The following is a 57,427-nucleotide window of genomic DNA, read 5'->3' on the forward strand; positions in this document are numbered from 1 at the left end:
GCTTCTCAGGTTCATCCTATAAGAGTCCGCTCCAGGCGCCGGACCCCGCGCTCCAGGCAGGTCCCGCGTACCCAAAGAGGCGGGAGAATATTGTCCGAGGCGCGCTCATCGCGCTCGAAAGCCCCAGGCCCCAGCTACCCGTGCCCGCCGGACAGGCGCAGCGGCGGCGAGCTGCCTCCAGCCAGTACGCCGCCCGGCGCGCCGAGGCCCGGAGCCGACTCCACGCCCCTTCCGAACCCTGGAGCGGAGCTGATGACGAACACAGGGCGCGACGGACGCACACGCCGCCCCGCGCACACACGACGGTGCGTGCAGGGAAACGCGAGGGAGTCCCGGGCCGTCACCGGCGCGACCAGCGTCCCGCCTCCTCCACTCCCGGCGCTCCCGCCACCTCGGCAACTCCGCGCCCGCCTTCCGCCTTCGTCCGAAGCCTCCGCCGCAGCGAGGCTCCTGGCCTCGCTCCTGTCTCTTTAAATGGTGGGGCCGACTGGCGGCCCCTGCAGCTGCTGCCTGGGTGGCCCCGCGCGCCGCTTTTGAGGGGCGAGCCAAGATGGCGGCGGCTTTGGCTCGATGAGGAAGACGGAAGAGGCGGTGGCAGTGGAGAAGGGAAAGCGACTTCTAGCAGCCAGGGGCGCTGCGGCGGCCGGGGGCGTTCGGAGTCTCTCGGGCAGCGTTAGCAGTTGCAGCAAGAGTAGGCGCCCATCGGCTTCGGATATTTGAAGCAGGGGGAACGGAGCGGGACCACTGGGCGCGGAGGCAAGGCCAGGTACAAGGAAGGAAAAAATGGCGGCGGCGGCGGCCTGAGGAGGCGGTGGCGGCGCGGGAAGCAGCTTGGCGGAGATCATGGCGGAGGCGGGAGCAGGGCAGTGACCGGAGCCCCGCGTTCCTACCGCGGCGAGGCGAGAGGCTCCGCACGGCCGCGTGCCCCTTTCGGGGCTACCGGGCGGCCGGGCCTGGACAATAGCGCCGCGGAGCCGGAGGCGAGAGAAGGCGGCGGCCCAGAGCTCGGGCCCCGGTGCTGGCCATGCGGGCGGCGGCGCGGGCCCGCGGCGGTCACCGGCAGCAGTGAGGCCCGAGAGTCCTCCGCTTGCGGGCGCCCGCCTCTCCCGGACCCCGTTCCTGGACGACTGCAGCCGGGCTCCCGCCCCGGCCCCCGGACGGCAAGATGACCGACACCCGGCGGCGGGTGAAGGTTTACACGCTCAACGAGGACCGGCAGTGGGACGACCGGGGCACTGGGCATGTGTCGTCCGGCTACGTGGAGCGGCTGAAGGGCATGTCCCTGCTTGTCAGGGCCGAGAGCGACGGTGAGTGCAGCTTCTCGCGGCGGGACCCTCGCCACCCCCACGGCACGGGGCCACCTCCCTGGTGCTTGGGTGCAGTGGCGCTCGGCCCGCGAGAACCTAGGGGCGGTGTGCTGAGGAGTGCAGGCCGCGGGGGCTCCCGGAGCGCGCCGGAGGTGTCCGCTCCTCCGAGTGCCTGGTGGCTTTGAGGGTTCTAGTAGGGCCAAGTACTTTTGAGCTGAGCCGCCGGGGAGCGTGGAGAGGCCGGGGACCTGGGATCGGAGGCCGAGCGTGCTCTTCTTTTGCACTAGAGTGACCTTGAGAAAGGCACCGTCCGATCTGCCTTGGTTCACCCATCTGTAAAGCAGGTGTGCAACTTTGGTTTGAGCTAAGAAAGTTCTTACCTGCTGCATATTTTTAAGAACATTTCGCTGTATGTGTGTCTTTCTTTCTTTTTCTTTTCTTTTTTTTTTTTTTAACATTTTGGCTACATCTTTCTGATCCGGTTGCTGAGTGGCAACACAGATTCGTGGGTCTGCCAACTCCACACTCAGCTGCGAAAATGGTGTTTCGCTTCGTGAGGGTACGTTTGCTTTCACCATCGTTGGTTGTCTTTCTCTTTGGAATGTAGGATTTTTTTTTTTTTAATGTGTGTATAGTTCCTGCAAACTTGGAATCATTTTATTGCGAGCTTTTTTTTTTTTTTTTTTTTGGTTAAATATGTGTTCATAATTTGGTTTGGTTAACAGGTGGAGAGAAGTAGGCAGATACTTTTGAACCTGCCCTAGTGCCTTCTTTCGGGTATTTTGTTCGGGTATTTTGAAACAACCCTCAAGGTCCAAAGACCAAGCACTTTGAAAATAACAGGTTTTCACATTTTAAAAGACTTACTCCCTGTAGAGAAGGTCACTTCTCTATAGAGAAGTGACATTCTGCGAATTTCATGTAAAAGGAAATGTTCACAATTGGGTAAAGATTTTTTTTCTTCCAAATAAGAAAGTAGTTATCTCCCACCTCCACCTATCTTGTTACATTAGTCTATGCTTTTATAGTAACTCATTATGTCAGTTTATTATGATTGTAGTTATTCTGTGTCTGAGTTGATTACAAATATTTTAGGAATTTTTTTTCTGTTGGACTTTACCCAGAACTTTTGATTCCATGAAAAACTAGATTCTTCTGTTATTGAAGATTGTAGTATCATTGGTATTTGATCATATTTGAAAAATGGTAATTTGGGGTATAATAGTTCACTGGTTATCTTTATAGTTATAAAAATAACTTAAAACTTGTGAACATTATTTCCTTTTAGGGGCATTTAACGTTTTTAATGTAAAGGATATACTTTTCAGAGACTGAGTTATTTTTTGCCTCATAAAAATACAACCTGAATGTCAGGATTAGTATGCTTTTGTATGTGACTCTCACATAATAACCTACTCTGCCTTTACATCTGTGTACATTTGGAAAACTTTTTTAATTATACTTTTTAATTGTAGATGGACACAATACCTTTTATTTACTTATTATTTTTTATGTGGTGCTGAAGATCGAACCCAGTGCCTTACAAGTGTGAGGCAGGCACTTTACCACTGAGCCACAACCCCAGCCCCATTTGGAAAACTTTTTACATAGTGAGTTGAAAATATGAGCTTTTAGGTTCAGTTAGCTCCTTTTTTGGAATAGTAGGGTATCGCAGGGATAGAGCCCAGGGCCTGGAGCTTGTGGGCAAGGGCTCTACTATTGCACTACACCTCCAATTTCTGGTTAGATACTTTTGAGATGAAAGTATGTATACTTCGGACAATTTTTTTTGCAATTTCATATTAGAATTAATACATACAACTTCCATCATCTGTCTTATTTGATTCTTGAAACAAAGGCTTTTAAAAGTATTTAGAAATATTAAGGTTTAATGTTAAACTACTTATTATAAGGAACTGTACTCTCCTAATAGGGCGATACAAAGAACTGGTAGGGTTTTATTTTGGGTTGGTTTGGTTTCCCATTTGTTTTTACCACTTAGAAAATAACTAATCTTTCTGCTTCCATTTGAAGGTTTGGGGGCTCTGCAGTAAAACAAGTTGAATGGCTGAAACAAAGTATCTTTAATTTTTATCTCATAAGAAAAAAGCTGAACTAAATTGCTGATCTACCTTTGTAAATTTTTTTTCCCTCCCATTACTGGGAATTGAACCTAGGGGCACTCTACCACTGATTTATATCCTTAGTCCTTCTTATTTTTTATTTTGAGACAGGGTCTCACTAAGTTGCTGAAGCTGACCTCAAATTGCAGCCCTCCTGCCTCAGCCTTCCAAGTTGCTGGGATTCCAGCCATGGGCCTTGGTGCCAGAACACACTCCTCCTCTGCTTCGCGCACCCCCCCCCCCCTGTTTTTGTTTTTTTCCCCTTCTGAGGCAGGGTCTCACCAAGTTGCCAGGCCTGGCCTCTGACACACAATCCTCCTGAATCACTGGGATTACACACGTGAGCCACTGTACTACCCTTCTATATTTAAGTTTTTGGGTTTAGAAAAGTTCCAGGATACTTGTGAAGTAATCTTTAGCTTGATGATTAACTTGTTTTCCTAACAGGAAAATTACAAGCAGGTATAATAATAGTGAAATTTTATCCAGTGCCTACTATATGCCTGGGATTTTTTTTTTTTTTGTAGTTGTCAGTGGACCTTTATTTTATTTATTTATATGCAGTGCTGAGAATCAAACCTAGGGCTTCACACATGCTAGGCAAGTGCTCTATCACTGAGCCACAACCCTAGCCTGAGCCTGGGATTCTTCAAGCAATTTACTTGTAGTGACTTAATTATATTATTCATAAGTAATTAAAACAGTTCTCTGATGTAGGTATTATAATTAGTCATATTTTACAGATAGAAAAACTGAGGCTCAGAGATGGTGCGTAACTTACTTAACACATCTGGATTGGGGCAAGGTCAGCATTCATTTTAGGAGCTATGGTCTCAATTTGAGTGGGAAATCTAGTCAATGGTAAAGGCAGTTTCATTAACTGCAGTAAATTTAAAACATTTGCTGTTTTTTTCTTGACCTCAAGGTTTATTTCAAAGTGAAAATAACTTTTAGTCTAAACATTCAAAGTTATAGTTTAATGTCTCCGAGCTACATGCAAAAGTTAACTGTGTTGACTGCTAGGTTGGGTCAACCATTATCATGTGCTTCCCCTGTTCTCCACTAGGGGAAATGTGAGAATTTTTTATTATGATGAGCAAAATGGGAAGTATTTCTGATTTTCCATAAATGAGTCATTTATCCAATAGAAACTTAAAATTATTGAGTTTTTCCATGGTTGGGCTGGACCTACTAATAGTATTTTAAGGTGTTTTTTTTTTTCTTTCTTTTTAATGAAACTTTTACAAAATAAAGCTCAAATGAATTAACTGTATAAATGCTAATTTATTTATATTTTTCCACAATTCTAAAGATTTTCAATCTGTTTCTTTAAATACAAAAATATTTAAGCCAGTGGTGGCATATGCCTGTAATCCCTGCAGTTTGGGAGGCTGAGGGAGGAGGTTCACAAGTTTAAAGTCAGATTGGGCAATTTAGCATGATCCTGTGTCCAAAAAAAATAAATAAATAAATAAAAGCAAACAAACAACAAAACTACAGGTTGGGGAATTGGCTCATTGGTAAAGTGCCCCTGGTTTAATCCCTAGTACCACTAAATAAATAAATACTTTATTCCTAGCAGGTTTTGGGGGAGGGTTGAGGGTTGATACTGGGGATTAAACTCAGGGCCACTTTACCACTGAGCTATATTTCCCGTCCTTTTTTTATTTTCTATTTTGAGACTGGGTCTTGCTAAGTTACTGAAGCTGGCATTGAACTTATGATCCTCCTGCCTCGGTCTCCTCAGTTATTAGAATTACAGGCATGCACCACCATGCTCACCCAAAGGATGTTTGTGTGAGTGGTGTTGGGATTGAACCCACAGCCTAGCACATGCCAAGCAGGCACTCCCAACACTGGGCTACACCCACAACTCCTTAAGGATGTCTTTTGACAAAAAATCATATCCATGCTTTTTATTCTGGATTACCTGATTTAACATCAAGAAAAATGTTGTTGTTTTTTTAATTTTTTTGTTTTTTGAGATTAAAGTATTGCTTCATTGCCCAGGCTAGTGTGGAAGCCTGGGCCCAAGTGAGTCTCCCACCTCTGTCTCCAAGTAGCTCTGACTATAGGCACATGCCACATGCCCAACTTTGAGAATGGTAGGGGTTTTTGTGTTGTTGTTGTTTTGTTTTGTTTTTCTTCTTGGTGGAGGACTGAACTCAGGACCTTGCTTGTGCTAGGCAGGTGCTCTGCCACTTAAATCCTAGACCCCCCCACCCCCATTTGGTTTTTACCTTATGTTTTGTAAACTGTTTTAATTTTGAAATAATATTTTCTGATTTTACTTGCCTCAAGAATTGAACAGATTAAATTTTTACTATTTGAGGCTGAAAAAAGTGAGACATGGGGGAAATATTCAAAGTAGAAATGCTTGCTAATGGTAACACTAGAAGCTTGTGCTGCTGTCTCTTGATAGAATATTACAGAGCTCTGTCTTGATTGTAGGTGGGTCTGCTTCTACCCCTACTATAATTAGAATAGAAGGTCAGAACACTTTTGATGGAGAAGTCTTTTTTATTTTTTCTCTGCTTTAGTGGGTAGCATCAGCATTTTTTTCATTGCTGTTCCTCCGAATAAGTATAGTATAGTATCTTGCATTCCAAATGTATACTTAGTTACTAAGAAGAGCTCCTGCCACTACTGGGGAAAGTATTTCACTTTGAAATGGTTACTTAAATATTTTTTTTCCCTCGTGTACTATTGAAAATTGTCCTAGGATAACCAAAAGCTTACTTATCTGTTGCATATGATAATGGAAGTTTGAAAGACATCATTTATAAAGTGTGGCTGATGGCGTTTGTGTTGTGGCAGCTTGATCCAAAAGACTCTGCTACTGAGCTATATCCCCAGCATTTTTTTTTTTTTTTTTGCTTCATTTTTTTGTGGGGGCCTCTCTAAGTTGCTGAGACTAGCCTCAAAATTGGGATCCTCCTGAGTCCTGGGTTATGGGCACGTACCCTCACGCCCAGCCTCTTTTCAGTTTTTAACTGCCATTATTTTAAATATGAGCCTGAAAAAAAAAAAATCTGGGCTGGTTACAGGGCTCACTTGCCTAGTGTGCACTAGGCCCTGGGTTCTATCCACAGCACTGCAACAAACAGCAACCAAATATCAGAAAAAGGGGTTTTATAACACAGAACAGAACCAAAATAGCTTTAAAGCCTACATTAGTCTCCCACCCAGGTGATATTTTTAGGCTCTGTTATTTGTTTGTTTCTTTTTGCGTTGCTGGGAATGGAACTAAAGAGTCCTGTAAATGGTAGGCAAGTACTCTACTACTGAGTATCCACCAGCCCCATTAACTCGGTCCCCCCCCCCCACACACACACACCAGCAATTGAACTCAGGAACACTCAACCACTGAGCCACATCCCAGCCTTATTTTGTGTTTTATTTAAAGACAGGGGTCTCACTGAGTTGCTTAGCACCTCGAATTTGCTGGGCTGGCTTGAACTCATGATTCACCTGCCTCAGCTTCCCCAGCACCTGGGATTACAGGTGTGCACACCACGCCTGGCCCCATTAACTCATTTTTGATGGCTGGTGCTTTCTTCCCACTGTTGAAGCATAGTACTAATCCTTGCCCTTTGCTTTGTATATTGGTGAGAGGTCAGTATTCTGGAGAAGCTGACAGGTTGAGCTGCTTGCTTAGGAGTGACAGTTGGAGTTATTCATTGAATCCTTCGGTATTTATCCAAGTTAAAACTAATGCAGGACCAAAGTTCAACCCCAGATACTCCCAGACTCCCTGAATTTGATTGACTGGTTGGTTGATATTAAAGAGGGAGCCATAAAAATTATAGGCACTCTCTATACTAACTTATTTTTCTAGTGAAAGGATATGAGATCTACACAAATGAGTTTTCTAGCTAAATAAAATTGCATACTGGAAATTTTTAAATGTCGACAGTTTTCATGGAATGTTTACTAAATATATGCTTTTTTCTAAACAGTATGTTGAACCTATGTTGGTAACCTTTCACTTGTAATGTGTTTCTGGATCACTATTATCATTTCCTCATTTTCCTGCTGTACAACAGTGATAATAGATGTGAGGGCTGATTATTACTAAATAGGCACTTCAGTATAAATTTTCAACTATTTATTTTGAGATTGAACCCAGAGTTTTACCACTGAGCTATGTTCCCAGTCTTTTATTTAATTTTATTTATTTATTTATTTTGAGACGGAGTCTAAGTAGCTTAGACTTAGGGCCTCACTAAGTTGCTGAGGCTGGCCTTGAATTTGTGATCCTCTTGTCTCAATCTCCTGAGCAGCTGGGATTATAAGCGTGCACCACCATGCCCAGCTAGATTTTTTTTTTTGTAAAGTCTTTCCAGTCTAAAATAGTTGCTGTAGCAACTATTATTTCTCTGAGACCTTTGTAAATTACACCTCACTGTGCACACACAAGTGTTTTGTTTTACTGGGGGTTGGCAACCAGTTTCAAGAAAGACCCTCACATTTCATTTTATGGGAGGAACCAAGATCTTACGAAGCAAAGAGGAAACATTTTTAATGGCCTAATTATTGATACTCATGGTTGTACTATTTTTTCTTGCTAACAGTATAATATTAACCTGCAGTTGTTTTAGTAACACTCTGAGTATATAGACTTCCGTTATCATATTTTGGGCATGTGTTTGAGTCAGGATATACAGATTGTCTCATTTAAAAGAAGCATATACTGGGTACAGTAGTACATACCTTTATTCCTAGCTACTTAGGTTACTGATTCAGGAAGATCACAAGTTCAAGACCAATGTGGGCAATTTTTTGACAGCCTGTCTCAAAACAACAACAAAAAATGTTTTAAAAACCTGGGATATAGCTCAGTGGTAGAGCATTTGCCTATCTTTTGCAAGCTCTGGGTTCAATCTTCAGTACCCCCTCAAAGGGCAGGGGGCATATTATTCCTCATATGTATTTAACTCACATATACCCTGTTGATAGTATTTCTCAAACTTTTCCCCTCAGGATGCATTTGTGCACTTTAATTTAGGTTGTAGCTATTGATACCAGTCATTTAGAAATTAAAACTGAGACTTTGCTGGAAACAACCTAAACATAGTTTTCTTTAATATTACATATTTTTTAAAATAACATTTTTTAAGAAAAGTAACTTTTCTAAAACAATTTAGTGAGTCTTTTTCTTAACAAATCTCTTTGGCATCTAGTTGAATTTAAAAAAAAAAAAATCTCATCTGCTTCTGTATTCTGTCTATTCTGTAAGCCTTGTAAAAGAATTGAGTAAAAAAGGCAAGTAACCTCTTAGTATCATTATGAAAATAGTTTGACTTTCCAGAACCTCTAGTGTCTCCAGATCATGCTTTGAGAACAGGTGGTATAAAGAATCTGGTGGTGGTTGTTGTCTTTCCTTTACAAACAGTGCTAATGAAATCTTCATTCATCTTTTTGGTGCTTATTCAAACATATAGGGTAATTGCCTAGAAGACTTCTTGGACCAAAGATAAATGGCTAAAGATTGGGCTAATTTTCAGTCTTGGAAATATTGAATGAGAATTAAGGACACCTGTTTGATCATTCTATTATTATTATTATTATTTTAGTTTTAATTATAGATGGTCACAATACCTTTATTTTATTTATTTGTTTGTTTGTTTATGTGCTGCTGAGGATCAAACCCAGTGCCCACATATGCAAGGAAAGCAGTCTACCACTGAGCCACAATCCAGCCCTCATTCTCTTGATTTTGCTTTATCTCTATTTCCTTCCTAATCTTTGAGTGGGGAGAGCCTTCCCCAGTCTTGATATTGGAGTTTGTGTGTTTGTTTTCACAGTACTGGGGATTGAATCCAGGGATGTGTTCTACCACTGAGCTACTTTCCCAGCCCCACCTCCGCTTTCCCTCCACCCACTAAATTTTGAGACAAAAAAAAGCTGGCCTTGAACGTGTAACTCTCCTGTATCAGCCTTCTGAGTCACTAAGAAGATGATGATGATGATGATGATGATGATGATGATGATTGTTGTTGTTATCCTGCCTGGCAGGATTGGAGTTTCTGTAAAGTATTCTTTCTCTGATAATTCTGACTCTCTTAGATGTGTAGGAAGAGTGGGGGTTGGGTGTGTATGTGTGTGTGCAAGTTATCTCTCGGGAGATAAGGCATCTTCTTCCTTGGAGATGATAGGTGTGTTTTTCAAATGAGTTGGGGTAGGGAGATGGGTAGGTCTTGAATGTATGCTTCATTTATTAAGTTACATTGGGCATACCCCTATCACAAGCATGTGTTTGTTACTCTTGGTGAGAATCTTACCTTTTTTCTACTAAGGCTCATACTGCTAATTTTCCCCGTTGGTGTGGCAGATACCTCTGACCTAAAGTTGAACTCTATATCCTCATTCATATCCGTACTACTAGGATAGAATTACTATTCCTAGTATTGTAGCTATCATAACTGATAGAAGGATTGTGTTAATATATAGTAACACTTTTTCAGTTGATTAGAGAGGTGCTCATAACTTGACCCAATAAGGACTAGTAGAAGGCAGAAGAAATACCCATTAGATGAACTAGGAATAAAACTAGTAATGTGTCTTGTTAGCTTACTTGGCTCCCATATCTCTAAGACAGGGTATGGTATTGGAGACCAGAATTGAACTTCCTGAAGTGATAACTTAGACCAAAGCTATGAGAGATGGCTGAAATGGGTTTCTGGAGAGGTACTTTCCTCTAACATCTTGAATTATCCAGAAAAAAATTACACCACCAGAAGCTTCTAATATGTTCTTGTGTTAGCCAGGGCTTTGGGAGGGAACACTTTTCACTTTCAACTTGTAATGTTTTCCTTTCTAATTATACTGACCCTGTAACACTACTGAGAAAGTTTTCTGAAGAAAATGCAAAAGGGACTGGTACTTAAAATAATTGCTAATAGGGATTAGGTAGCTCACAAAGTCAAAGCATTGCTAGTCATAGCATTTTTGTTTTTAGTACTAGCTGCAAAGTCAGGTGTGTGTTTCTTTCCTCTTTTTCCTATGATATTTATTACAAGTGCTTCAAATTATAACATCTTGTAATGATCAGTGGCAGGTCTTTGGGTGTTTTTTAAACGACAAGTGCCAGTCTTTTCTGGTAAATGCTGATTTTTACCCAGAAAAAATAACCAAACATAACAGTTTTAGGACATAGTAATACCATCAGTGTAATTCACCCAAATTGTTAATTATGTACATTATTTCACTGTTTTTTAATAAAACTTTTCAACCTTCTACAGACTTTCCCACAGTATTAAAAGACTCTTTAAAAACTGCCTGACAACTTTAAACTACAAATATCATGTTGGGAAAATGAGGGATTATTTTTCTGGTTTGGCCTTAAGTTTTTTAAATCTGTTATTCATATATGAGTGTGTTGAGAAATAGAGAAAAAGAAGCTTCCTATTAATGGATTCAACATGTCTGAAAATATAAATTATAAAGGGTATATTACAAATAAGAGTCTTTTCAGAAAAATGAACAGATGAGCAATTATTGCATCAGTTGCACCTATGGGAGAGGTGCACCTTTCTAATGATTAATCTTTTACTAAATATCATAAAAGTCGTGTACTTTTCTACAAGCTCTACATCCACTCTTATGTAGGTATCCAGTTTTCAGGTGTTCAACATTGACTCTTCCATCTACCATTCTTAAATCTCCTTGGAAGTCTTCCAGCACAGTTATGTTGCTATCATCTAATTCACTAAAATTTTTAAATTCTTCAAGGTACCACCATGTTTGTTAAGTGCATAGATTATTTCTGATAATCCTTTAAGTACCCCTCTTTCATCAAAGTCCATTAAGTTGGATTCCACTTTGACATTTGAATGACAAATACCAGCTGGACAGGTAACTTCCTCTGGTACATCACTGATACCCGCTGAAAATATGAACACAGGGATGCTGTGTTGGAGCTTGTCAAATAAATTCTCATACTTCCTTCACCGTAACTTCAGGTTCTGCCACTATTTTTATTTAAAGTTGCCTAGACTGGTCTCAAACTTGATCCTCCTGCCTCAGCCTTCTAAGTAGCTGAGAAATTATAGGCATGTTCTACTGCACCCAGCTGTGCCACAATTTAAATTTACCTTTGAGTAAAGGTTGCAAGCAGAACCATGGGATTTATTATGCCATTCTCCTCCCATGTTAGGGTACTTATATTCTACAATCAGAACAGGAACTTCAGTAGCATTATGTTTTTTCTTTAGTTGTAATTGTTTCAACATTCATCTGTAACCTTCTTAGAATTGTCAACAATATTATAACATAATGGACATCTTTTCCCTTTGTAGGAAAATCTACTTAGTGTCATAACAAAATATGTTATCTGAACTTTGGTAGTTCCTCCTTTGATAAGACTTGAGAAAGTTTCTTCCACTTTTGTAGTGTTCTTGGTGTAAAATGAACTTTTTGGGAATGCTGGCATCATTTTCACACATGTAGTGAGACTCTATAGTCATTTCTTAAGTTAATCTTTATCCTAGTGGTCTTGGTCCTCTTAGGGTGAGTTATATACTGGTCCAACACCACCCCTGCACTAGGTCACACATGCTAGTCCTCCACTTCCTACATACCCTTGCCAAGGTCATTCCATCCCTGGACAGGACCCTTGCATATCATCTGGCCAGACTGCAAAACTTGGAAGCATAAAGAAGCCAGTGGTGCCCTGCCCATGCATGCATTTCTTGAAAGCACAGCTTGAGGTGATAGTCCTCTGTGCCATGTGTTGTTGACCTCTTGTCTTAAACCTTAAAAGTTTTTAAAGTACAATGTATCAAAAAGGTTTTGCAAAAAGATTTGCAAATTATGTGTTTGATATGATGAACTTTCACAAAATAACCAGCACGTAACAGAACATAACTAGTATTCTAGAAGCCTGCTTTTACAGTATTTAAAGCAGTTTTTTTTTTTAAACTAGGTGTAGATGGACATAACACAATGCCTTTATTTTTATGTGGTGCTTAGGATCGAATCCGGGTCCCGCCCATGCTAAGGCGAGCACTCTACTGCTGAGCCACAATCCCAGCCCCTAAAGCAGTTTTTATGTGCTTAATAATTTAAACATTCAAAATATATGGTTCTTTTTTGTTGTTTTTGTATATCCACTAGCTTGTATGCATCACTACAATCTAATTTTAGGGCATTTTATCCCCTCCAGAAGAAATCACATTCCCATTTGCAATCACTATCCATTTCCATTTCCCTTTAGCCCTCAACAACCACTAATGTCTCTTCTAATCTGTGTGATTTTACCTATTCTGGACATTTCATATAAACGCATTCATAGAATATGTGGTCTTTTGTGACTGGTTTCTTTCAGTTAGCATGTTTTCAGGGTTCATGTAATGTGTCAGAATTTCATATACTTTGTATATACTATTTCATTGGGTGGACATACCACATTTTATTTTTCCATTCATCAGTTGATAGATATTTGGAGTGCTTCCATTATTTACTGTTATGAAAAATTCTGATATATATACACATTGTATGCTTTTGTGTAGGCATGTTCTTTGTTGTATAGCTAGGAGTGGAGTTGCTGAATAACTGATAAACGTTTTTTTTGGTAGGGTAAGGAGTGTTAGGGATTTGAACTGAGGGTTATGGTCTCATGATCTAGCATTCTGAACATATGCTCTACCACTGAGCTGTACCCCCGATCCCCCTTACTTAACTTTTTGAGTAGCTACCTAATTGCTTCATTTTATCTTTTAACAAGTATGAGGGTTGTAATTTCTCTACATTGTTGCCAACACTTGTTACTGTCCCTCTTCCATAATAGAGTACTAGTGAGGATGAAATAGTGCCTCATTTATGGTTTTGATTTGTATTTTCCTAGTGATTGTGCTATTGATCATCTTTTCCTATGCTTTTTTTATTTTCTATATGTCTTTTTTGGAGAAATGTCTATCAAGTGCATTGCCCACTTTTTAATTGTGTTGTCTTTATTATTGAGTTGGAAGAATTCGTAGATATTCTGGATGTGAGTGCTTTATCAGTATGATTTGCAAATATTTTTCCCATTCTCTTGATGACATTGTTTACAGTGTCAACTATTAAAAGTTCTAAATTTGAATGATGTACAGTTTACATCATTTTTCAAAGGAGGTCCAAATTTTTCTTTTCGATAAGTGAAATTTTGTGTAATTTTATACTTAAAAAGAGGATATTCAGTTTGAGTCTATGCCACTAGGCCTCTTATGTCTTCTAAAATAAAATTTACCAAATAACGTAGTTCTTTTATTCACTGTATTTTTACTTATGTGGTTTTCTACAGATGGGATTGTTTTTGAGGATGTGAGTTGTATTTCAGAATAGGATTTACTGGAATATGTTTTTTAAGAAAGTTGTGTTTAAAGTATAATTATGTATATTCTCTGACTATCTTTGAAAAGTTTAAGTTTGATCTGCAAGTCTCTGGTATGATTTTTGTTTGTTAGTTTGATTGTTGAGGTGCTAGGGATTGAACCCAGTCTTATTGATTGATTGATTGATTGATTGATTGATAAGGTCCTGCTGAGTTACCCAGCTGGGGTTGAACTGTCGGTCTTCCCTCAGCCTACCAGGTAGCTGAAGAGTTACACACGTGGCTATGGTTGATGATAATAGAAAACAGTAGAATAAGTTTTTGTTTTAATAGTTCAAACAGCACTTCACAAAGATAGTGGAAGGCTTTTAGTTTTGGTTTTGTTTTTTATGTGTATGGTGCTGGAGATTGAACCTAGGGCCTCTTATAGGCTAATAAGTGTATGTTTTATTTACCACTGAGTAAATAAAACCCTCAGCCTCTATACATTCTGTTAATTTACCTGCAGCTTTTTCATGTTATGAATGTATCATACAGTTCTTCATAATCACAAAGCTAAAAATCTGGTAATTGTATATAAAGAGAATTGAAAACGCAGTGGAAGTTTTGCTTTAATTAATCTGGCAAAATTTAGAAAAGGGAGCCAGGTGCCGTGGAGCAGACTTATAACCTCAGCATCTTCTGGGGGAGGCTGAGGCAGGAGGATTTCAAAGCCATCCTCAGCAAAGGCAAGGCACTAAGCAACTCAGTGAAACCATGTCTCTAAATAAAATGCAAAATAGGACTGGGGATGTGGCTCAGTAGTGAGGTACCCCTGATTTCAATCCCTGTACCCTCCCCCAAATGGAAAAGGGAAGATTAAAACAGTTTTTCCTTAAATGTGGAAATTCCTGCCTGAAATAGCCAAAAATAGTTGTGGGAAAGGGGGAGAAGAAGAAAGAATAAAGAACCTACGTAAGTGGAGCTCTGAGGGTACCAGTGTGTGTGTGTGTGGGGATTACTTAAAACATTCAGTTATTTTAAGTACAGACAGGATAATATAGATTTTGGGTTAATTGGGTCAGAGTTGGTGGGAGAAATTGTCGGAAGAGGGAAGCTCTTTCTGGGCACAGCACACTCAAATTGAATCATCACAATTTGATACATGCTAGTATTTTACTGTACTTAGTATCTAACAGCACTGTTTTGAGCAAATAGTAAATAGTAGTAAATCACTAATATTCGGCAGCATCATAAAATCAATAAATTAGTTTTAGCCGGAAGGCAAGGTAAGTTTGGAAATGTTAAGGCAACTGATTATTCTCAATTATATAGCCACTCTTTGGAATGGGTAAAGCAACTGTTAAGTGTAACATGAGAAAAAAACAAAAGCACTGTATGAGAGACAGCTGCAGAGAAAACTATTGCTGCTTAAGCATTTTGGTCCAGAACTTGTCTTTAGGTTTTATGTTCTGGAATAAATTGTTAGGTTTTTTTTTATTACCATCCAATTTGCTGTTCAGATTGTCGTATCTGTTTCGTTAAAAGTAAGCATACAAAGGCTGGGAATATAGCTCAGTTGGTAGAGTGCTTGCCTCGCATGCACAACACCCTGGGTTTAATCCCCAGCACCACCAAAAAAAAAAAAAAAGAAAGAAAGAAAAGTAAGTATATAGGAGCTGGGAGTGTAGTTCAGTGGTGGAACACCTGCCTGCCATGCACAAGGCCCTGGACTCAATCCCAGCACTGCAAAACAAAAAAAAGTAAGCATGTATAAAATACATTTCTTAAATTACAGATTATTATGTTTACATTTATATTGCTTGAATTTTTTTCCTTAACTGAAGTTGTGTGTGAGTTGCATCTGATATTCAAAAAAGAAATGTATATAAGGGAATATAATTTTGATGTTTTGCAATAACATAATGGAATGTCTTTGTTTTGTTTGTTGTTTTTTTTTTCTTTTTCATAGGTTCTCTGCTTTTAGAGTCCAAAATAAATCCTAATACTGCATACCAGAAACAACAGGTAAAAATTTGAAGATGTTGTGTTTTATCTTGTATATTATCCTCTCAGTTTGGTGATTCAATAGAAATTTACCATCTGTTTTCTTACAATAAGAAATTCAGAACAGATTACAGCACATTTGCCAATCTAATTATAAAGTTTCAGCCAATTTCTATAAATTTCAATTTATTCTATAATGTTTAAAGCAATTTATTCAATGCTGGAGATTGAACCCAGGGCCTCTCTAGGCTAAGCACATGCTCTACCACTGAGCTATACCCTCAGCCATACTTAATTTAAAAAATTTTTTTAAAAGCTTGTCTCAAGATGAGTTCATGTTCCTGATATTCTAGCAACTGAATCTTTTAAAAGTAAAGTAACCATTTCCTTGTTTTTTACATGAAGAAAAAAGTGACCCCTGATTTGACAAACCAGCTAATACTAACAACTAAATGGTGGAGATTCCTTCTTATTTTGTAGATACTAGTGCAGATGGACAGAAGTATCTCCCTATAGAGCAATGCTGTGTAGATAGCCTCAGAGAGGCCTTAGAGTGCTGATACAATTTTTGACAGTAACTTCTATTGAGTATACCTTTATGCCCTTCTAAGGTGCCAGAAATGTCTGAAAATAAATTTTCACTTAGCACTTACTACCACTGTTATCAAATGGTGTTTATTCTGCACACACACATACTTTTACAAAACCAGTGAAATCAAACTGTTCCTTTGCTGCCTTGAAGATGCTGAGAAAAATAATTACTTTAAGCTGGGGCACCAGCAGTGCATGCCTATAATCCTATCTTAGCGACTTGGTAGGCTGAGACAAAGAGGATCTCAGGCGAGAAGGCCCTTAGCAATTTAGTGAGGTTTCTGTCTCAAAATGAAAAGGACTGGGGATGTATCTCAATGGTAAAGTGCCCCTGGGTTAAATCCTCAGTAGTAATAACAATAATTACTTTAGAAGAAAGAGTATTAACAGCCTGTTCATAAGTAGAATGTTTTGCTTCACTTTAAAGTGACCATTAAAATGCTACTAGAAGGAATTTAATAAAGTTTATTGATAGAGGTGCTTTATTTCTCCAGAAAACATTGGTATAATATAAAATATCTTCTTGATAGTTTGATCTATTAACATTTTGTTGATCTTAAGAAAATTTTTAGGTTTGATTGAATAACTGAAGGCTGGAATATTGGACTTTAATGTTTCATAATTCATGGTTCGGAGGTTTTTATCAGTTTAAGAGTAAAAATACATCTTACACAAAGTAGGAAAGATATACTCTGGAGAAGAGTGTCTCACTTTAGCCTGTAGGTTATTTGATAAATAAAATGATTTGAACATTCAGCTGTTCAAGGAAACAGAAAAACTTTTAATTTTTATTTTTTGGTATTAGACCCAGAGGTGCTTAATCACTCAGCCACATCCACAGCCTTTTTTATTTTGAGACAGGGTCTCTCTAAGTTGTTTGGGCCTCAGCCTCCTGAGTTGCTGCTGGGTTTATAGGCTTGTGCCACCATGCCCAGCTCAGAACTATTTCTTAGTTGTTAAAACCTATTAAATTTGTCAAGTGTAATTATGAACATACAACATGTCTGTCCACACCTTGATTTAAGCATCAGTCTTAAATGATTCTGAATATATATATATATAACAGAGAAGTTGTATACAGTTATATTTAATATTTTTCTTTATATTGTACTCAGTTACCTCTAACTGGGACTCACATTCTTCTCTTTGGAAAAAAACTAACGTGAAAAACTAAAGTTAGCGACAGTCCCTCCAGAACTTGAAGATAGCTATTACATATCTTTTCAGGCTTCTTTATTTTGAAGTGACTCTCCTTAGCACTATTCAGTGTTTCTTAAAAAAGATGATTCATAAACCTTTCTCCATGAAATGACCTTTTTTAACAATGGTGATTGCTAATATGTTTATTTACTACCAATAAATTTGAAAGAGTATCTTAAACTCGATAATTTTTTAATACAGATCATTTTGGGCTGTGGGGATTATAAGATGGTCTCATTTGTTGTACATGCAGTGTCTTGCTGAGATTATATCTTAAATCTCTTGAAATGTTTGTTAAATTTCCTATTAAAAAAAATTCTCAGCTGGTCATAGTGGCATGTGCCTGTAGTTGTAGTGCCAACTACTTAGGATGCTGAGGCAGTAGGTTACTTGAGGAGCTTAGATGTCTATAGCAAAACCCTGTCTCAAAATAAAGTTCTCCCTGAATAGAAGTAAAAAGGTGGTAGGTGCTATGAGTATGCTGCTTCATGAACCATAGAACTTTTGTGAAATTTTAACTGTTTAACTGTTCAAATAAATGATCACATCACATATTACAAATGTAGGCAAGTAATTTCAAGGCCTTCAGGAACCTCACATGCCCCAGCTTGTAAAGAACACCTGTTGAGGGAAAAGACAAGTTGTTTTGTTTTAATCCCAGCTTTCTAACATACCTCTAGTAATTGTATGCTCAGACTTACTCTTTGGCCATTTTAATGAGAGCATAAAATGTGACTTGATGTGCAAGGACAAGATTGGTGTAGAGTTTTCTTGGTATGTTTTAGAACATTAAATTCATATATTGGTCAGGCTTTGTCCTTAGGTAAACATTTGTTTTTCATATTTGGTAAAAATTAAGCATGAAAAGACATTGATAATACAGTGTTGCAAAAAATAAAAATGAGTGATGTTCTGAATTCCTGTTGCTTTGTTCATTTGCCTTATACTTTGAAACAGTTGTAGTAATGTATGTTAATCATTCAGACTCTTTTTTTTCCCCCCTAATCCAAAGGACACTCTGATTGTGTGGTCTGAAGCAGAAAATTATGACTTGGCCCTTAGCTTTCAAGAAAAAGCTGGATGTGATGAAATTTGGGAGAAAATATGTCAGGTAATTTTAAAAATAGAAAATCAATATGCTCTCTTGAAAGGTTGTTTTTTTTGTTTGTTTGTTTTTTGTTTGTTTTTTTGGCAATGCTTTCAGCTAAAACCCTAAATTTTAAATAAATTTCAGATAGATCTTTTAAATCTCTATGAAAAGCTTGGTTTAAAGAAGGTGTAATTTATCCATACCACATTACCCTGATCAGACTTTTGCTAAACTCAAATTTTATATTTTACTGCCTTCTCGAAGAACTCCCCTTTGAGTATTCACTAGCATCTCCAACTGGACAATCCAAAATCAAAAACAATCTTCTCACCTAGATCCACTTATCCTCCTGACCCTCCTCTCAGTAAATGCCATCTAGTTTCAGAAACAGACTCATGGGGCCTGCTTATTCTTTCCTTAGCCCTAACGTCTGTTCTGTTCTTGGTAGTCAACCTTGGGTCCATTCACTTATCTTCATTTTGTGCACTCTCACATGTCCATCATTTCTTTCCTGGTTTATTTGTTTCATCTTGACTGATAGTTTCACAGCTAAAATTATCTTTTCTAAAAAATAAAACAAGTGTGATTGTGACAGGCTTTGTTCTTGTGGCTCTTGAAGTCGAGCCCACCCTTGCACTGGTCTTGAGCTCTATGACCGTTGACTATCTAGTCACCCTCACTTTGCTTCTAAGTGCAAATGTTCTTAATTGATTCATAATTTAATTCAAACCTGGGCTCATTCTGTAACTGTTGTGTCTGATTCTTTTTTAATATTGTCTGATCTTTATCTTTCCCTACTCTGGTACCTCATTCTCTTGACATAATCTCCATAATCATTGTGAATATGCTTTTGGGTTTTTTCTTTGTATTTATTGGTTCTTATTACAGGCTCATTTCGCCATTTCCTCCTAGAGAGGTTTTCTCTATTTCCATGCTTATTTCATTTGGAGAATAATCTTCAATAGATTTTTTTTTAAATTAATTGAGTCTCCAAAAATGCCGTTCTTGCCAATCGTGGTGGCTCTACCTGTAATCCCAGCAGCTCAGGGGGCTGAGGCAGGAGGATCGAGAGTTCAAAGCCAGCCTCAGCAAGGGCAAGGCACTAAGCAACTCAATGAGACCCTGTTTCTAAATAAAATACAAAATAAGGCTGGGGATGTGGCTCAGTGGTCGAGTGCTCCTGAGTTCAATCCATAGTACCTACCCCCTCCAAAAAAAAAAATGTGGTCTTCACCAGTATAGGAGTAAGACCTACTATATCAGAAGCTAGGATCCTATAATGATGTCTTAAACCCTGTAGGTCAGAATGTAAAGGGCAAGGTAGTAAATATTTTAAGCTTTACATACTCAAAGCAACTTAGAGAGACCCTATCTCAAAATAAAAATGGGCTAGGGATGTAGCTCAGTGATTTAGCACCCCTGGGTTTAATCTCTGGTGTTTAAAAAAAATAGCCATAAATTACATGCAAATGGATGGGATTTGGCTAGTTTTGTCAGTCCTGCTTTTGGTGATTCTGGTGCACCCTGAAGTTTAAGAGCCACACCTTTAATAGAAAATACAGTGTCCTCAAGGCACAGTTTTTTCTTAACTTGTACAATTTTATTTCTTCTGCATATTGAACTCAGCTGCGTTTTTGTTGTTGTTGTTGTTTTAATATAGATAAACCTGCCTGTTGATGCTGTCCTTGTCCTTCTCTAGAACGCGAAGGTGTCACATTTATATCCAAATGCCTTCTTTCTTTTATTCTTTGTCCTTTCCTTTTTTTTTTTTTTTTTTTTTTTTTTTGGTGTGTGTGGTACTGGGGATTGAACCATTTTTCTAGTGAGCTAATATTTAATTCAAATCTGGGCTCTTTCTGTAACTGTTGTGCCTGATTCTTTTTTTAATATTGTTTGATCTTTACCTTGTTCTTTTTGTTTTTGTTTTGAGATGTGGTCTCAGTTTTTTTTCATTTGGGAGCACAGATGAATACTTGGGTTCTTTCTCTGAAGTAACTTACCAAAGAACCACTGTGTATTTTATGTTCTTTTCTGGTCTTTCCCTCTAACTTTTACATATAGTTTATCTTAAAAGTGCCGTTTCTCAATTACTCGTGTTTTTTGCTTTTGATTTGGTCCTAGAGATTGAACCCAGCGACACTGCCACTGAACTATATACCCCAGCCCTTTTAAATTTTGAGAAGTCACACAGGCAGCCTTGAACTTATATCCTCCTGCCTCAGCTGGTCAAGTCACTGAGATTTCAGGTGTGTGCCTTTGTGCCCATCTCTCGGTCACTTTTTTAAAATGAATTCTGTTTGTACCGTTTTCTGGATCCTGGCTCATTCCAGGGAAGTCATTACATTTTACCTACATGTTTCTTTATTTCTTGACCCCTATTCATCACCCTTATATACCAAAATAGCTAAAAAAAAAAAAAAAAAAAAATCCTCCCTTTTTCTGTTACCCTCCTGGGTAGTAGTTACTAGGTCTTAACTCGGAAAGATGGCTTTCTCATTTTTCTTGTCCCTTTTAGTTTGGTTTATTAATCAATCCTATCAACTGGGCACATGCTACAAACCTGTATTCCCAGCAACTGGAGGCTGGGGCAGGAGGATTGCAAGTTCAAAACCAGCCTGGGCAATTTAGTGAGACTCTGTCTCAAAATAAAAAGGGCTGGAGATGTAGTTCAGCAACAAAGTGCCCCTGGGTTCAATTCCCAGGTACACAAACATTTTTCTGTGAGTAAAGCCATAGCTTTGGTATTAGAACATAAAACTATAATGAGAACTTATGTAATTAACCAAACTAGTACCAGCTTGAAACTGTGCCAGGTGTAAACCTTGAATATATCTGGCCTTCTTGCAGTAGTGTTCCCTACAGAGTTAAGATCCAGACCATATTGGACCTTAACTTGCAACGTATTTCAAGACAAATACTTCAGGCTGTCTTCCCTTCCAGTATCCATCCACAGTTATCTCTTAGCCATATATTTCATATAAGGCCTACTTTTTATATTTTTATATATTTAGAATTTTTTCAGTAACACAAAGTTGGGATTTATGACAGGTTTTAGGATTCTGGGGGGTCGAAAAGTAGGTATAGGTTTGGATATGTAGAAAGTTGAACTTTTTCAGTTTGGTTCCTTAACTTTTAGGAGATATTCTTGGGGATGGCTCTACTACTTATAGGTTGAGGTTACTTCATTTGTGGCTTTATTTTTGTGTAGGTGTATTTGTATCCTACTGAGCTTTTGTTATATCTTTGGGGTACCATCTAGCATTTGTAGGAAATTATTGACCTACTTTGGTCCAAAGCCAGTTTGTTTATGCTCTCTGACCCTTTCCTAAGATCAATGGACATTGTTTTCCTTATTGGTTATAGTTATATATATGTACTATGATCACAGCACTCTGTATGATATTTGATATTTACTTGAATTTTACTTAAATATTGAAGAGTCCTAAGAATGTTTCTGAGACCTCTCCCTAGTCTTTTGGAAAATAATCCATAAATGGGAGATTGTGAATAAGTGTTTTGGCATTCCGCCTCTATTGTGGGTCCACAAGGGAACTCTTGGACAGTCTTAGTTGTTTTAGCCTGTCCTAGAAAGTTACTCTTCCTACAGGTATTGTACTTTAAGAGAAAGTTCATTTTAAAGTATGTGTTATTTGGAGAAATGTAACTATTTCAGTTAGCGTTTTCATTCCTGTGGCCCAAACACTCAATAAGAACAACTTAGAGGAAGGTCTCAGCCCATGATTGGCAGACTCTGGGCCCAAGGTAAGGCAGCACATCATGAGGGAAGGGTGCGGTGGAAGAAAGCTGCTCCCCTCCTGGCATATGGGAATCAGAGGAAGGAGAGGGATGTATCCTTCCAGGGAACTCTCCTTCTGAACCATTGACCACTTCTGTCACAGCTCTCATAATCTAATCATTTCATCTCTGAATATTTTTGCATTGATAGGTTAGAGGGATATATCATATTCAAACCATGACAGCAACTTCGAAAAAGCAGGCAGTTGTGTCAAGTTTGAAATAAGATTCTAAAAATTGAAAATTATTGTTATGGTTTTCTTATAATATCTCTATTTGTTGAAGGATATTGTTTAGGTTTGCTGGTGTGTGTTTTGTCAGCTACATAAATTTTTCTTCATAGGTTCAAGGAAAGGACCCTTCAGTGGACATCACTCAGGACCTTGTAGATGAATCTGAAGAGGAACGATTTGATGATATGTCATCACCAGGTTTAGAATTGCCGTCTTGTGAATTAAGTCGCCTTGAGGAAATTGCAGAACTTGTGGCATCATCTTTACCTTCCCCCCTCCGCCGTGAAAAACTTGCACTAGCACTGGAAAATGAGGGTTATATTAAGAAGCTCTTAGAGCTTTTTCATGTATGTGAGGATTTGGAAAATATTGAAGGACTGCACCACTTGTATGAAATTATCAAAGGCATCTTCCTCTTGAATCGAACTGCTCTTTTTGAGGTCATGTTCTCTGAGGAATGTATAATGGACGTCATTGGATGTTTAGAATATGATCCTGCTTTATCACAACCACGTAAACACAGGGAATTTCTAACAAAAACAGCCAAATTTAAAGAAGTGATTCCCATATCAGATCCTGAGCTGAAACAAAAAATTCATCAGACATACAGAGTTCAGTATATACAGGATATGGTTCTCCCTACCCCTTCGGTCTTTGAAGAAAACATGTTATCAACACTTCACTCCTTTATCTTTTTCAATAAGGTAGAAATTGTTGGTATGTTACAGGTAAGTTAGATCATTTTCTTCCTACTTAAAAAAAGGTACCTACTTGATTAATACCACTTAAATTGCTACTTGCCTTAAGCAAAAATTAATTCATTCTTTTAAATCCTAAGTGAGTTTGATTTTGTTAAAATCTAAAGGTGACTATTTTGATGGTCTACAATAAATTTTGATAAATAATAATACTCTTCAGATCAGAGGTGCTTGTTTGGGGTAGGGAAGGTAAATGATAAAGTAGTCTAGCTTGGAGGTGGGGGTATAACTCAGTGGTATATTGCTTGCTTAGCATGCCTGAGACTGTGGGTTTATATCACCCTTAGTTTGAAGAAATTACGGGGGAGCTGACCTTAATGCCTGTCATCCCAGCTACTCTGGAGGCTGAGGCCTCCAAATCCAAATTTCTAATCCAAAAATTCAAAATCTGAAATGCTCCAAAGTCCAAAACTTTTTGATGTGTCAGCATCAAAAAGTTTTGAATTTCAAATTTGCAGATTGGGGGTGCTTAAACTGCAGATGTTTTCCTAGAACTAGAAATAATTTCATTTCATATTGACCAATTTGACATATTTTCATTTTAGACAGACATGTAAACAAATAATGTGGGCAGTACAATCTGTTAAGATTATGGTATATACTCTCCACAATCCTCTGTGGGGAGTATTGTCGTTGCTAATGTTGGAGTTAGGGTTCTGGTACCATTTTCCATTTGTTCTTTGATAAGGATCCAGCTTTTGCTAGCTAGCAGAACCACATTCTCTAATTCACTTTTGACCCCTGATTTCTGCAGATAATCTTGTTCTTTTCATCTCTTTGGCTCCATATGGTTCTATTTTTGTGTTGTAGGGATCTGTCACTTCTGTTTTCTTGGTCTTCAATGGGTAAAATACCGGTTTTAATCATTAAGTGCAAATAATTTCAAGTTGTTAAGGCTTTGCTTCCCTACAGTGTGCAATATCCTCTCCAAAATTCTGGCTGCCAATGCTACTGTTCTATTGTTCTGTTTTTCTTGATTCGAGGCCCTTATTTCCAAACTCAGGGCCAAGTGCATACTAGGCAAGCTCTGTGCCACTGAACTACACCCTTAGACAAAAGCAAGAGCTTTTTTTAATTAACACCAAGGATTGAACCCAGGAGCACTCAGTCATTGAGCCATATTCCGAGCTCCTTTTTGGAGACAGAGGCTCTCTAAGTTGCTTAGGGCCTTGCTAAGTTGCTGAGGCTGACTTTGAACTTGCAGTCCTCCTGCCTTAGCCTCCCAAGCCATAGGGATTACAGGCATGCACCACTGAGCCTGGAACAAGAGCATGTTAGAGGTACTATTTAAAGCAGGTACCTGCCGTCCTTGTGTGTACACATGCTGGCATACCTCATCTTAAAATTGACTACTACCTCTGTAGTACAGTTAATCATTCTTGTACTATTTGGGGTGTGTTTTGAAATTGGGTGCCATTTTGTAACAAACATGGTCCAAAAAAAAAAAAAACCTGTAATGAGGTATAACCTGTTTGTGGTTTTTTTAGAAAAAGTAAAATAAGGAATAACCAACTAGTGTAGTGTTAAAAGAAAATGTTTCCTGAGTACCTCCAGTAGTGAATGTGAAGCTTATAATGTAGTGGGAAGTTGTGTATGTGTGTGTCATATATAGGGCCTGGAGTATTAATTCACTACTTCCAGCTATGTAGAATTAAAATATTTTTCTAATTGATGAAAAACAGTGCAGAGGAAAATTTGATAGTCGATCAGGGAGACTCTTTGACCTATTAATCAATTGGGCTTGGGTAATATTTGTCTTAATTATAAAATAAGGACATAAGGTAACATCTGAAGTTCTTTATAAGTTCTGTACTTCTCTAACTTATTTACCTAGATAAATATCCTGTGTGGGTATCCTTTAAGTCCTTTTCTAAAGTAATTAAACATATATTAATATTTTGTGTGTGCAATGAATATCTTCAAATAATAGATGTTTGTTTAAAACTCTGAATTTCACTTTTTAAATATTGGATCACCTTCTGTATCTGTAAAACCTCAAGAAAGCTTTTATCTTCCTCCCCATTTGAAAGGTTGTGGAACCTTAACTTCTAAGGTTAGTTAGTAAGAGCCTATATAAATGAGGGATTGGCAGACTGCTTGCCTTTGCTTGCTTTGTGTTTTGTAAATAAAATTTTATTGGAACACAGGTGTACTCATTCATTTACATATCGTCTGACTGTTGCCATTGCTACGACAGAATTGAATAGATGTAGTGAATTAGGAGACTGAGTAGCATGGATAACTTAGTGAGACCTTGTCTTAAAATTTTAAAAGTTTGGCAGGGGGCGGGGGGACTGGGATGTAACTCAGTGATAAGATGCCCCTGGGTATAATCCCCAGTGGGGGAAAGGGGGAGAATGTCTGCAAAGCCTAAAATAGATATTCTCTGGCCCTTAAATAGATTTAGGAAAAAGAGCCTTGCCAAAATATAAGAATAATCTTTCTGATAAGAACCTTGCAATTTATCCAACAGTTTGGTTTTTCTTCCTTTCTTTTATAGAACAGGTTTGCGAGTACCGGTTATTAATAGAAGTATCTTATGTGTATATTACAGCATAGTTTTATTTTTATATACTTTTACCTCTAATATAATTAAATTTTTCCCATATTTCACAGGAAGATGAAAAATTTCTGACAGATTTGTTTGCACAACTAACAGATGAAGCAACAGATGAGGAAAAAAGACAGGAATTGGTAAGAAATTAGATATTAAGAAAGGCATAAAATAGAACAACAAACCATTTTTATGTTCATTTACCGTTTATCCTGATTTCAGGTTAACTTTTTAAAAGAATTTTGTGCGTTTTCTCAAACGCTACAACCTCAAAACAGAGATGCTTTTTTCAAGACTTTGTCAAACATGGGCATATTACCAGCTTTAGAAGTCATCCTTGTAAGTTTGTTTCTCTTCTCTTCGTTTTAAATGACTTATTTTTTTTAACCACAAAAGTCATATTATGTAACGTAGGTATTTTAATGTAGCTGGTATTAGGGGCTGGAGATAAAGCTCAGTGATAGAGTGCCTGCCTAGTATGCATGAGGCCCTGGGTTCTAGCCCCAATGGGGACGAGGGTTGGGGAAGCGCATACCCACACAAATATATGTGCCAGTATTTAATATTAGCTGTGTGTTTCATAAAGAAGCAATGAAATTCTAGTATTGAAATCTTACACTGTATTAAAAGAAAGCTTGATTAAAGGAATTCTCCATAGTTTTAGTAATAATTTCTTTCATTAGATGAAATATTGAAATAGGCAAACAGGAGCAAGTAGGTTAGAAGGTATAATTTTATCCTTAGAATAAGAGTTTTTACATTCAACAGAATTTTAGACCTTTTTTGTATTGCAGTGTTATAATTTGTTCAAAGTTTTAGACATTCATATAATCGTAAGTTCCATGTTTTTGTAATTTTAGTAGAAGAAGTGTTCTTTCTCTGTAGGGTATGGATGATACACAGGTGCGAAGTGCTGCTACTGATATATTCTCATACTTGGTTGAATATAATCCATCCATGGTACGAGAGTTTGTCATGCAGGAGGCACAACAGAATGATGATGTAAGTAAGAAGTTAACAGAGCAAAAAATAACCAGCAAGGTAAATATTATTTGCGCGCATAGTAAGTATTTGTACATAGGAGGCTATAGCTGTGTTTATATTTTTGTTTATATATTTGTACATAGGAGGCTATAGCTGTGTTTCATTTTTAAGAGTTAAGTTATTGCTCTTTGGGGGAAGTACAGCTGTAATGTCAGATGGCTTTATTATTTCCCTAAATTGGCTCCTATCTTAGTTTATAAATTTGTTGTCTTTCAACAGTTGTTAATGTTCAGTTTAAGTTTCTTTAAAAATTTTTGACACTAATTTTTCTTCTTAACTCTGAAGTTAACTTCTGTATTATTTTATTGAAATCATTTAATCAGTTAATTATTCTTCTGTAGAAAGAATTATAAGTAACTCCCCTAGGAAACATTGGCTTCTAGAGTAGATTCTCAGAATCATTAAGAAAGAACAAACAAGGGCTGGGATTGTGGCTCAGCAGTAGAGCGCTCACCTAGCACAGGCGGGAGCCAGGTTCGATCCTCAGCACCACATAAAAATAAATGCAATGTGTTGTGTCCATCTACACCCCCAAAAAAAATGTTTAAAAAAAAAAAGAAAGAACAGACAAAACATAGTCCCTTGAAAAGTATTTAGGGAACTGTTTATTGCCTAATCATAAATAACAAGCTGTGTCTTGTTCAGACGCACACATAAACTTAGGATTTGTGAGAAATTATAATAGACACATCAATTATAAAACAGCTAAGAGAGTATATTCTGGTAATATGAAGGACACTTACAGATTTTATGATGTATCATGTATATGGGAGCTGTAAATATGTGTGCTCCTCTTTATTTTCAGATAACCAGTGATTTCTGAGTTTTCCTCCTTACTCCATAAAATTTTATAGATAACTTTTTACTTAAGAATAGACTAAGCCGAACCAAGTATAGTGGCGTACGCCTATAATCCCAACAACTTGGGAGGCTGAGGCAGGGGGATTGCAAGTTCAAGGCCTGCCTCACAATTTAGCAAGACCCTAAGCAGCTTAATGAGACACTGTTTTAAAATTAAAAGGACTAGGGGCCTGTTGTGGCTCAGAAGTAGAGTGCTCACCTAGCATGTATGAGGCACTGGGTTCAATCCTCAGCATAAAGTAAAATAAAGATATTGTGCACACCTATAACTAAAAAATAAAAGGACTGGGGATGTAGCTCAGTGGTAAAGCACCTTGGGTTCAGTCCCCAGGACCAGAAAAAAAAAGAATAAACTAAGCTGGTCTGCCCTCTAGTTCTTCTTGAGGGAGGGAGGAAGACGACATCCCCTTAGAAAATAAATCTCTGCACAATTCTAGCCTGTTGTGTTTCTTATAATTGAAGAAGATAGCCCTTGTTACTGTTTGAAAAGATTCTACTTAATGTGATGTGGTGTCAAAATGAACTGAAATGGCTAGTAACATCTATATTTAAGGTTTATTTTTAAACTGTACCAGGGTAGTTACAGAAAAATACCAGTTTGAACTTTTGAATGTTAAGTCTCATTTTTCCTTTATGAAATAGTCCTGAGAACAAATATGTCTGTATAACTGAAAATGGGGCTGTTCTTGTTGACCATGTTACCTACCAGATGAATCACATTTTAGTACTTCACTCCCGTTTTCTTTTTTCTGTTTTCTTCTTCAGGACTCTGGATTGAAACCAGGAGTGCTTTATCACTTATTTATGCCCTCTGCTCTTTATTTGAGACAGGGTATCACTAAATTGTTCAGGCTAGCCTCAAACCTTACTGTCCTCTGCATCAGCTCCCCACATAGCTGGGATTACAGACCTGGGCCTTTTTGATTTTCACTCTTGATCACCATTTCCATATTTTGTCAACATTTTCTCTGTCCTTGTTCACTCTACAATTACATATATAGGCAGAAGTATGGAATTCTCTCACTGAATCCCTCTCAATTTTATTTACTCTATGGCCAGGAATACCAGTCATAATTGGGCCTCAGGAAAGGCAGCAGTCTATTTTCTTTGACATTTGGAATCTGAATAATACATTTGTTGTTTTGTGCACTGTAATACTATAATTGCATTTCCCTCAATTTCAGGTATTCAAGTGCCACCTATTTTCCTAAATGTATTTTAAAGGGAAACTTTTTAAAAATTTCCATAAATGGAGAAGAAATATATCATTTATCAAAAATAGAAGGACTCTGTATTAAAATAAATGTAGCGAATAAGTATTTTCATTATTAAAGTTAATGTAAAGCCCATGAGTTTGCTGCATTTTATCAGAGAGGCAAACAGATCTACTGACACCAAACTGAAACTTTGTCTTTGTTCCACACTTTGGAGCACTGCAGTATGTCCTAGTAAAGAAGTGAGGCAGTTACTGCATTTTGTTTGTATTAGCATGATAGCTTGAACTCACTGATGCTATAGTGTCTTAATATGTGCTTTTCCCATTCTCTGTTTAATGAGTGATCCTTATGTGTATTTTTCTCACCAGGATATTTTGCTCATCAACCTCATTATAGAACATATGATTTGTGATACAGATCCTGAACTTGGAGGAGCAGTCCAACTTATGGGCCTGCTTCGAACTTTAGTTGACCCAGAGAACATGCTAGCCACTGCCAATGTAAGCCATGGGCATTTTTCCTCTTTCATAGCTAGCATGTTGTTTATTGCTGCTGGGAACCAGTGCAGTTAAAGTTCATGAAAGTGTTTTTGATTCCTTAGAAAACAGAAAAGACTGAATTTCTTGGTTTCTTCTACAAGCACTGTATGCATGTTCTCACCGCTCCCTTACTAGCAAATACAACAGAAGACAAGCCTAGTAAAGGTAAGATAATGCAGGTTGGTAGTTAAGTTCTCTTTTCTTGAATTCTGAGATTCAAAGTTGGTCTTAAGTAATAGTCTTTATTTTGAGGTAGTGGGAGAGGAATAAAGGCATGGGCAGCAGGCATACCTCAAAAGAACAGTAATAGTCTTTAAAAGTTCAAACATTAGGTTAACATAGAGGTCTAATATATTTCAAGAGCTATTTAAGAAATTTGTTTTTTAAAATCCTGTTAATAAAAAGATAACAGAAGTATACCCCAAAAAAGAAGGTTTTAAAATAAATTTTTGTTCAGTGATGTTTGTATTTAGTTTGTATAAGCACAGGTGAAATATATAAGAAGGCAGTAGCTATGAACAGTTTGTTATTTGTACTCCAGGTGTCTAGACAGAGCTATGCTTCTGCTCAATATGACTTTTTAGTTTTTACATTTTATTTCTCAGGGCTTTAGCTTATGTGTGTATGTATTTTTAAAAATGCCACATTTAAAAGTAGTTTTAGGGTCTTCACTGGGAAATTCCTTATTGAAGCTCTGAAAACAACACTTTTTTCATCGAATTCAGAGTGTTATATTTATTTTAAAACACAAGAGGGCTGGGCTTGTGGCTCAGTGGTAGAGTGCTTGCTTAGCATGTGTGAGGCACTGTGTTTGATTCTCGGCACCACCTATAAAAAAAAATGAATAAAATAAAGGTCCATCAACATCTAAGAAAAAAAGCCCCCTCTTTAGGGGAAAAAAAACACACACAACTTAAGAGAAAAAGTACATGTAAATTTGAAATGGGAATTTTTTTTTTCCTATTTTATTCATATTGGGTAAAGCTTGAGACCTCTTTCCAAACACATATTCTCAATTCACCCAGCATTTATTAAAACCCTATGTTGAAGGCACTTTGCTAATATCTATGGGGACTAAGCGGGAGGAATGAAAACAGTGAGTAAAATGTTCTCAGAGGCTTCCTGCTTGGCGAGTAATAAAGATAAGCCAATAATTACCTTTCAGTGTGGACTCACTGTGTGTACTAAAGTAAACATAACGCACACTGAAATCTTGGGAGCAAGATAAAATGATTATACCAAAGATGAGATGATATCTAGCAGAACCTCCTGTGCTATGTGTACATCTTTGGGGCGTGAGATTGTTTGTATAAGTAAAATTGTATTTTGTTTATTTCAGATGATTTTCAAACTGCACAGTTGTTGGCACTTGTATTGGAATTGTTAACATTCTGTGTGGAGCACCATACCTATCACATAAAGAACTACATTATCAACAAAGACATCCTTCGCAGAGTGCTAGTGCTTATGGCCTCCAAACATGCTTTCCTGGCATTATGTAAGTGTTGCTTCTCATAGACTTACTTACTATCTTTGAATATTATCGTGTTGTTGCTATCTTTGGATCTTACTACCTAAGAAGAAAAGTTTGGTGACTATAGGTCAGGGAACCTAAGCTCTGCACTGTCTCTGTATGCTGATTATATATAGTTTTGCCATATTGTACATATATGGCAAAGGGATTAGAGTATATGTACAAATTATAGTAAAATTATACCATTTTGTTATTAAAACAGTCCCTTTGATCATTTTACCTCAACTTTTGGGCAAATCTAGCCCATGGCCTGTTTTTGTACAACCTGAAAACTGAAAAATGGTTTTGATATTTCTGAAGAGTGGTTTAAAAAAACAAAAATAAATTTGCCACAGAGGCCATATGTGGCCCACAATGCTAGAGATAATGTACCATGTGACCTGTATGAAAAAAGTTTGCATACGCTTTGAGAGCAACAACAGATAGTCTTTCCCCATCCGTGCTGGAGATTGAGCTAAGGGCCCTCACACAGAGCTCTCACACACCTATCCTAGACAACAGATAGTCTTTTAACAATATTATTCTTAGTTATATGTAACTTGACCCTAGTTTGTTGCAATAAACCATTTCTTAATTGGAAACAGGTTGATCCAGAGTGTTCTTATCATTGAGTAGCCTTATTTATTAGGTAATGAGCTTCCATATTTAAACTGTCCTTATAGAAGTGGGCACACCAGGTGCTGGGGGTGTGGCTTAGCAGTAGAGTGCTTGCCTAGCACCTGCGAGGCTAAAAAGAAGTGGGCAGACAAAGTTTAGGGGGAGCCTGGAAGCTCAGTAAGAGATATCTGCTGGTAACTAACTTTTGCCTTTTAGTTTTTAAAGGTAAGTTGGAGTGTTTTGTATATTTAAGATATCATTGAAAAATGTCTTTAAAAATTCTATCAAGGTGACAGTTATCATTTATTGACTTAAATTTTTCACATTACTCTCTACATGTACTAAAAATACATGTGGTCAGAGCATATTTTCTTTGTCCAAGTTGTGAATATTTGGTTCAATTACTTTCTGGTAAAATATCCAGGATCACATCTTTAATGTTACTTCAGTGGTCTTTTTCAGCCTAAAGCAATGAGTAGCATCTGTGGCATTAACTTAGTCTTCTTTCCTTCCTTCTTTTTTTGTACTAGGTATTGAACCCAGGGATGCTTAACCACTGAGCCACAACCCCAGCCCCTTTTGATATTTTTTGTAGAGACAGGGTCTCACTGAGTTGCTTGGGGCCTTGCTAATTTGCTGAAGCTGACTTTGAACTTGTAGTCCTCCTGCCTCATCTCACAAACCGATGGGATTACAGGCGTGTGCCACTGCTCTGGCTTAATTTAGACTTTCTAAGGACAGCAAAAATAAAGTCATTATTTCTGTTCTGCCTTACTATTGCTTGTATCTATGAGCTCAGCACATATGGAATCAGACTTATTTTCCTAATAGATTTGTGAAGAAAAAGTGAGAGCACCAGGGTTAGAGGGAGTTAATAACTCTGAATAGTTCTTTGTGTCAACGATAGAGGGTTTTATTTGGTGTGGGAAAGGGAGTTTGAACAGATAGGCAGAATGGAAAAACTGAATAAGTGTGTAAGTTTAAGTAGTGGTATTTCAACAAATATATTAAACACCTATGGCTATATTTAATTGATCCTAAGATGTACATTTTTACACAGTTGTCTCTGAAATCAAGGTGAGTCTTAAAAATTAATGGTATAGCGACTATAATTGGTAGTTCTTTTGTTTCCTTAGCTTTAGGGGGAAAAAATAGTTTTTTGCAATCAGTGGCATCTTAGATTTGATTAAATACTATATATACACCTGGCACTAAGAAAATGAAGACTAAGCTGTCAGTGTAATCAGTTCATTAGGTGAAAGTCCTGTGAAAATCAAAATACCACTTAATAAGTACTAGATTGAGGTACCTTGGGAGCACCTCTATAATAATTGAAAATAAGTGCAAACTTTTTATTTGAAATTAGTGAAATAGAGCAGAATTCCACAAAGGAGGTGACTTCGAGTTTCTCTTGGCCGAGGGTGTGTGACATTCTTGGTTGAATATACAGTTAAGATATTAAATGTGGGAAAGTGTGTTGTATTGTTGCCATAGGCAGGACATGCAAGTCCCCAGGAGAGTGGCAGCACATGCAGCTGAAGAAAAAGGCCATCTTGTTATTTTGCTTGCATTGTTGTAATCTGTTGAACTGTGGAGAGGATCATTTACAAGTAAATTAAAGTTTATATTGTTGGAAACTGAGACAAAATCTCATGTTCTGTTTCTGTTGATATTTGATAAACTGAGTCAGGTCAGATCATCCTTAAGACTAACTTTTCTCAAATGACTTCTCAATGGACCTCTCTTCCCAGGGTTGAATATATGATTATCCTCTTAAAGAAGACACCAGTCCTTAGGAACAGCCCTTTGAAAGTACTGGTTTATGTAATCTTTACCAAAGATTTCTAAGAACTGAATTATAAATTTGGGGAAATGTAAAATAATTGCTTCTGAGAAAAATGTACATTGAAATAGACATTAGATACAATATTTTTTTAATAAAGAATTTTACAAATACTTAAGTTTACACATCTAAGTACAATACATAATAAGCAGTTTAATGTTCACAGTTTAGGGACCTCAGGAATATTTTATATCTGTTGCCTCTCAATTAGTATATCATATTTAAATCAACTAAGCAAGTATATATAGAGACTAGCAGTTCTTTCTAAACTCAGGCTAGATACTGGCTCCATTGGTCTATTTCCTTGGGCTTTTCAAGACTCTTTGATTTTACATTGTAGTTCTGAGCTCATACTTTATGTTGTCTGGCCTTTTTGTTGTTTCTTTCTGTTTAAAATATGAAAACCTGTACAAGGAATGAAATTTTTAAAAGCTTATTGTTGTAGTTACGTATGAGGTAGGGAGTCTCAAACATGAAATCTCACCTTGTGTAAGATAAAGATAATTGTTTTAAAAGAGATGATCAAAATTGAGCAGATTGAGTACAATCTACAGTTATGCCGACTTGGCCTACTCCAAAAACTATCTTCTTTTAGTGACTTGACTTTATAAAACTCGCTCAAAATTCTTTCTTTTTTCATTTATTTATTTTAGAGGCCATACTAGGAATTGAACCCAGGGGTGCTCTACTACTAAGCTATATCCCCCACCCTTTTTAATTTTCATTTTGAGACACAGTCTTGCCCAAGTTGACCTTGAACTTGCGATACTCCTGCCTCAGCATCCTGAATCACTGGGATTACAGGCATGCAACACTGTCTGGTGGTTTTTTTGTTTTTGTTTTTTTTTCACTAATAAAGTTCTAAAAGAAACTTTGTTCAATAGCATAGAATAATGGTTGCATATTTTTTTTAATATAGGTTTCCTTTGGGGGGATTGGTTTGAGTGGACAGTTATTAAGTGAGGGCAAATGGGAATAAGGACCAAAACAAAAGACCATCAGACCCTCCTTATTCACATCCACAGTGTCTGGGTAGAAGTGCTTTTTGAGGAGCGTCCGCATGCCCTGGTCCTAGTGAATTCCAGGAAGGGAAAAGTTTCTTTTCACCCACTTAGGAGCTGCATGCAGACCAGCGGAGTCAGTGTGTGTGTGTGTTTTGGTAGGACACAAGTCTCCACAAAGCCTGTGAAGTTGGAGTACCAATACTTAGGATAACAGTAGCTCTTGCCTTCAATACTAAAAGCTTAAAATTTGGCCAATTAGCAGGCTCTAAGTATTGATTTTCATTTTATCAAAAGTGGAACTGCCTCACTAAGTTCCCTTTGTCAGTTAACATTTAGAAAAAGAAAAAAAATTCCTATTTTGGAAAATAAACCCTTGTTAAGTTTGACTTATCACCCAGAAAGATGCCTCTTATTGTTTAAAAATGTTTTCACCATGCTTATGTTTTAAAAAATATTTAGTAGTTTAAAAAATACAATGCAGTTATTCTATATAACTATTTGAAACTCCCTGCCCAGAGTGTTTCTTTAGAAAGATACACTCTTAAGTTGAATTGTTAAGGCAGTTTATAATCAACTGTACCTAATTGGGCATTCACTTGTGGACCTCTTTTCTGCCAACTAAAGAAAAATTGAGCTGCTTTACTCCTCTGCCTTCCCACCCAGAAACCGTGTCAGCATGGTTGCCTGGCTACCTGCTCATGAAGGACTTGATTAATAACAAATTGGCAATTTAACGAGCCACTTCCATGATCTCCAAAGAAACCAAAATACAAACACAATATTTAATCTTGCCAACCGAAGACGATGTGACTGCATGAAGTGAGTATGCTTTTTTGAACTGTTTACAATAACTGGGGCATTAACTTACTGATAATTCCACATAGGTAAAGAGGGCTTTGTTGAAGTCTAGCTGTCTGAGTATATTTGGATCTTGACGAATGGCGACTTAAGTAACTCCCCATACCTCAAGATGTAAATATACCTTTTCATCTGTAAGTTAAAGCCTAATTAATTGTAAAAAGGAAAACTAGGAAAAAAAAAGTTAAAAAGCATACTCGCAATAAGCCTAGAAGACCACATTTTAAACTACATCCTCTAAATTTATTTTTAAACTATGGAAGGCAAATTCTGGGTCATGCAGATTTTTGTGGGTTTATAGCCATTCTGCAACCACATCCACAACTAAACCAATGTAAATCCATGAACTTGATGCAAAATAATAAAAAAAAGAGTGTCCAAAGTTATTGAAGATCAAATTATCATACAGTGGATTGCCCTAATAAAACAATTGTTTTTCTGTTGTCTTAAAATTTTATATAAAAGGCTACTCTTGAGAATTTTTTTCATTTTAACTGTTACGGTAGAGTAAATCATTTGTCTTAGCTATTATTTCAGACATACATAACATTTTGGTCATTAGTAACAGGTTTATTTCCAGAATTTTTCTGGCTTTCTAAGACTTGTGTTCTATGATGACATACACTACTTTTAGAATATGTTTTCTGATAACACCTTTAAAAAATCCTTATCTTTAGGTTCACGTTTCTGGAAGTGCTAACATATCAGTGTGCACGAAGAATTACTGGTATTTGTTAAATGGGTTTTATTGTGTTGTTTTGGTAAGTCTAAAATGTGGAAGTGTGGTATGTGACTTAAACAATAATACTTCTGTGTTTCAGGTGCCCTTCGTTTTAAGAGAAAGATTATTGGATTAAAAGATGAGTTTTATAACCGCTACATAATGAAAAGTTTTTTGTTTGAACCTGTAGTCAAAGCTTTTCTCAACAATGGATCCCGCTACAATCTGATGAATTCTGCCATAATAGAAATGTTTGAATTTATTAGAGTGGTAGGTTTTGTATTTTTTTTATCAGAATTTTAGTTTTAATTGTATGAGATAATTGACTATGCATTACTAATATTTTGGTTTGAAATTATTATACTTGGAAAGAATTTTTTAAAAGAAAAACCATTATCAAAAGCCAACGAGAGATTCAGTTCAAATCAATAATATCTAACCTGATCTCTTAGCAGTCTTTATAGGATGGTTGAAAACTGATAGCAGTGTCATGAAGATCATTTAAGAAAATAAAACCACAAATACGCATTCAAATGTTTTTCTTCACTTTCACGTGTATTTAAAGGACAATATCATAACACACTCTTTCTGATTTTTTAATCTAGTGATGCTCAACATCATTGTGCAGTATTATCTGTGCCATGTTCTTAGAATTGTGGTAAAATGTTTGTAACATAAACTATGCCCTCCTATTTCTAAATGTATAATATGTTGACATTAAGAATAAGAACATTCATGTTATCATGCAACCCTCACCACCAGTCATCTAGAAATTTTTTTGGTGTGTTTTTAAAATACACATGCCGTGGTGGTGTAGCTCAGTGGTAGAGTGCTCACCTGGCATGCACCAGGTCCCCTAGTTTATATCCCCAACACAAAAAATTAGTAGTAAAGTACATATGCTCCAACTTACAGCATCAGAAGTATTGTGGGACCTGGCATCTGCTTAGAAAGAACCATGGATAGTTCTGAGGGATACCAAGAACTGGGGACTATGGAAGTAGCCAGTATATGTTATTCCCATTTTCACTGATTACCTCTAGGGTTGTGTGATAATTTATGAAATTGAACTATTTTGGAAATTTTATGAAATCACTACATTAAAGCTTCATCTTGATAAACTGATACTTTTTATGATATATTTTACTGTAATTCTTTCCTGTAGGAAGATATAAAATCATTAACTGCTCATGTAATTGAAAATTATTGGAAAGCACTGGAAGACGTAGATTATGTACAGACATTTAAAGGATTAAAACTGAGATTTGAACAACAAAGAGAAAGGCAAGACAACCCTAAACTCGACAGGTAAATCAACACATATTTGAATTTTCTCTTTATTCATGAATAAGTTGTGTCACAGTGGCTCTTGTTTATTTGATCTCATTTTACTGAAGGTGTAGGTAGTTGCTAGTGTGATTCGAAAACATATACTAATGTGGCAGGAAGGCCTCGGTTGTTCAAAATTAAACCAGAATATCTCATTTGTGTTGGGCACATTGGTGCATGCCTGTAATCCCAGCAGCTCGGGAGGCTGAGGCAGGAGGATTGTGAGTTCAAAGCCAGCCTCAGCAACAGTGAGGTACTAAGAAGCTCAGTGAGACACGCTGTCTCTAAATAAAATACTAAAAACGACTGGTGGTGTGGCTCTTAATTATTATGTTTTAAAAAATATTTTTTAGTTATACATGGATGCAGTATCTTTATTTTATTTACTTTCTTGTGATACTGAAAATTGAACCCAGTGCCTCACATGTGGGAGGCAAGCGCTTTACCGCTGAGCCATATCCACCTTATTATTAATGCCTAGATTTTAATTTATAACATATTTTGTAACATGTAAATTATTACTTATCAATTCCTAATGTTAATATGTTTAATAATTGATCTACATCAGTGCTTTTTTATTTTAAAATTTTATTTATTTAGTGCTGAGAATTGAACTTTTTTAGTGCTGAGAATTGATACTTTTTCACTGAACTACGTCTCCAGTCCTCTTTATTTTGAGACTGGGTCTTGCTAAGTTGCTGAGCCTGGCCTTGAATTTAGGATCCTCCTCCTTCCGGGGTCACTGGGATTAAAGGCGTGTGCCCAGCTTGCAACCGTGCAGATTTGGTAGTATGAAATTTGATTCCATTTGTTAAAATTGGATATGGTGGGTGGTTTTTTAATCATATGTTTGGTAATATCTGATTTGCATCAGACTCTTCTGTGTTTGCTTATCTCCATTAACCTATTATAGCTGTGTCTAATTTTGAAGTACTTGAAGACCATCTTTTAAAAAAAAATCCTGAGTGTATTTACCTTTTCTCTTTACTCACAGCATGCGCTCCATTTTGAGGAATCATAGATACCGGCGAGATGCCAGAACACTAGAGGATGAGGAGGAGATGTGGTTCAACGCAGATGAAGATGACATAGAAGATGGAGAAGCTGTGGTGTCTCCATCTGACAAAGCTAAAAATGATGATGATATCATGGATCCAATTAGTAAATTCATGGAAAGGAAGAAATGTATGTTGAACAAATGGGCAAGGAAAAATAAAGGCTTTCTCACTCTAGGTCTATTCTTTATTTCTTGACCAAATAATGAGTATTTACATTGAATATGTGGTGACAGACTGTTGCTTTAGAGGGTGTAGCTGAATTCCTAGCACTATTGTGAAGGTATAGACTAAGTTTTCTTAGTTTGAATCGGGTGAATAAGGGAGAGAGACATTATTTCAGGAGTGGTGAGAATAATGAATGTGATACTAAAAGCTTTCATTCCTTTTCCTTTGTAAAAACCCAGTGGATAATGATATTTAGTACGTTAGTGTCATTTTTAATCTGAACTTGAAAGTTGCTTCTCAGCAAAAATACGAGCTGGTTAATTATGTGTTATTGTCACCTATTGTGGGGAAATAAAAACAGAACTAGTGTGACTGACAACCCTGACCATATTCTCCTTTTTAGTAAAAGAAAGTGAGGAAAAGGAGGTGCTTCTGAAAACGAATCTTTCTGGACGGCAGAGCCCAAGTTTCAAGCTTTCCTTGTCCAGTGGAACAAAGACTAACCTCACCAGCCAGTCATCTGCCACAAATCTGCCTGGTTCTCCAGGGTCCCCCGGATCCCCAGGATCTCCAGGCTCTCCTGGATCTGTCCCTAAGAATACATCTCAGACGGCAGCTATTACCACAAAGGTACCCTTTGGACTCCTGGACTTCCATTTTGCCTTTTCCTTCCTAGATTTAAGCTTTTATCCACAATTCTTCTTGAGACTCCCTTTGGTTGCCTCTTCCAGAACCATTTATCACTTGTGACTTACCACCACCTGGGATTTTTATATGTGCACACAGTACTAGGGATCAAACCCAGGGGTGTTTCACCCCTGAGCTGTATCCCAGCTAACCCTAACCCTCCAACTGCTTTTTACCTTTTTGTGGAGGCATGGTCTCATTAAATTGCCAAAGCTGATCTTTATTGGCAATTCTCAGCCTCCTAACTGGCTGGGATTATTGATGTATGTCACCATGCCTGGCAGCTGAACTTTTTTGGGAATGGGGGGGGGGGGAGACTGGGGGTTGAACTCAGGAACTGACCCATATCCCCAGCCCTATTTTGTACTTTATTTAGAGACAGGGTCTCACTGAGTTGCTAAGCACCTCGCCATTGCTGAGGTTGGCTTTGAACTTGTGATCCTCCTATCAACCTCCCAAGCCACTGGAATTACAGACATGCACCTGGTGCCTGGCTGAATTTTTTTTTTTTTTTTTTTTTATCTATTAGAATTTTTGAACATTTTCCTAGAACTAATGCAAAAGTCTGAATGTATTCTTATTTTGGTATTTTTCTTATTAGAACTCTAGGTTCAGATTTGTTTGCCGATACATTTTCAAAATCTTCCAAATTTTAAATCATCATTTACTTGTTCAACTTTCCCAAGTTAGACCCAGGTAAAGATGGTGGGGAAAGATAATACAATAATGGTCCATTTAAAATTTTTTTCATATAAGAAAGGAGCAAAATTTTTAACACCAAAAATGTAGAAAAGCCATAATCACAGAATACAACCAATTATTTTGTTTTGGTAGGTTGGTTTTGTTTTGCTACCAGGGGTTGAACCCAGGGATACATAGCCACTGAGCCATATTCCCAGCCTTTTTTGTTATTTAATTATTATTATTATTATTTTTTAGGTGTAGTTGGACACAATACCTTTATTTAATTTATTTTTATGCTGTGCTGAGGATCGAACCTAAGGCTTCGTACATGCTAAGCGAGCACTCTACTGCTGAGCTAAAACCCCATCCCCTAAATATTTTTATTTGAGACAGGGTCTTACCAAGTTGCTTAGGGCCTTGCTAAATTCCTGAGGCTGACCTTGAACTTGCCTTGGCTTTCTGAGCTGCTGAGATTATAGGCATGTGCCATCACACCCAGCCAACCAGTTCTTCTAGATGACTTTTACAACTTTTTTTTCTTTCAAGTTGTAGAATATGTTCATTATTAGATTAGGCATTAACAGACTGCCAGTTCAGAATCTTTGATCTAAATCAGTGCCCATTCCCCAGTCTCTTTTCTTGCAAATGAGTAGGAGACCCCTAAGGACAGAGAAGTGAATCCAAGGCCTGCTGAAGTAAAGGGCATGGCTATGGGCAGAGTAGGGTACACTCTCCATGGCCATGTAAATAAAGTGAGCTATAGGTGGTTTCTGGGGAAGGGGAGATACATTAGGTCTTGAGACCTTCCCTGCCTTTTTTTTTTTTTGGTACCAGAGGTTGAACTCAGGGACACTGACCTGCATCCACAGCCCTATTTTGTATTGTATTTAGAGACAGGGCCTCATGTCTAAGCACTTTGCTTTTACTGAGGCTGGCTTTGAATTTGTGATTCTCCTGCTTCAGCCTCCCAAGCTGCTGGGATTACAGGCATGCGCCACTGTGCCCAGCAAAAAGACATTTTTAATTCAGTGATGTTTTTCTCCCTGGGTGATTTGCTAGGATAATAAACTACTTACCTCTTTTGCTTTAATTTAGATAACCTAAAAAAATTTTCTTATAAAGAAAAAAGCTCATGTTTATTATGGGAAATTTAGGAAATAAATAAAAATAATGAATTTCAATCACACCAACCAGAAATAGCTATAGTTAATATGTTGAGGTAGGATCTGTACTTTCTTCAAACTTAAAACACAGGTATTTTTGAATTAGTGTTTTCTTTTCTGTTCTTCAAATAATCCTTGTTTCTGAACAGGGAGGCCTCGTGGGTCTGGTAGATTATCCTGATGATGATGAAGAGGATGAAGAGGATGAAGACAAGGAAGATACCCTACCATTGTCAAAGAAAGCAAAATTTGAGTCATAATAATGGCAACTGCCTGTGATCAGTACCTGTTGACAAACTGGGTCTCTACCCCTCCCCCCTACAAAGCCCGCAACACAGTGCAGTGGTCTCTTGTGAATGACTGACACGCTCAGCCTCGCACACTTGACTTCTGCTCATCAAGTGCCAATTCAATGGAGCAGGAGGAGGGGTAACCACACTTTTAGGGGAAAGACTTAAGCCTTTGCGCTCTCCAGCTTGGACCACACATTGCCCTTTTCTCAGGGAAGGAAATGGAAACAAAAAGCCAACAGGGCGGGGGTTTTGTAAGTGGAACTCTGGATTGACTGGTCAGTTGCTACAATCAGAACATGCTTTCTTGGACCATGTTTGAAACTCAGAAGAATGGGCTTTTCTGCCAACGTTCTTCACTAGTAAGAATGCCAGCAGTTTCTTTGTATAAAGAGACCTGCCTTTAAAATCATACATTCTGAACATTTTAGTCAAGCTACAACAGGTTTGGAAAACCTCTGTGGGGGAGGGGCAAATATAAAGTTTCCTCTTTTTTATCTGTTCCCTTTGCCCTTCAAACTGCAGATTTTTTTCCCCCCCTAAAGTGGGGATTTGTCCCTACTTGATTAAAGATTGAGTGGAATTCTAGATGTGGTCATTTGTGTCATAATTTTTTTTTAATTTCATTTTATTTTTGACCTTTTTTTCCTCCTCTTGAGTGTATGCTTAGTTGTTGAATATATATATTTGGGACCATTAAACCTTTTTTTGATGTAATATAACCTAACGTTGTGCTGGTACCTGTTTTACCATGTGTACTTTTTGTTTTACATCACAGTTCTTAATTTGTTTAGAGTTTTATGAAAGATGGTATAGTTTTTATTGACAAAAGCAAAGTAATCTTACAACTATGTGCATACAAAAGCAATACTATTTTGTGACTAAATATTTTATATTAAAATTTACATCAGCAGCTGTCTTGAGATTTCAGGGAAATAGAGTGGAATTTAAAACTTAAAACAGTTTTGTTAAACCTAGACATGAAATTAGTATTCCAAAGAGATTCTGAAATTTCATATCTTGGGGAAATGACGGTACATTAAATCAAAATTGAGGATGGATGATTTAAAAATAACATTTGACTTTTGAATAATAAAAAGAAAAGAAGAGTAAGATAAATTGTATTAGTTGTATGTTTCTTTTTTTCTTTTTCCTTTATTTATTTATTTATTTATTTTAATAACTACTCCCTTTGGAATACCAGCTTAAGTTGTTGTAAGTGGTGGTTCCTAAATAAATATCTGAGGACCATCAGAGAGAGTACCTTGCTAAAGCAGTATTGGGCAGGGGCTAGGCACATGGCTTAGTGTGGAGCACTTGCCCAGCATTCATGAGGCCTTGGATTGCATCCCCAGCATCCTCTGAGGAAGCTCTGTTCTGAACAAGGAGATGGTGAGAGCCTGGCAGACTGCTTCAAACTGCAGGGCATGTTACATGTGATAGCAAATTTTCAAGGAAATTAAATAAAAATCTCAATTCTACCTGCCCTTCTTTATTTAAAATGAAGAGCATAGAAGATATCTTTTGCTTATTCCTCGGTAAATAACAAACATTGAAAGCACAATTAACTGTAAGAGTTTATTTCTCTAAAGTATAAAGCTACTTTCGAGTCACAAAGTTTGGCTCTTTTTTTTTTTAATATTATGTTTTAGTTGTAGTTGGACACAATACCTTTTAATTTTATGTGGTGCTGAGGATTGAACCCAGCGCCCCATACATGCTAAGCAAGCTTTCTACCACTGAGCCACAATCTCATCCCTACAAAGTTTGGCTCTTAACAATTGAAGTTCACCGACTTGTGAATAAAAAGAACAATTGAGGGGCTGGGGATGTGGCTCAAGCAGTAGCGCGCTTGCCTGGCATGCGTGCGGCCCGGGTTCGATCCTCAGCACCACATACCAACAAAGATGTTGTGTCCGCCGAGAACTAAAAAATAAATATTAAAAATTCTCTCTCTCTCTCTCCTCTCTCACTCTCTCTTTAAAAAAAAAAAAAAAGAACAATTGAGTGAATTGGGTTTTCCACTGTTACCTAGAAAGTTCCATATCGAGTAGCTGATTAATTTAAACTGACTCTTAAAACACTTGCTTTGGTATTCTGAGGATTCTTGAAGAGTGAAGTGTCACTTGCCTTCATATATTGTGGTCTAGTGATCAAAAAATAGATGCTAACTCTTGGCCTCCACAGTTAAGAGATGCCTTTTCACTGGTGGACTGTTATATTTCCCTTGTCATTAGCAATTACAGCTATTTAAACAAAAATGACACAAATGTTGCTATAATAATTAGAGAAGTGAGGTCTGAAATAGCTTGTCATCTCATGAAAGAGTACCCTTAGCAAGAAATTGCTAGGAACACTAACTTGGTATTGACATGGTTCCATCTGACTTATAAGTCCTACCCATTTGGGGGGAGGTAGGGGCAGGTCATGCTCGACCTCCAAGCTGCACCTCCAGTCCAAGTGTTCATATTCTTTGTCAGGCACGGTGGTGCTCACCTGTAATCTGCCAAGGCAGGAATCACAATTTCCAGCCCAATCTCAGCAATTTAGTGAGACCCTGTCTCAAAATAAATGATAAGAAAGGGGGCGAAGGGAGGTGTGCAGCTCATGGCTAGAGTGCTTAACCTAGCATATGCTAGGCTTGGGTTCAGTCCGTAGTACCACAAGAAAAAGTCCACATTTAATCGTAAATAGCATTTTGGTGATGGACATGAACATAGTTATGTTTTTTCCACACTCAGTTGTACCCAGATCATGCATGTAATTTTTTTTTAGAATTCTAAATTGGCAATTCAGTCTTAGTAAATTAAAGAGGCAAAAAACAAGAAAGAACATTCTTGCCACTATTTTTATCTTAACTGATTTAAGCTGTAGTCTTTGTAGAGGTTGCAAGATCAGAACAGCAACAAATTTAAGCTGGAAGGATTAAGTGGAAAACTTAAGGTCATCAACAGATTTCCTCCCCACCTGCACAGTGCTGGGGGTAGAACCCAGGGCCTCACACAAGCATTCTACCACTAAGCCACATCCCCAACCCATAGAAGCTTTAGAATTTTTTTTTTTTTTAATGGTGCTAAGAATCGAACCCAGTGCTTCACACATGCTTAGGCAAGCACTTTACCATTGAGCCACAGCCACAGCCCCCTACCCCATAGAGGTTTAAAAAGCATTGGCAAAAAACCCTTCTCGGGAGAAGTTAGGATCTCAGAATTTTAACATACAGGTTATGTTAACTTTTTTTTCTTAATATTTATTTTTTAGTTGTAGTTCCCTCGTACGAGTCAGGTGAGCGCTCTACCGCTGAGCTATACAACCTTAGCCCCTGGGTTATGTTAACTTTTATTGTTGTAATTGTATGTATTTCAAGCAAGAGGATTATAGAATTTTTCATGGGATGAATTATTGTCACCCACAGAGACATGATAAGAGGGGTAGTCATCACTATGTTTTAATTCTGATAATCACTTCGATTTTTCTCATTGGCCTTAATACCTCCTCTAGGGTCTTTCATCTGGTTAAATCTGAAAGAAAACTGTAGGGGCCTCTTCAGATACTGAATGCCTTAATGACTAGATCAGATGTCTCCTTTCTTAAAATAGCTCTGCTAGAAACAGCTTTCCTTGACCTTTTCCATCTCCCAGATAAATTCTAACATGGACTTAAAGGAAATAGTGGTTACTTAGGCGGCATGCTAGATGGGTTTATGTTCACTTATTAATTTCGTTCTACATCCAAAACCCCACACCACCATTTCAAAGAAACTGCTGTAGTGCAAATCCAGTGTCCCCTGTTTCACATTACTGTCACTTAGGCAGCATGGATCCCAACCACTGTCTTGGGACCTTCTTCTGGGTTCTGTAATATCATTGTGCTTTAACATTCTGCTCTGCCTTCTGATAACTCTTCTTACTCCTTAAATGGTGGGACTCCTTAGGCACTCTTTCCCAGGCTGTAACCATGTCACATTTCTTCTGTGTCCCTGACAATCATGCTGTGATCTAAAGGACTCTTTGTTTTTGTTTTTGCTTTTTTTCCCCCTCTTTCAGTAGCTGTTATTTAACCCAGGAGCATCCTACTATTGGGCTAGTTCCCTGCCCCTTTTTATTTATTTATTTATTTAAATTCTGAAATGGTCTCACTAAATTGCCCTGGCTGGCCTTGAACTTGTGGTCCTTCTGCCTCGGCCTCCTTTATACCTGAGACTGTAGGTGTGCACCACTACACCCAGCAAGTTTGATTCATTCTTGACCATAAAAATCCCCTCTGTCGTGGGTATAAAGGGAGGACTCAAGATCTCTGTCCTTTGTAATTTTGGTAATTTTATGTAACTAAGATACCCTCTGGTTGGTTTTACTAACTCATGTCTTGAATAATTTCAACAATACCTGAAGTCACATTTCTTTAAGCTTTCCCTGGTCTGTTCATCCCTGGTCCCAGCACTTCTAACTCTTTGACTGTCCTAGGTATGAGCTACAGATTTCACAGACCCACTCATCTATTAGTCTGATGTTTATTAAATCTTGGACTCTTAAACTTTTACATGTTGGTAGATTTGCAGCAATAGGAATCCCTGAAGGGTAGGTCCAGTTTTACACAGCTATGAGCAACACCACGCCATGGATGTGATTAGGTCCACAGAGCAGCAGGTGGTTGGCTTCATGAATTCCCTGTGTAGGTGCAGTGGGCACTTTTTCATAGTAATGACAACAGGGAAAAGTTTATTTCTGAAAAGAGATCACATTTTAGAGAAAGCCAAAAAAAGGAAGAAAAAAAAAGTGTGATCACTGAAATAAAAAATGAACAAAACAGACAGACCTTGACAGATCAGCAACGCCTTTATTTTTTGGTACTGGGGATTAAACTTAGTGGTACTAACTCAGGGTACTGGAGCACTGAGCCACATCCCAGCCCTATTTTGTATTTTATAAGGGTCTCACCAAGTTGCTTAGCACCTCACAGTTGCTGAGGCTGGCTTTGAACTTGCAATTCTCCTGTCTCAGCCTCCCAAGCCGCCGGGATTACAGGACTGGGCCACCACACCTAGCATCAGCAACACCTTTTATTAAGCAGTGGAATTGAGCAGTCAGGCCTCTGAGGGACACATCTTCAGGGGAAAACAGTGGCAGGCCACCATGAGGGTCTGGGTTTTATAGAGCCTTAGCAGAGCCAGGTCATGGTAGTTTGGGTGGTGGGCTCATTTAGCCAGGGCAGGTAAGGGAAGTTGCCCAGCATGGTCTCAAACTCCTGGCAGAAGTGATGCCCCTGCCCCAGCCTGTTAGAAATACTCAGGTGTAGCAAGAAATCAAACAAGTGCTCAGAAGTGGGTCTACAAGGCAAACTTCACTCCTGCTAGAAGGGCATGCTCTTGAACCTGGCTAGCAAGCACACTCGGGCAGGCAGTTGGCCTGCTTTTATCCAACAGCAGCTGCTCCAGGTCGCAGTCTACGTGGTTAGCTAATTTCAAAATAGGGGTGGCAAAGAGAAGGGCTACAGTTAAAATAGCTACAATTGACTCTTACATCCCAATTAAGGCTAAATACTGTACTCAAAATGGACCCATGAGCTTTACATCTCTCCCAGCCTCCCAGGCAGGTAGCTGGGACTGCAGATGTGGGTCACTGTGCCCATCTTCTACAGATACACGTATTTTATTTTGATACTACTTGAAGTCCTAAAGAACTACTTTAGAGGAAGGTTGATGAGATAACAAAACTAGGGCTGGGGGGATGTGGCTCAAGGGGTAGCGCGCTCGCCTGACATGCGTGCGGCCTAGGTTCGATCCTCAGCACCACATACAAATACAGATGTTGTATCTGCCGAAAACTAAAAAATAAATATTAAAAAATTTAAAAAAAAAAAGCTAATAAAACTAAACTAATCCCATGGTTCTGATGTGGTCTCACTGAGGGATCCCAAAGCCAGGAGCCCAGGGAACTTGGCCTTTGGAATTCTTGGGGTGGCTTTCAAAGAGGGTATTAGTTATTAGGGTATGTTATTAGTGAAAACTTCTCACCCCTGTTCAAGTCCTTTAAGGGCCCACTCTAGAAGATGGGAATGGGGCCGAGCAGGAAAATGACAGTAAGCTAAAGCCTGAATGAGTGCTCAGGAGACCACAGTGTGGTCCATGCTGTACTCTGATTGATCGCTTGAGTCTAAGAACAAATTTCCTAATAAGAGTCTTGCAAAGTTACAGACAGAGCACAATCACAGAGCCAGAGAGGGCTGGGTTTGAATTCTTACTCTACTGCCAAGAACTTAGGTGTTGGGGATATGCTCAGTAGTAGAGGTCCCGAGTTCAATCCCCAGCACAAGAAAAAGGAAAAAGAAGACTTAAGAACAAGTTCCTTAGCCGGGCACAATGGCGGTGCACATTTGTAATCCCAGCAGCTGGGGAAGCTGAGATAAGAGGATCAGGAGTTCCAAGCCAGCCTCAGCCACTGCGAGGCACTAAGCAACTCAGTGAGACCCTGTCTCTAAATAAAACACAAAATAGGGGCTCAGTGGTCGAATGCCCCTGAGTTCAATCTTTGGTACCCCCTACCCAAGAAAAGAGAAAAGAATAAGTTCCTTGAGTCTTGGTTTCCTCATCCCTAATGGGACTGATACCTACAAAACAATTGTGAGGGCTTTAGTACAGACAGAATTTAAAACCTGCTCCCCACAAGACGCAGGTACCCGAGTAGAGGATAACTATTTAAATTAGTATATAGGTTCAATCTCCAGCACTGCAAAGGAAAATGTATATATTTATTCTTTTTTGCAGTGTTGGGGATCAAACCCAGGGCCTCATGTATGGGTACTTTTTTTCTATTTTTTTTTTTTTTTTTGCAGTGCCAGAAACCAAAACCAGGGCCTCATGAATGCTAAGCAAGGATTCTATCACTGAGCCATACCCCAACCATGTCTAAACATTTTTGTGGTGCTGAGGATTTGAACCAAGGGCCTTGTGTATGCTAAAGATGTGCTTGAGCGTTGATCTCTATCTCTAGCCCTAAATTAATATATGAATACAGTTCAAACCTGGAAGGAGATGGCCATGGTAACTGACTTTCTGTTTAAGATCTGAAATTGGGAGTCCTTCATAGTTCATGCAGGGGATTCAGCGTATTGGTTAAAATACATCCAGAAATAACAGAGTGGAAAACATGGCAAGTCCTGCCCCCAAAAGCAATGATAAAACTGGGCACAACTGCCAAAACCAACCATTTCGGAATTCTAGAATAATCAAGAAGGCATTACAAGAAATTGAGAAGGGTTTATTCAACAGTCTCAGGTTGGGACACTGGGAGTCTGGGAGCTCGACCTGGTGCTACTGCCATCCCCTCTGGCCACCACCCTCTTCACTACCCTCAACCAGATAGGTTGTTCTACCAAGAACAAAATAATGAAAGAAAAGGCCTCCAGATCACACACCTGGCGTGGCGGCACTTGTAATCCCAGCAACTCAGGGGGGAGGATATGCATTCAAGGCCAGCCTCGGCAACATGGCAAAACAATCAATCAATCAATCAATAAATAAATAAATAAATAAATAAGGAAGAAGTACAGCTCTTTGCAGATGACACAATCTTGCATACAAGAAGTCCTAACAAACACCTAAGAACTAGTCACCTTGCTGAGCAAAGTTGCAGGTGCAAAAATCAACATATGAAATTTGATTATATTTCTATATATTTGCAATAAATGACCCAAAAATGAAATTAAGAGAACAAGTCCTTTTATAATAGGTTTTCAGGTGTTTTTGTTATTTTGGAACAGGGTTGGGGGTGAGTTTGAACCCAGGGGTGCTTTTCCATCCACTGTCCTACATCCCCAGTCCTTTTAATTTTAAAAGAGAGTCTCATTAAATTGCTGAGGCTGACCTCAAATTTGTGGTCCTCCGTCTCAGCCTCCTGAGTTGCTGGGATGACAGATATGTCCCACTGTACCCAGTTCCATTTGCAATAGCATGAAGAAGAACACAATACAGTACTTAGGAAGCTCTTTCTGCCATCTTGGATCCTGTGGAGGAGGCCTACTAGGGACAGAGCTTCTAAAAGGCAGGTTTGTCTGGGACACTGTGGCTATGTGTGCCGTCTGTGGAGTTCATAATTCTTAAAACTGAAGGTGTTTGGGCTGGGGATAGGGCTCAGTTGGTAGAGTTGCTTGCCTCTCATGCACAAGGGTTAGGGCTCCATCCCTAGCACCACAAAAAAATTGAAGGTGTTTATGCCTAAGATTAAATTGAAATTTGTTTGGGCAAAAAATGTGTTTATGTGTACAAAGCAAAGAATAACAGAGTGATTCCTGGTGACAAACCAAACAGAACCAGAGTAATCTGGGCAGAGGTGACTCGTGCCCATGGAAACAATGGCATGTTGTGCCAATTTCTGAAACAGCCTTCCTGCTAAGGCCACTGGACACAGACTGTGTGATGCTGTACTCTTTGAGGATTTAAACTAATGCAAAGTAAATAAAAACAGGGGGAAATACTTAGGAACAGATTTAACAAAAGAAGGACAACGTTTATATCCTGAAAACTATATAAACATTTTTGAAAGAAATTGAAAAAAATGTAAGTAAGTGGACTATATCCAATGCTTACGGATTGAAGATTTGGTGTTCTTAAAGTGGAAATGCTCCCCCATTAACCACAGGCTTAATGAAAATCCCAGTCAGAATCCCAGCTGGCTTCTATGGAGGTGTTGAAAAGCTGCTTCTAAAATTTATAACGGGTTGAAGATGTGGCTCTGTGGTTGAGTTTGATCCCCGGCAGCAAAAAACAAACAGGCAAACCAACAAAAAACTAAATAAAACAAGAAACATGGACTGGGAGTAGAGTTCAGGGTCGAGTACGTGCTTGGCATGTGCAAGGCCCTGGGTTCAATCCCCAGAACCAAACACCAGAGTAGGAGGACTCGGATTTTTAAATTTCAAAAGTTAGGCCTGGGGGCTGGGGTTGTGGCTCAGTGGTAGAGCGTTTGCCTAGCATGTGCGAGGCCCTGGGTTCGATCTTCAGCACCACACATAAATAAAGGTATTCTGTGCAACTACAACTAAAAAATAAATAAATATTAAAAAAAGAAAAAAGTTAGGGCTGGAGTTGTAGCTCAGGGGTGGAGCTCTTGCCCACTGTGCCCGAAGCCCTGGGTTCCAGCCCCAGCACAGCAAAACAGAAACAAAAACTTAGTAGGAAGCAATGTGGACAGTGAGTCCTGGCATGTACAGATCAGCTGGAAGATAACTGAATTTTCAAAAATAAAATCTTGAGTCCACAGTCAGCCGATTTTCGACAAAGATACTGTTATGTGCTGGATTGTAAGCTCTCAAAATTCAGACATTGAGGTCCTAATCCCCACCCTTCAGAATGTGACTGCATTTGGAGATAGGGTCTTTCAAGATGTAACTAAATGAATTCCTTCTTCTTTTTTTGGTACTGGGGATTCAGCCCAGGGACATTTTACTAGTGAACTACATCCCCAGCCCTTTTTGTTTTTTGAGACAGGGTCCCCCTACATTGCTAGGGCCTTGCTAAATTGCTGAAGCTGGCTTCAAACTTGTGATCTTCCTGCCTCAATCTCCCAAGTCATTGGGGGTTATAGGTGAATGCCACCAATTAAAATGAATCACACAGTGGCATTCTAATCCAGCATGCTGTGTTCTTGTAAGAAGAGGAAATGAATACACAGACACAGAAGGAAGATCATGTGAAGATTCAGGGAGAAAACACTATCTAAAGCCTGGAGAGGGGCTGGGGCGGGGCTCAATGGTAGAGCACTTGCCTAGCATGTGTGAGGCCCTTAAAAAAATTAAATAAACAAAATGAAGGTATTGTGTCCATATACAACTAAAATATTTTATAAATAAATAAATAAATCCTGGAGAGAAGAAACCAAGCCCAAGGACACCTTGATCTTGAACTATGAGCCTTCAGAATTGTGAAAATTAAATTTTTTTCCTCCTGTTGAAGCTACCCGATGGTGATATTTTGTTATTGTAGGTCTAGCAAACTCACATAGATTTTAGGACAAAGTCTGTTTCTAGAAGAACAAAATCTTAATTTTGAGGGATTTCTCGAATTAATTCTCTAATGCAATTAGATTTAAAGGCACGAATGACTTTTAATGATTTACTTTAAGTGATTTATTTAAATTATTTTAATGATTTTCCAGTAGCAGAGACAGCATGGACAATCCATGGTGCCATGCAAAGTGAAGATACCCAAACATCACCATTGGCTTCCCTGAATCAGATACTTCTAAGAGGCAAGGTTCTGTGGGATCATGTCTGATGTTTGGACATTTTCACCAAACCAGAAATATGAAGATTGACTGGCTGCACCTAGTTTCACTGAACAAAGTGGGGAAAGAAGGTTGAGCTCAGGCATTTCAATTTCCAGACAAGGGCTACATCAATGAACAGAAAGCTGCTAGTTTTGTCCTGAGAGACCCCAATCTCCTGTAGCTGCAAAGCTGAGATCACTAACACCCAAATCTAGAGCGTCATCCTGTGGGTGACTGAATTAAAATGCAAGTGGAGTGCTCAACCCTCCAGCGCATCAACTCAAGAAGGGTGCTGTTGTTGGAACCATGTCTACCTACCCCCCAATGCATATGTTGGTGGCAACCCTCAATGTGACTACTGTATTTGGAGATAGAACTTTTGGGGAGGTAATCAAGGTTGAACGAGGTCATAATCCAGTAAGTCTGGTGTTCTTACAAGAAGAGGAAGAGCCCCTGGCGCTCTTGCATGTCCTTGTATATGCAAAGGGGAGGCTATGGGAGGACAGGGCCAGAAGGTAGCCATCTGCAAGCAAGGAAGAGAGCCCTCACCAGAAACCAAATTTGATGCTAAGTTGATCTTAAACTTCTAGACCCCAGAACTGTGAGAAATAAATGTCTATTGTTGGGCACCCCATCTGTGGCATTCTGTGTCAGAGAGGTGAACCCTGCTTTGGGTAGTTCCATGCCAGACATTTTGATTCTCTTCAGGACCCGGGTACATCATCCACCTTTGCTGTAACCCCATAACTAGACTCAAGTCCCAGCAGACCCCTAAAGGTGAGGTACAAAGGGTGGCCCATTAGAAGGTGGGCTGCACTCCAAAAGAACATCACCATCCATCCCCTATGCACAAGGAATGCCCTCTGAGACCACCAGTGGATGCCTGGACCATGGACAGTGCTGTGTTCTGTTAGTTAGTGCTTTTCCATCTTAACTAAGCACTGGTCACACAGTGGCGTAACTGTTGCAGTTGGAGATGTGACACCAAAACCAGTATGAATTGTTCTTCTTCAATGTCACGGACAGAAACAACCTCAGCCCACTTATGATTTTCTTACTGAGAACTTTTACCTTTCCTTTTAAAGGAAGCACTTTATGGCTTCTCTTTGGCTTGGCACATCTGAGTTGCCAGCATACCAACTCTTGCAGTTTGAAGTCATTATTAAGTTTAGAAAACGGTCACTAGGAGGGCTGGGGTTGTGGCTCAGTGGTAGAGCGCTCGCCTTCGCCTAGCACATGTGAGGCCCTGGGTTCGATTCTCAGCACCACATAAAAATAAGTAAATAAAATAAAGGTATTGTGTCCAACTACAACTAAAAAATAAATATTAAATAAAGGTTACTAGGGCACAAGCACCACAGTACCACAACCACAACACTAGATCTGATAACTGAGGTGCCTACTAAGTGCCTTCTGGGTGGGTAGTATATACAGTGTGGATACACTAGACAAGGGACAACCCATGTCCTGAGGGGAACAGATGATGCAGGAGTTTACTGTACTACTCAGAACATTAGGAAATTTGAACTTTTGAAAATTTTATTTCTGAAATCTTCCATATTTTCAGAGCAAGGGTGACTGAAACCACAGAAGTGAAATAATAGGGGTACTGTGCCACAACCTGGCTGGGCACAGAAACACAAGCCACTCAAGCAGGAACAAAGCTTTATTTTTAAAAAGGCCGCCAGTGCCCCGTGTGCGCCCTGCTAGCAAGCTGGTCCACACGCGTGTGTGTCTCTACTGGAACCAGGGGCCCGGACCTCCCCCGGAAATTCCCTCCTACTATCCTTCCCCAACCAATGGGAACTCTCCGGGAGTCCCGTAACATGAGTCCCGTAACAGGCCGAGGTGAACAGCAGGAGTCCAATTTCCATATGAATGTAAATCTTAACATAATCATATCTCAATGGCTAGCTGGCAGTCACCTAAACCAAAGGTGCCATGTATCATAATACTTTTGCTGTGGCTCCTAGCAGTACTGTGTGTGTGTGTGTGTGTGTGTGTGTGTGTGTGTGTGGTGTGTGTTTTCTGTTCCTTTGGACAACCTTAATATGGTTGCCAAGGTCATTTCATAAATAATAATCTTGGGGCTGGAGTTGTAGCTCAGCGGTAGAGTGCTTGCCTTGTACGTGTGAGGCACTGTGTTTGATTCCAAGCACCACATATAAATAAGCAAATAAAATAAACGTCCACCAACAACTAAAAAATACACACACACACATACACACACACACACACACACACACAAAGAAATAGAAATCTTTTCCACAAATGGAGCTAAAATAATAGTCAACGTAAAAGAATGAAGTTGTGACTTTGCCTCATATAAAGTAACTCAAGATGGATGAAAGACTTCAGTGAAGCACAAAACCATGAAATTATTACAAGAAAGCCTAGAGGCAATTGTTTATGACCTTGGAGTTGGCAATGGGTTCCTAGATCTGACGCATAATCAAAAACATGAGGGCAGGGATGTAACTCCATGGTAGAGCGCCTGCCTAGTGTGCACAAGGCCCTGGGTTTGATCCCCAGCACCACAAAGGAAGGAAGTTAAATCCAAACTAAATCAAGCAGAAAGAATAAGATAGAGAGTAGAAATCAATGACATTAAGGAAAGAAAAATAATAGCAATATTTTTCTTTGGAAAAAAATCAATAAAGTCAATGAACATCTGGCTACACTAACCTCAGGGAAAAAGGAGGCGGAAAACACAACTAAGTAGAGCAAACGTGAAAGAGGAAAGGAACACCGGCAGCCACCACGGACATTACAGATTCAATATGGGTACAGTGGGAACAGGTCTATGACGGAACAGTTGACAATTAGGATCAAATGGAGCCAGGCACGGTGGCTCACGCCTGTAATCCCAGCGGCTTGTGAGGCTGAGGCAGGAGGATCCTGAGTTCAAAGCCAGCCTCAGCAATGGTGAGGTGCTAAGCAACTCAGTGAGACCCTGTCTCTAAATAAAGTACAAAATATGGCTGGGGTGTGGCTCAGTGGTGGGGTGCCCCTGAGTCCAATCCAAAAAAAAAAAAAAGATCAAATGGAGACAATCTTTAAAGGTGCCAACTACCAAAGCTTCATCAGTAAGAAATAGATAACCTGATTACTTCGTATCTGTTTGTATCAGAGAAACTGAACTTGTAAACAGGACCTGGAGGGCTGCACCTGTAATAACAGCTACTCAGAAGGCTGAGATAGGAAGATTTTGAGTTCAAAACCAGCCTGGGAAATTTAGTCAGACCCTTTTTCAAAATAAAGTATAAAAAGAGCTGGGGCCACAGCCCAGTGCTGCAATAAATAAATAAATAAATCAAATTAATCATGCTTTGGTATGAATCCTTTTTCTCAGAGTTTAATTGTAGTAAAAACCATCCAAGGCTAGGGTTTTGGCTCAGTGATAAAGTGCTTGCCTAACATGCATGAGGCACTGGGTTCAATCCACAGCACCACATAAGAATAAACAAATAAAATAAAAGTATTGTGTCCATCTACAACTAAATTAAATTAAATTAAATTAAAAAATCCAGCACTGGGCATGGTGGCACACATCTGTAAACTCAGCTCTGGAGGCTGAGGCAAGAGGATGGCAAGTTTGAGGTCAGCTTCAGCAATTTAGCAAGGCCCTAAGCAATTTAGCTAATCCCTGTCTCAAAATAAAAAAATAAAAACAGTAGGGGATGTGGCTCAGGGGTTAAGTGCCCAAAGGTTCAATCCCTGGTACAAATAAAATAAAATAAAATAAAATCAGCAACTAAAACTTTAGTTCCAGATGTCTTTACTGGCAAATCAAATGAATCATATTCTACCAAATATTTAAGGAAAAATAATGACAACTGTATTGAAGTCTTCTAGGATACCAAGAGGAAGAACTATACAATGCCCTGGGTTCGAGCCCAGCACCAGGGGGAGAAAAATAGGGATCAGTTCCCTATTTATTTTATGAAGTCATTGTTACTTGACCCTCCCCAAAAGACATTACAAAAAGAGAAAACTATAGACCAACACCCCTCATGAGTATACATGTGAAAATTCTCAGTGAATCTCAACAAATTACCGGCAAATTGAATTTAATAATACATAAACATAATAAATCCTGATGGCAACCAAGGTTTATCCCAGGAATGCAAGGCTGGCTCAACATCCGAAAGTCAATTAATGTCATTCACCACATTGATAAATGTGAATATCATAATATGTAAATTTTTGTACAAACACAAACACCAAAAGCAAACCGGGGAGACAAACAATTCACTGGGTAGAAAATATGGCAACATACAGCATGAATGGGCAAACCCCCTGATCTCTATGAAGAACCTTTAAAAAGGTTTAGGTTGTCCAAAAATCCTTCAGAAAAATGGACAAAAGGCTTTGGAACACTCAGTTCACCAACAGAGATACTGAAAGCTGGCTTGTGACCCCAGGTTGGAATTCGATCAACATTGGAGACAGCAAATTAAAACCGCAGGCGGCTCCCTTCTCACGGGTGGGGTCACAAAGTCGTGGAAGCCCGAGGGTGCCCTCTGCTGGTGAAGTGGCACTGCCCTCTATTGCTCCTGCTTCACTCAGGTCTTCAGGCTTGAGCATAAAAGGTGTTTTCAGAACCCCAGAGTTAGGAACCCTGTTCAGAGCCTGCACCAGGCCCTAAAATGCTTGGTCCTGTTCTGCACTGGCTGTGAGCAGAGCTGAGGTCGCTGAGGGCAGGGACTTGGAGCCAACTCCCTGTGGAGTTTTTAAGATCCCTGAAACATGCAGACCTTTGTGGAACAGTGCCCTGCTGTGGTGTCCCTCTAGAGTCTCTCCTACTGCTGTCACACGTGGAATCATGGCACCGGGGTGGAGTCCTGATAGGAGCCACCCTCTTTGGTTCTTCTTGCTTCTTCCTGCCATTCACTGCCTCACGCTGTGCCACCTGGGTGGCCCTGCCACTGCAGACCTTGTTTCTCTTCCATTCCCTGTGGGTGTCTGATGCCAGGCACCGTGACATGTTCAAGTGCTGATGTGTCCTCTAGGCCTGTGCCCTCACAGCACGTTTCACCAAATCGCGGCTCATGCTGGAGGCTGGCTGGTAAAGAAAGGGCCAAGGGGAGCCATGCTTTCCAGAGCGTTCTTAAAGTGCCCAGGAATCAACTAGAGATCCTGTTAACATGCAGATTCTGATTCATGTAGGGCTTGGGGAGCTCCCTCTTGCCAGCGGTCCACAGGCCAAGCAGAGGCTATTAGAGAAATACTGGCAGAGGCGTGGTAGAGCACACCTGTCATCCCAGCCGCTTGGGAGGCTGAGGCAGGAGGATCACGGAGTTCAAAGCCAGCCTCAGCAACTTACGGAAGCCCTAAGCAACTCAGTGAGACCCTGTCTCTAAATAAAATGTAAAAAAGGGCTGGGGATGTGGCTCAGTGGCTAAGGCCTCTGGGTTCAATCTCTGGCACAGAAGAGATAGAGATAGAGATAGAGAGAGATAGGTGGGCCCCCCAGGGTTGGTGGCAACTCCTTCTTCCTCCCCCATCCCCACCCTCCGTCAGAGCACTGCCTAGCCCTCCTCACCACCCACAGCTCTAGGGTGGCCTCTACTCATCTCTCCCAGGGATCACTGCTGAAGTCTCCTGATTTATCTCCAC

The 57,427-nt window shown here is 39.0% G+C and overlaps 1 protein-coding gene and 1 pseudogene across 3 annotated transcripts; one reads left to right on the top strand and one right to left on the bottom strand.

The window, feature by feature from the left end:
- The first annotated feature begins 317 nt into the window (after nt 1-317).
- Ppp4r3a (protein phosphatase 4 regulatory subunit 3A) lies at nt 318-42,363 on the top strand. 3 transcript variants are annotated; one of them, XM_026394205.2, is made up of 15 exons: nt 318-1,307; nt 15,697-15,752; nt 18,535-18,633; nt 22,751-23,368; nt 26,015-26,092; nt 26,175-26,291; nt 26,838-26,993; nt 29,443-29,574; nt 29,676-29,778; nt 30,953-31,111; nt 36,271-36,440; nt 37,336-37,478; nt 38,494-38,684; nt 39,126-39,352; nt 41,406-42,363. In XM_026394205.2, exons 1-15 carry the CDS (start codon nt 1,166-1,168, stop codon nt 41,514-41,516), a joined length of 2,502 nt encoding a protein of 833 aa, XP_026249990.1. In that variant the 5' UTR covers nt 318-1,165; the 3' UTR covers nt 41,517-42,363. The 3 variants fall into 3 exon arrangements, with proteins under 3 accessions (XP_026249990.1, XP_026249991.1, XP_026249992.1); XM_026394206.2 differs by having other exon boundaries at nt 26,838-26,954; XM_026394207.2 differs by lacking the exons at nt 15,697-15,752; nt 18,535-18,633 and having other exon boundaries at nt 1,229-1,307.
- LOC113186719 (cytosolic 5'-nucleotidase 3A pseudogene) lies at nt 10,985-11,867 on the bottom strand (annotated as a pseudogene).
- Nucleotides 42,364-57,427: the final 15,064 nt, after the last annotated feature.

The sequence above is a fragment of the Urocitellus parryii genome, chromosome 6 (assembly GCF_045843805.1).
Source record: "Urocitellus parryii isolate mUroPar1 chromosome 6, mUroPar1.hap1, whole genome shotgun sequence".
In the NCBI taxonomy this organism is placed as follows: Eukaryota; Metazoa; Chordata; class Mammalia; order Rodentia; family Sciuridae; genus Urocitellus; species Urocitellus parryii.

Excerpts from the sequence above, each read along its gene's own strand:
- Ppp4r3a (XM_026394205.2), top strand. The coding sequence starts at position 1,166 with ATGACCGACACCCGGCGGCGGGTGAAGGTTTACACGCTCAACGAGGAC. Across the intron at positions 26,994-29,442 it reads AGCAAAAAATAACCAGCAAG|GATATTTTGCTCATCAACCT; the intron begins GTAAATATTATT and ends TTTTCTCACCAG. Across the intron at positions 29,575-29,675 it reads ACATGCTAGCCACTGCCAAT|AAAACAGAAAAGACTGAATT; the intron begins GTAAGCCATGGG and ends TTGATTCCTTAG.